At 36.4% G+C, this 72089-nt stretch overlaps 3 annotated features.

The window, feature by feature from the left end:
* Positions 3673–4260: an enhancer, noted in NCBI's record as "OCT4-NANOG-H3K27ac hESC enhancer chr7:125555064-125555651 (GRCh37/hg19 assembly coordinates)". NCBI's record gives its function as "activates a minimal SCP1, AML or CMV promoter by ChIP-STARR-seq in naive and primed H9 embryonic stem cells {active_cell/tissue: H9 hESC(naive and primed)}" and the evidence as "EXISTENCE:reporter gene assay evidence [ECO:0000049][PMID:30033119]".
* Positions 4261–4847: an enhancer, noted in NCBI's record as "OCT4-NANOG-H3K27ac hESC enhancer chr7:125555652-125556238 (GRCh37/hg19 assembly coordinates)". NCBI's record gives its function as "activates a minimal SCP1, AML or CMV promoter by ChIP-STARR-seq in primed H9 embryonic stem cells {active_cell/tissue: H9 hESC(primed)}" and the evidence as "EXISTENCE:reporter gene assay evidence [ECO:0000049][PMID:30033119]".
* Positions 12227–12861: an enhancer, noted in NCBI's record as "OCT4-NANOG hESC enhancer chr7:125563618-125564252 (GRCh37/hg19 assembly coordinates)". NCBI's record gives its function as "activates a minimal SCP1, AML or CMV promoter by ChIP-STARR-seq in primed H9 embryonic stem cells {active_cell/tissue: H9 hESC(primed)}" and the evidence as "EXISTENCE:reporter gene assay evidence [ECO:0000049][PMID:30033119]".

A 72089-nucleotide genomic window follows, 5' to 3' on the forward strand; every position in this document is an offset into this window, starting at 1 on the left:
TGCCTTATTTTCTTCTGCAATGCCACTTGACCCCAATACAAACTCGACAGTAGTTCCAAATAGCCAGAAAATGGCACTTTGAATTTTTCCATCCTGCAAGATCTAAATAATTATTGTCGTAAAATAGGCAAACGGTCTGAGGTGCCTGACGTCCAGGAATTCTTTTACACATCAGTCCCTTCCTAGTCTCTGTGCCCAGTGCAATTCATCCCAAATCTTCCTTCTTTCCCTCCCGCCTGTCCCCTCAGTACCAACCCAAAGCATCGCTGAGTCTTTCTAATCTTCCTTTTCTACAGACCCATCTGACCTCTCCCTTCCTCCCCAGGCTGCTCCTCGCCAGGCCGAGCTAGGTCCCAATTCTTCCTCAGCCTCTGCTCCTCCATCCTATAATCTTTTTATCACCTCCTCTCCTCACACCTGGTCCGGCTTACAGTTTTGTTCCGTGACTAGCCCTCCCCCTCCTGCCCAGCAATTTACTCTTAAACAGGTGGCTGGAGCTAAAGGCATAGTCAAAGTTAATTCTCCTTTTTCTTTATCCCAAATCAGATAGCCTTTAGGCTCTTTTTCATCAAATATAAAAATCCAGCCCAGTTCATTACTTGTTTGGAAGCAACCCTGAGACACTTTACAGCCCTAGACCCTAAAATGTCAAAAGGCCGTCTTATTCTCAAGATACATTTTATTACCCAATCTGCTCCCGACATTAAATAAAACTCCAAAAATTAAATTCCGGCCCTCAAACCCCACAACAGGATTTAATTAAACTCGACTTCAAGGTGTACAATAATAGAAAAAAGTTGCAATTCCTTGCCTCCACTGTGAGACAAACCCCAGCCACATCTCCAGCACACAAGAACTTCCAAACGCCTGAACCGCAGCGGCCAGGCATTCCTCCAGAACCTCCTCCCACAGGAACTTGCTACATGTGCCGGAAATCTGACCACTGGGCCAAGGAATGCCCGCGGCCCAGGATTCCTCCTAAGCCGTGTCCCATCTGTGTGGGACCCCACTGAAAATCAGACTGTTCAACTCACCTGGCAGCCACTCCCAGAGCCCTTGAAACTCTGGCCCAAGGCTCTCTGACTGACTCCTTCCCAGATCTTCTCGGCTTAGCAGCTGAAGACTGATGCTTCCCGATCGCCTCGGAAGCCCCCTAGACCATCACGGATGCCGAGCTTCGGGTAACTCTCACAGTGGAAGGTAAGCCCATCCCCTTCTTAATCAATACGGAGGCTACCCACTCCATATTACCTTCTTTTCAAGGGCCTGTTTCCCTTGCCTCCATAACTGTTGTTGGTATTGATGGCCAGGCTTCTAAACCTCTTAAAACTCCCCAACTCTGGTGCCAACTTAGACAGTACTCTTTTAAGCACTCCTTTTTAGTTATTCCCGCCTGCCCAGTTCCCTTATTAGGCTGAGACACTTTAACTAAATTATCTGCTTCTCTGACTATTCCTGGACTACAGCTATATCTTATTGCCTCCCTTCTTCCCAATCCAAAGCCTCCTTTGCGTCCTCCTCTTGTATCCCCCCACCTTAACCCACAAGTGTAAGATACCTCTACTCCCTCCTTGGTGACCGATCATGCACCCCTTACCATGTCATTAAAACCTAATCACCCTTACCCCACTCAAGGCCAGTATCCCATCCTGCAGCATGCTTTAAAAAGATTAAAGCCTGTTATCACTCACCTGCTACAGCATGGCCTTTTAAAGCCTATAAACTCTCCTTACAATTCCCCCATTTTACCTGTCCTAAAACCAGACAAGGCTTACAAGTTAGTTCAGGATCTGCACCTTATCAACCAAATTGTTTTGCCTATCCACCCTGTGGTGCCAAACCCATATACTCTCCTATCCTCAATACCTGCCTCTATAACCCATTATTCTGTTCTAGATCTCAAACATGCTTTCTTTACTATTCCTTTGCACCCTTAATCCCAGACTCTCTTCGCTTTCACTTGGACTGACCCTGACATCCATCAAGCTCAGCAAATTACCTAGGCTGTACTGCCGCAAAGCTTCACAGACAGCCCCCATTACTTCAATCAAGCCCAAATTTCATCCTCATCTGTTACCTATCTTGGCATAATTCTCATAAAAACACAGGTGCTCTCCCTGCCAATCGTGTCCGACTGCTCTCTCAAACCCAAGCACCTTCTACAAAACAACAACTCCTTTCCTTGCTAGGCTTGATTAGCACTGTCAGAATTCTTACACAAGAGCCAGGACCACACCCTGTAGCCTTTCTGTCCAAACAACTTGACCTTACTGTTTTAGCCTAGCCCTCATGTCCGTGTGCAGTGGCTGCCACTGCTTTAATACTTTTAGAGGCCCTCAAAATCACAAACTATGCTCAACTCACTCTCTACAGTTCTCATAACTTCCAAAATCTATTTTCTTCCTCATACCTGATACATATACTGTCTGCTCCCCGGCTCCTTCAGCTGTACTCACTCTTTGTTGAGTCTCCCACAATTACCATTGTTCCTGGCACAGACTTCAATCTGGCTTCCCACATTATTCCTAATGCCATACCTGACCCCCATGACTGTATCTCTCTGATCCACCTGACATTCACCCCATTTCCCCAAATTTCCTTCTTTCCTGTTCCTCACCCTGATCATGCTTGATTTATTGATGGCGGTTCCACCAGGCCTAATCGCCACACACCAGCAAAGGCAGGTTATACTATAGTACAAGCCACTAGCCCGCCTCTTAGAACCTCTCATTTCCTTTCCATTGTGGAAATCTATCCTCAAGGAAATAACTTCTCAGTGTTCCATCTGCTATTCTACTACTCCTCAGGGATTATTCAGGCCCCCTCCCTTCCCTACACATCAAGCTCGAGGATTTGCCCCACCCAGGACTGGCAAATTAGCTTTACTCAACATACCCTGAGTCAGATAACTGAAATACCTCTTAGTCTAGGTAGATACTTTCACTGGATAGGTAGAGGCCTTTCCTACAGGGTCTGAGAAGGCCACCACAGTCATTTCTTCCATTCTGTCAGACATAATTCCTCAGTTTAGCCTTCCCACCTCAATACAGTCTGATAACAGACCAGCCTTTATTAGTCAAATCAGCCAAGCAGTGTTTCAGGCTCTTAGTATTCAGTGAAACCTTTATATCCCTTACAGTCCTCCATCTTCAAGAAAAGTAGAATGGACTAAAGGTCTTTTAAAAACACACCTCACCAAGCTCAGCCAACAACTTAAAAAGCACTGGACAATACTTTTACCACTTTCCCTTCTCAGAATTCAGGCCTGTCCTCAGAATGCTACAGGGTACAGCCCATTTAAGCTCCTGTATAGACGATCCTTTTTATTAGGCCCCAGTCTCATTCCAGACACCAGACCAACTTAGACTGTGCCCCAAAAAACTTGTCATCCCCACTATCTTCTGTCTAGTCATACTCCTATTCACCGTTCTCAACTACTCATACATGCCCTGCTCTTGTTTACACTGCCGGTTTACACTGTTTTTCCAAGCCATCACAGCTGATACCTCCTGGTGCTATCCCCAAACTGCCACTCTTAACTCTTGAAGTAGATAAATAATCTTTGCTGGCAGGACTATGCTGAATCTCCTTAGGCACTCTCTAATCAGATATCCTGAGTTGTCCCAATTCTTAGACCTTTTATATCTGTTTTTCTCCTTCTGTTATTCCATTTAGTTTCTCAATTCATCCAAAACCATATCCAGGCCATCGCCAATCATTCTATATGACAAATGTTTCTTCTAACATCCCCACAATATCACCCCTTACCACAAGACCTCCCTTCAGCTAAATCTCTCCCACTCTAGGTTCCCACGCCGCCCCTCATCCCGCTTGAAGCAGCCCTGAGAAATATCACCCATTCTGTCTCCATACCACCCCCCAAAAATTTTCACTGCCCCAACACTTCAACACTATTTTGTTTTATTTTTCTTATTAATATAAGAAGGCAGGAATGTCAGTCCTCTGAGCCCAAGCCAAGCCATCGCATCCCCTGTGACTTGCACGTATATGCCCAGATGGCCTGAAGTAACTGAAGAATCACAAAAGAAGTGAATATGCCTTGCCCCACCTTAACTGATGACATTCCACCACAAAAGAAGTGTAAATGGCCGGTCCTTGCCTTAAGTGATGACATTACCTTGTGAAAGTCTTTTTCCTGGCTCATCCTGGCTCAAAAATCACCCCTGCTGAGCACCCTGCGACCCCCACTCCTGCCAGCCAGAGAACAACACCCCTTTGACTGTAATTTTCCTTTACCTACCCAAATCCTATAAAACGGCCCCACCCTTATCTCCCTTCCTTGACTCTCTTTTTGGACTCAGCCCACCTGCACCCAGGTGATTAAAAGCTTTATTGCTCACACAAAGCCTGTTTGGTGGTCTCTTCACAGGGAAGCGCATGAAAGTGGTGTTTACCTGTAGTCCTAGCTACTTAGAAGGCTAAGGTGGGAGGATCCCTTGAGACCAGGAGTTTGAGATTACAGTGAGCTATGATCATGAAGTGGTGATGATTATAGCTGCTCATGTGTGTCCACATTTGAAGGCTATCACTTCAATTAATCATATATGTTTTATTTTACTAATTATTTTATAGTCCTGATAATATTACTGAGTCAAAATTGTATAAACAATCACAGGGAAAAAATAAGATTTTTTGTTTTTTAAGTGTATTATTCCCATTAAAAGCATTTCCTAGAGCCCTAGAGCTGTATATATTTCACTAAAATATGCCCAATTTCAAGAAAAATATTCTGAATTACTTCTACTCGGAGTAATTTGAGATCTCTCCTTTTCATTGCTGTCTCTGCACTAAAGCATTTTAAAAGATGTGCTTTAGTGATTCGTTTTAAAGCTAGACATACACATTTGTGGATGCTATTACAATAAAAACCATGCAGAGTAACTGAGCCTTTGGCATTGACTATTTCACTTCATTACCCATCAAATTTGAGACTTCTTCCAGAAAAGCAAGAGGAAAATTTAAATCAAATTGATTTATAATAGTGACAAATGACCTTTTTTCTCCTTAAACATTTAATACTAATATTTGAAAGGAAAAGATGGAGGCATATGAGGGTTTTGATTTGCTGAGAGATGATGGTTTTTTGCATTCCTTTTGAAAGCAGGGAAAATATACAGGTTATTTTCTTTTACTGATTTAGATTAGCAGGTATATGTCTTTTACCATCTCCATGCTTTGGATGATGGTTATGGATCATGCCATTAATGCATTTAACTGCCCCCAATACACAGATCTATCTGATTATTGTAAGCATCTTGAGGCATGAGTTTGCACCCAGAAGTGCTGGTATACTTATAAAAAAGAAAAAAGAAACACACAATTTGCTTCCACATTGTGAAACACAGTCAATTTTGAATTAAGTTGCTTTATTCAGGGTTGCATACTGATTTGAAGATTCACTTCATTGTTTCTGCTGCTGTGGTTGTAACCCAATGATTACACTGAATTATCTGAATACAAAAGTAACTGGGTAGAAACTATATTAATTTCATGATTATCCACAAACTTTGCTTTTAATTAACTGTTCATCTGTTTATTCAGCAAAAGCTTGTTAGTACATACCATATGCCAGAAATGGTTAAAGGGAGAAATGCTACAACAAAAAGTAGATATGACATAATTTCTTCTCTCAAAAGCTTTTCAGTAGGAGAAAGGTGAATATAAATGAAAGCCATAAATCCTTGCATGTATTATAATATAGAAGTGTGTTAATACACATAACGGACACCTAAAACAGGCCATGGTGATTTATATTTCCAGTTTCTAAAAGGTTTTTTAAAGAATGTATTCCTAACTGTAAATAATTTTTTTTCCAAAAACTGTAGTATATGTTTTAATTTTAAAGTCATGGCCAGGCTGAGCACAGTGGCTCACACCTGTAATCCTAGCATTTTGAGAGGCCAAGGTGGGTGGATCTCAAGGTCAGGAGTTCAAGATCAGCCTGGCCAATATGGTGAAACTCCATCTCTACTAAAAATATAAAAATTAGCCAGGCATGGTGGTGGGCTCCTGTAGTCCCAGCTACTCAGGAAGCTGAGGCAGGAGAATTGCTTGAACCTGGGAGGAGGTTGCAGAGAGCCAAGATCACGCCACTTGCACTCTAGCCTGGGCGACAGAGTGAGACTCCGTCTCAAAAAAAAAAAAAATCATGGCCATATATACTTGTCAAACTTTCATTTTACTTATTCACATACTACCTGCCAGGCCTCTGAGCCCAAGCTAAGCCATCATATCCCCTGTGACCTGCACGTACACATCCAGATGGCCGGTTCCTGCCTTAACTGATGACATTCCACCACAAAAGAAGTGAAAATGGCCTGTTCCTGCCTTAACTGATGACAATGTCTTGTGAAATTCCTTCTCCTGGCTCATGCTGGCTCAAAAGCTCCCCTACTGAGCACCTTGTGACCCCCACACCTGCCCGCCAGAGAACAACCCCCCTTTGACTGTAATTTTCCTTTACCTACCCAAATCCTATAAAATGGCCCCACCCCATCTCCCTTTGCTGACTCTCTTTTTGGATTTAGCCAGCCTGCACCCAGGTGATTGAAAGCCTTATTGCTCACACAAAGCCTGTTTGGTGGTCTCTTCACATCGACGCTCATGAAATTTGGTGCCAAAACCGGGGATTGGGGGACCTCCCTTAGGAGATCAATCCCTTATCCTTCCTCCTGCTCTTTGCTCCATGAGAAAGATCCACCTATGACCTCTGGTCCTCAGACCCACCAGCCCAAGGAACATCTCACCAATTTCAAATCCGGTAAGCGGCCTCTTCTTACTCTGTTCTCCAACCTCCCTCACTATCCCTCAACCTCTTTATCCTTTCAATCTTGGTGCCACACTTCAATCTCTCCCTTCTGTTAATTTCAATTCCTTTCATTTTCTGGTAGAGACAAAAGAGACACGTTTTATCCTTGGACCCAAAACTCCGGCGCTGGTCACGGACTGGGAAGGCAGCCTTCCCTTGGTGTTTAATCATTGCAGGGACACCTCTCTGATTATTCGCCCAGGTTTCAGAGGTGTCAGACCACACAGGGACACCTGCCTTGCTCCTTCACCCTTAGTGGCAAGTCCTGCTTTTCTAAGGAAGAGGCAAGAACCCCAACCCCTTCTCTCCATGTCTCTACCCCTTCTCTGCTTTTCTGGGGGAGGGGTAAGAACCCCTCAACCCCTGCCCCTTCACCCTTAGCAGCAAGTCCCACTTTTCTAGGGGAGAGGCAGGAACCCTGACCTTTTATCTCTGCACCCCAATCCCTTATTTCCACACCCCGACCTCTTGACTCTGCACCCCGATCCCTTATTTCTATGCCCCGACCTCTTATATCTGTGCCCCAACCCCTTATTTCCACACCCCGACCTCTTATCTCTGTGCCCCAACCCCTTATTTCTGCACCCTGACCCCTTTCCTGCTTTTCTGGAAGGTAAGAACCCCCGAACCCCTTCACTCCGTGTCTCTACTCTCTTTTCTCTGGGCTTGCCTCCTTCACTATAGGCAACTTTCCACCCTCCATTCTTCCTTCTTCTCCCTTAGCCTGTGTTCTTAAAAACCTAAAACCTCTTCAACTCACACCTGACCTAAAACCTAAATGCCTTATTTTCTTCTGCAATGCTGCTTGACCCCAACACAAACTCGACAGTGGTTCCAAATAGCCAGAAAATGGCACTCTCAATTTTTCCATCCTGCAAGATCTAAATAATTCTTGTCATAAAATGGGCAAACAGTCTGAGGTGCCTGACATCCAGGCATTCTTTTACACATCAGTCCCTTCCTAGTCTGTGCCCAATGCAACTCGTCCCAATCTTCCTTCTTTCCCTCCCACCGGTCCCCTCAGTCCCAACCCCAAGTGTCGCTGAGTCTTTCTAATCTTCCTTTTCTAGAGACCCATGGGACCTCTCCCCTCCTCGCCAGGCCAAGCTAGGTCCCAATTCTTCCTCATCCTCTGCTCCTCCACCCTATAATCCTTTTATCACCTCCCCTCCTCACACCTGGTCCAGCTTACAGTTTCCTTCCGTGACTAGCCCTCCCCCACCTGCCCAGCAATTTCCTCTTAAAAAGGTGGCTAGAGCTAAAGGCATAGTCAAGGTTAATGGTCCTTTTTCTTTATCCAACCTTTCCCAAATTAGATAGTGTTTAGGCTCTTTTTCATCAAATATAAAAACACAGCCCAGTTCATGGTTCATTTGGCAGCAGCCCTGAGACGCCTTACAGCCCTAGACCCTAAAAGGTCAAAAGGCCGTCTTATTCTCAATATACATTTTATTATCCAATCTGCTCCTGACATTAAATAAAACTCCAAAAATTAAATTCTGGCCCTCAAACCCCACAACAGGACTTAATTAACCTCACCTTCAAGGTGCACAATAATAGAGTAGAGGCAGCCAAGTAGCAATGTATTTCTAAGTTGCAATTCCTTGCCTCCACTGTGAGACAAACCCCAGCCACATCTCCAGCACACAAGAACTCCAAATGCCTGAACCACAGCTGCAAGGGGTTCCTCCAGAACCTCCTCCCCCAAGAGCTTGCTACAAGTGCCAGAAATCTGGCCACTGGGCCAAGGAATGCCCACAGCCCCGGATTCCTCCTAAGCCAAGTCCCATCTGTGTGGGACCCCACTGAAAATCAGACTGTTCAACTCACCTGGCAGCCACTCCCAGAGCCCTTGGAACTCTGGCCCAAGGCTCTCTGATTCCTTCTCAGATCTTCTCGGCTTAGCAGCTGAAGACTGACACTGGCCGATTGCCTCCGAAACCTACAGGACCATCACAGATGCTCTGGGTAACTCTCACAGTGGAAGGTAAGTCCATCCCCTTCTTAGTCAATATGGAGTCTACCCACTCCACATTACCTTCTTTTCAAGGGCCTATTTCCCTTGCCTCCATAACTGTTGTAGGTATTGACGGCCAGGCTTCTAAATCTCTTAAAACTCCCCAACTCTGGTGCCAACTTAGACAACATTCTTTTATGCAATCTTTTTTAGTTATCCCCACCTGCCCAGTTCCCTTATTAGCTACAGCCACACCTCATTGCTGCCCTTTTCCCCAGTTCAAAGCCTCCTTTGCATCCTCCTCTCGTATCCCCCCCCTCGTATCCTCCCACTTTATCCCACAAGTATAAGATACCTCTACTCACTCCTTGGTGACTGATCATGCACCCCTTACAATCTCATTAAAACCTAATCACTCTTACCCCACTCAATGCCAATATCCCATCCCACAGCACGCTTTAAAAAGATTAAAGCCTGTTATCACTCGCCTGCTACAGCATGGCCTTTTAAAGCCTATAAACTCTCCTTACAATTCCCCCATTTTACCTGTCCTAAAACCAGACAAGACTTACAGGTTAGTTCAGGATCTGCACCTTATCAACCAAATTGTTTTGCCTATCCACCCTGTGGTGCCAAACCCATATACTCTCCTATCCTCAATACCTCCCTCTACAACCCATTATTCTGTTCTGGATCTCAAACATGCTTTCTTTACTATTCCTTTGCACCCTTCATCCCAGCCTCTCCGCTTTCACTTGGACTGACCCTGACACCCATTTGGCTCAGCAAATTACCTAGGCTGTACTGCCACAAGGCTTCACAGACAGCCCCCATTACTTCAATCAAGCCCAAATTTCATCCTCATCTGTTACCTATCTCGGCATAATTCTCATAAAAACACACGTGCTCTCCCTGCTGATCATGTCTGACTAATCTCCCAAACCCCAACCCCTTCTACAAAACAACAACTCCTTTCCTTCCTAGGCATGGTTAGAAACTTTCACCTTTGGATACCTGGTTTTGCCATCCTAACAAAACCATTATATAAACTCACAAAAGGAAACCTAGCTGACCCCACAGATCTTAAATCCTTTCCCCACTCCTCTTTCCATTCCTTGAGGACAGCTTTAGAGACTGCCCCGACGCTAGCTCTCCCTGACTCATCCCAACCCTTTTCATTACACACAGCCAAAGTGCAGGGCTGTGCAGTCGGAATTCTTACACAAGGACCGGGATCGTGTCCTGTAGCCTTTTTGTCCAAACAACTTGACCTTACTGTTTTAGGCTGGCCATCATGTCTCTGTGCAGCGGCTGCTGCCACCCTAATATTTTTAGAGGCCCTCAAAATCACAAACTATGCTCAACTCACTCTTTACAGCTCTCATAATTTCCAAAATCTATTTTCTTCCTCACACCTGATGCATATACTTTCTGCTCCCTGGCTCCTTCAACTGTACTCACTCTTTGTTGAGTCTCCCACAATTACCATTGTTCCTGGCCTGGACTTAAATCCGGCCTCCTACATTATTCCGGATACCACACCTGACCCTCATGACTGCATGTCTCTGATCCACCTGACGTTCACCCTATTTCCCCACATTTCCTTCTTCCCTGTTTCTCACCCTGATCACACTTGGTTTATTGATGGCAGTTCCACCAGGCCTAATCGCCACTCACCAGCAAAGGCAGGCTATGCAATAGTATCTTCCACATCTGTTATTGAGGCTACCACTCTGCCCCCCTCCACTACCTCTCAGCAAGCCGAACTAGTTGCCTTAACTCAAGCCCTCACTCTTGCGAAAGGACAATGCGTCAATATTTATACTGACTCTAAATATGCCTTCCATATTCTGCACCACCATGTGGTCGTATAGGCTGAAAGAAGTTTCCTCACTACACAAGGGTCCTCCATCATTAATGCCTCTTTAATAAAAAGTCTGCTCAAGGCCGCTTTACTTCCAAAGGAAGCTGGGGTCATTCACTGCAAAAGGCATCAAAAGGCATCAGATCCCATTGCTCTAGGCAATGCTTTTGATGATAAGGTGGCTAGACAAGCAGCTAGCTTTCCAACTTCTGTCTCTCACAGCAAGGCTTATGCTGATAAGGTGGCTAGACAAGAAGCTAGCTCTCCAACTTCTGTCCCTCACGGCCAGTTTTTCTCCTTCACATCGGTTACTCCCACCTACTCTCCCGCTGGAACTTCCACCTATCAATCTCTTCCCACACAAGGCAAATGGTTCTTAGACCAAGGAAAATATCTCCTTCCAGCCTCACGGGCCCATTCTATTCTGTCATCATTTCATAACCTCTTCCATGTAGGTTACAAGCCGCTAGCCCGTCTCTTAGAACCTCTCATTTCCTTTCCATCATGAAAGTCTATCCTCAAGGAGATCACTTCTCAGTGTTCCATCTGCTATTCTACTACTCCTCAGGGATTGTTCAGGCCCCCTCCCTTCCCTACACATTAAGCTCGGGGATTTGTCCCTGCCCGGGACTGGCAGATTGACTTTACTCACATGCCCTGAGTCAGAAAACTAAAATATCTCTTAGTCTGGGTAGACACTTTCACTGGATGGGTAGAGGCCTTTCCCACAGGGTCTGAGAAGGACACCATGGTAATTTCTTCCCTTCTGTCAGACATAATTCCTCGGTTTAGCCTTCCCACCTCTATACAGTCTGATAATGGACCAGCCTTTACTAGTCAAATCACGCAAGCAGTTTCTCAGGCTCTTGGTATTCAGTGGAACCTTCATATCCCTTACAGTCCTCAGTCTTCAGGAAAGGTAGAACGGACTAATGGTCCTTTAAAAACACACCTCACCAAGCTCAGCCACCAATTTAAAAAGGACTAGACAATACTTTTACCACTTTCCCTTCTCAGAATTCAGGCCTGTCCTCAGAATGCTACAAGGTACAGTCCATTTGAGCTCCTGTTTAGATGCTCCTTTTTATTAGGCCCCAGTCTCATTCCAGACACCATACCAACTTAGACTGTGCCCCAAAAAACTTGTCATCCCTACTATCTTCTGTCTAGTCATACTCCTATTCACCATTCTCAACTACTTATACATGCGCTGCTCTTGTTTACACTGCCGGTTTACACTGTTTTTCCAAGCCATCACAGCTGATACCTCCTGGTGCTATCCCCAAACTGCCACTCTTAACTGTTAAAGTAAATAAATAATCTTTGCTGGCAGGACTATGCTGAATCTCCTTAAGCACTCTCTAATTAGATGTCCTGGGTCCTCCCAATTCTTAGACCTTTAATACCTGCTTTTCTCCTTCTCTTATTCCGTTTAGTTTTTCAATTCACACAAAACCATATCCAGTCCACCACCAATAATTCTATACGACAAATGTTTCTTCTAACAACCCCACAATATCACCCCTTACCACAAAATCTTCCTTCAGCTTAATCTCTCCCACTCTAGGTTCCCACGCCGCCCCTAATCCCACTCGAAGCAGCCCTGAGAAACATTGCCCATTATCTCTCCATACCACCCCCAAAAATTTTCACCGTCCCAACACTTTACCACTATTTTGTTTTATTTTTCTTATTAATATAAGAAGACAGGAATGTCAGGCCTCTGAGCCCAAGCTAAGCCATCATATCCCCTGTGACCTGCACGTACACATCCAGATGGCCGGTTCCTGCCTTAACTGATGACATTCCACCACAAAAGAAGTGAAAATGGCCTGTTCCTGCCTTAACTGATGACTTTGTCTTGTGAAATTCCTTCTCCTGGATCATCCTGGCTCAAAAGCTCCCCTACTGAGCACCTTGTGACCCCCACACCTGCCCGCCAGAGAACAACCCCCCTTTGACTGTAATTTTCCTTTACCTACCCAAATCCTATAAAATGGCCCCACCCCTTTCTCCCTTCACTGACTCTCTTTTTGGATTCAGCCACCCTGCACCCAGGTGATTAAAAGCTTTATTGCTCTCACAAAGCCTGTTTGGTGGTCTCTTCACATGGAAGTGCATGAAACTACCCTATATTTAAGAGTTTGAAAAAATTAAATGATTGTATTTACAAAAGCCTACAGGTTTCTCTTCATTTACTCTCTGTCCTTCTCTCCTCTGCCAGTCCTGAGGAAGATTGACATTTGCCACACCTGCATAAAGAACCCACTTGGTGAAAACCCAAGTTTTCTTGGAGTCTGCTGCTGTGAGACACGAGGAAAAAACAGTACATGTGTACACGGTAGATCTGGAAGGGAAAGCAGAAAGTATCCAACACTTCTTGCATGAAGAAAACAAAATGTAAGTTTTTCAGTTTATGACCATGTGTTTACTTACTGCTTCCTAATTTCAACTTATTCCTTTAGATATTCACTGCACAGAAATGCTTAAGAATAACAAAACAGAATTGTTTCTGGGTTTCCAGAAACAGTATTTTCTCCCAGCTATTATAAATATGATACTTTTTGCCAATTTGCCAGGCACTGAGAAAATACTTAATCTTTTTTTTTTGTTGGTGTGGGCTGCAAAGAGAAAAATTTTGCAAATGGCATCATACTGTGTTACTAATTTCTGCTGCTAGGAATTTATATCTTTGTTTCATGAAGGATTTGAACTTTGTTCTTTTGTCCTAAGGCAAATTCATCAAACTGCACATAACATTACAAATGAAACAAACAAAAAAAAGAGTAGAAAATATTTTGGAGCACCATTTTTTGGCTGTAATTTATATAACAACTCAGATATTAAAATTAGCAAAAAGGATAAAAAGAAAAGCCAAATGCTTTACCAGGAGCATTGATTAATAAAAGCTATTATTATATTACTATATAGTAATTACAGGTCTACAGGGATAGTCCTCCATAAAATTCAAGTTTCTGTAAAAGGCATACCAGAATTCTCTGAAGTACTTTCTAATGACCCTCTAAACCAACTATTTCATTCCCACTTGGTCAGAAAATATTAAGTGAGTTGATGCTATGTAGGAAGCTCTGTGATAGGCTCTGCCCACATAGCAATGAATTACTTCATGGTAGATAAAAGAATGAAAACATGTTTTTAAAGTGGTGTAATGGAGTCAAGCACAGGATACTATAGGAATATAAAGAATGGTTATGTAGTCCAGCCTTGGGGACATCAATAGGTCAGTGATATATCAAACTTGAGTTGTGATTGAAAAAGGAATTATCCAGGCAAAGAAGGCAACTTGAGGGAAAAGATGTCTAACCATAAGCAGACATGCAGGAGTTGGCTTGGTGAATTTAAGCATACCTAGTGGTGGCATGATCATGAAGAGCTTCCATTTATGATCAAATTAAAATTTTATTCACAAAGATGTGGTCTCATAAAAGAATTTTAATTTGAAATAATATGATTTGCATTTTTGAATTGTTAATCTAGAAGCGTTGTGAAAATGAATTCAATGTGAAGGGTTTATATCACTTTCCATCCTTTGATGTCATCCTGCTGTTTTCTGACTTCTGTTTTCACAAAATCTCCACCTTTTAAGTCATAATGCATACTTTCTTCCCCCTTCCTTTGTTGGCAAGGAAATGTTCTCATTTTGCACTTTTGCATATGGAGGGTGGCTGCTAGCTGTGCTAGATATGTGATATACCCTAATGCCTCTGTCTCTTTTCATCATTCCTTCTGCTAAATCAATTAGAATGACAGGGTAATAGAACTCTCTTTGTATCAATATGTTCAATATGGTTTGTTCGCCTATGGGCAATGTCCCCCTGTTTGTTTTAAGATAAAATAATTTTAAGTTGTGCCTCAGTACTGACACTCTGTATTGCTGGTGTTCATTAGAAACTGGTATCATAAGTTGTTTCAAAATGTGACAGGGCATTAAAGATTTATCAAACATTAAACAAATCCTATACGGGTCTGCTCCTGGTTTGTCCCAGGAGCCTATACATATAGAAAGAGTTAAAAAGACAATCTCATGTCCTTGCTAAATAAATATGCTTTAGGGTTCAAGAAGCAGTTTACTAAGTTAAATAAGTGCAATAAATCAATGGAGAAATGCCAAAGTTAACTGCGCAAACTCGAAAGTGTAGAGGGATTTCTTAGAAGCAATTGGACAAGAAGGGCAAGAAATAGCTACAGATGACCTAGAAGATTTGACCAGTCTGTAATTTATCTGAGACTGTAACCTATCTAACTTATCTCTGATAGCTACAAGTAGAGGATCGAAGCCTCCAACTTGTAGCTTACGGACTGCAGTGAAAAAGTCAGGAGATTCTAGCTGAAGTACAATCAAACTCTTTGATTATGTGGAGGAATCCAGCAATAATCAAAATGTTGAATTGGTCCAGGGTATCCTTTACTGTGCAGTCATATCTGCTTCCTTTTCCATCAAAGGAGTCCTCAAACTTGCACAATTCTACACACAAAAAAAACTTAACCTTGCAACAAAAGAGCATAGGCTGTACACTGTTACATGTTGTTTGAACATTATTCTCAATTTAAGCTTTACGTTTTTAGTCATCTATAACCCATTGAATAACTATGTGTATGAATCCCTTTCCTTGAGCAAATGTCTCCTTGTATTTTCTCTTTCTAATTCAAGGAGAATTACTGACAAAAGCAAGTCTTTTTTTTTTTTTTTTTTTTTTTTTTTTTGTCTTAGGTATTTGCCCAGCAGTTTCTGTTTTACAAGTTTTATTTCTGTTAACAGTTTTTATGGAATTTCAACTATGTTCCAATTATAAACCGCTTTGAATAAGAGCCCTAGAGCCCCTCCTTATTAGCATGTGATTAGGCTCTAAAATATGTGTTAGTAATGTTAAGCAGGAGCTTCAGCTATGAATTCCAAAGCAAAGTTACCTGAAATCAGGTACAATTAAACTGCTTTTGGAGAAAACATCCTATATGACATGAAATGTAACCAAAAACAGGTAAATAAACACTAAGAGAACTAATCACTGTGGTTTATGAACTGACAGCTTTTACTGTTTATCTGCATGCATTATGAATAGAAAAACTAATTTTCCTTGTTTTTTGTATATAAATAATTCAACCAGCAGAAATTCTACTAAAGATGCTGAACACACACACACACACACACACACACACACACACACACTCTTGTTGAATGAATTGTCCTAAATTTGAATTAAGACTGTGAGCAACTTGATCTCTTTGGAAATTTGAGTCATTCTTAGAAATTGGTTCCAGGTTGAATATTGTAAAACCAAATTTCAAAAAATCTGGTAATTTTTCTACCAGGAAAAACTAGTTTCCTTTTTAAGCTTGATCATTTTTTTCTGTAGACATACCCCTTCAGGCCATCTGATCATTTTTCTTTTATTTCCCTCTTAGTATTTCTACTCCATTTAATTAAAGACAAATGAAACATACCGCTACAACTTCACCCCCAATACAAAGGATGGATAAACTTCTGTTTTATTTCTTGCATGTCAAATCAATATTTGGGGTCCTAATCATTTTAAGAATTCTCCTGTGATTTGCTCCTGCTTTCTCTTCATCTTATATGTGTGTGGGCATGTGTGTGTGCTCAGTGAGGCTTAGAATTAAAGACTCTATTCTACACAATGCATCCACTCTATCAAGAGCCAAATTCTTATCTTGCTTTGAACCCTCAGGGATCATTGACTTCAAAAGAATATATTATGTTCCAAAGTGGCTCCATACAGCTGTAGAGGAAGGCATAAAATTGGTCCCGAGAGACTAGTTCCTCAATTCAATGTGATGTTATTCTGCTGCATACATAAGTAGCTCTGTCTCTCTCTCGCTGGTGCCTGCCAGTTTGTGTGTATTTGTGATCAAGCATAGCGAAACAAAACAGAATTCCAATATGCTCTCTGAAATTATTCTCGGGTAATAGTAGAGGTGATATTATCAAAATCAAAACTCATTAATATTTTAAACAGAAAGATCTTTTATGATTTATGCTGTCTTTGAAATACAAACAAGCAGTAAGTCAGATAAGAAACCAGATCACTGTGAATAAATGACTAAATCTCTAGAAGCCTTCCAAACCAAGATTTCCAGGATATAAGTTAACTTGTTTCATTGAAGTGATTAGAGCAGAAGTGTCAGATAATATAAAATAAAAACTTCATTGTAGAAAATGAAAGAAAAATGTATGATTACGTGTATAAATAACATCTGCTCTATGCTTACATATACACAATGAATATCAAACATTAAATTAAAACACATTCAACTAATTATTTTTAAAATATAGTGAAGTTCAAACTAATGTTGTCAAAGAATCTGAATTTCTAAATACTGATGCATTTCTTTTAACTTTACCCTGTACAATTAAACTATGCAAAATAATTTGGAATTTACATTATTGTCTATCTTTTTTTAGAAAACTGCATTTTTTTTTGTTAAAAGTGTTAAGCAAAGAGATAAAAGAAGGTTAGATATATTGGGGAGATTTAGGTATAAAAATCGTTTAACAAACAAATTTCTTTTATTAAGTATTTTACAAGATCCTTCACAGTTTTGAAAAAGTAGGATATGTGGTATTCATCATTCCCAAAGTCTATTTGACCACATAACCAATGGCACTACACCATTCTCAGCCCTGTTTTGCATTTTGCAAGATTTTGTGAGCTTCTAGTGTGTAAATTTATATTTAGTAAGAAGCATTTAATTTGGTTCTTATGCATTTTCTCTCCTAGGTTTTTAAATTGTTTTGTTAGTTCTTAGAAAATGAGCACCATTCATGTCCTTTGTAGGGACATGGATTAAGTGGGAAACCATCATTCTCAGCAAGCTAACAGAGGAACAGAAAACCAAACACTGCATGTTCTCACTCATAAGTGGAAGTTGAACAATGAGAACACATGGGCACAGGGAGGGGAACATCACACACCTGGGCCCGTCGGGGGTGGGGGACTAGGGGAGGGATAACATTAGGAGAAATACCTAATGTAGATGACGGGTTGATGGGTGCAGCAAACCACCGTGGCACATGCATACCTATGTAATAAACCTGCACATTCTGCACATGTAACCCAGAACTTAAAGTATAATAAAAAAAGAAAGAAAGAAAGAAAATGAGTACCATTAACTGTCAAATACACTCACTCACCTTTTTGTACTATTTAACAGCTTGGATTTGTACTGGTACATCAAGTTGTTTTATCCAATGACATGGAGGTTCTCTGGCTCTAAATGTTTAAGCTTTTCTAGAATACTATGTATGGATATGGCTAAAGAGGCTAAAGGTGTTAGCCTTAGTGAAAGTAGGGCAATATTTGCTAGATACATTGAAAGACAGTGATATTTTCATTTCTGCCCTTATATAACAATCATTACCCGTTCCTTTTTCTGGTGGCAACAAATACTGGCATCTCATTAAATATTGTTAAGGGGATTATAACATTATTATCTAATCATATTGGACATTCATAATACATAAAGCAATTATATTTTGACACAAAGTATATTGGAATATATATAGAAAAAGTACATTTCAATGAGACATAGTTTGTATCTATTTCCAATTGTCTTCAGCCTTGAAAACTAGACATTAATTATATTGTATTGTTTTTAATCAGTGTTTTATAAAGAACCCAAAAAATAATAGAATAATAGAACAAATAAAGTCTTTCAGAAGGTCAAATGTACTAATAATTAGTAGATTTTTGTATCCAATCTCTGAATGTATACTGCATAATTTTCCAGAATCACAGTTTAAAAATAGAACAGTAGATTTTTGTTTCTCCATATAAAACACTATTAGTGCAATATAAAATACCAGATAAAAAATGGCATGTTTAACGTTTTCCCTACTTTCTAATTCCGATTCTTAAGAAAATTTACATAGGCACTAACATATGACAGAAAGAACAAAAACCTTTTAATTGGAATATTGTATAGCTGGGTAGGAGATATGTAAAATCTGTAATCTTGAATCTAGGAGATTTTATGAATGATATTGGTAAAAATTTTGTACTCAAATTAATCAATGCAACTATTTCTCCATGTTTACTAAATCATGTATTATTATCCTAATGTTTCAAAGCTGTAAATTTTGTTCAATTTTGTGTAAGCTATCACTTGAAGGATGAGTTGATATTCATAATGGAAAAGTACAATTAATAAATAAAAGCAATCCTTATTTTATTTGTTCCTTTGTATAGTTCTCTATAGCTATATTGACATAATTCCACAACTGATGTTGTTTAAGTCAATAAAATAAGACAATACGTTATGTGGTACAATTAATGGGATGTCATAAATCAAATAATGGCAGATGATAAAAATTGGATGTTGTGGTGCCTACAGGCACAATGCAAGAGTAAGAAGAGTGATTTCCAAATGTGCAATGCTTTTTCTACCTTTATACTAATTTCAAAGTATATTGCTGAACAAACAAGCTTTTTCTTGAATTTTAAATTTCTATTTTATAGCTTCTTCATGAAAATAATGATTATATATGAAAATTCACATCAAAATTTTTTGAAAGAGAATTTTAAATTATTGGCAAATTATCTAAGTTAGAAATTGGTGAAATTAAACTTTAAAAAGTCCTTAGCTGAAAATATAAAAAATGCTGCTGTGATAAATATTTAACATTGACGTCTATAGTTTGTAATTTTCTGCAAAACAATCGTTATTGTTTCTATGGTAGTAATTTACTAATAGTCATAGTAGAAGCAGCAATAATAATATTATTAGTATTAGTCCTTTCTCATGCTGCTGATAAAGACATATCCAGGACTGAGTAATTTATAAAGAAAAAGAGGTTTCATGGACTTACAGTTCCATGTGGCTGGGGAGGCCTCACAATCATGGTGGAAAGTGAAAGGCACATCTTACATGGTGGTGTTCAAGAGAGAATGAGAGCCAAGTGAAAAGGGAAACCCCTTATAAAATCATCAAATCTCTTGAGAGTTATTCACTACCATGAGAAAAGCATGGGGGGAACTGCCCACATGATTCAATTATCTGCCACTGGGTCTCTCCCACAACACGTGAGAATTATGGGAGCTACATTTCAAGATGTGATTTGGGTGGGGACACAGCCAAACCATATGAGTCAGCACTGGTGCTATTATTTGCCAGAAAACTTCCATGAGAATTCCCTGAAGATCAGAGGCTGACTTTCATTATTAGAGCCCATAAGTCCAAAATTAATTGAGTTATTTAAGTGACCATATTTGGAATCTAGTTAGGTTGTGACTTAATTATGTGAATAATCTTATGTTTTAAGATATTTTTAAGCCATTGGTCTATTATGGCAGTGAATGCCTATTATTACAAAACAAATTTGGCAATAAGTCATTCAAGGTATGACATAGAATCTCCTCATTAACTGCCCTGCCCAAAAAGGTATTATAAGCCTGCTTTAAAGAGCAGAATAAGTCCCTCTGTAGTGTATAATTGTTTAACAGAGGACTCTAACAGTATCACAATCAATTCTATGTAGCATACAGTGTAGTTATGTAATCATTTTAAGCACCAAATCTTTACCTCTGAAGAATTTTGAAGAATGTCCCATGACATGCCAACAGCTATTTTTCACTGTCATCTTTCTTCATCTGAAAATATGTATTTATGATATTATTAATTTTCACAAACTCACTGGTAAAATCAGTCAGCATTTTATCCTAAAAATATAAATCTATAATGTTTTAGTTACATGAAATAACTACAGGTTGTAGAACACACAAAATATACTTTGCCCAAATTCTCAAGTATGATAAAAACAAGAAATATTCTCTTATGGATATCTATAGTTTAATAAGAGTAGCATCAGGAGAATCACTTTAAAATTTAGAATAATCATTTTCTTATGAGAAAAATGTGCTCCCAATGGATTACTTTTAAAAGTAACACAAATAGAGTATTTAAAATGTAATTATATAATAAAATATTGATTTATAAAAATGATTACAAGAAAATGTCTCATATATTAACAGAAATGTATCTGTAAATTATCACTTTAGGTAATTCATATTGAATTTTTTTAAATGAAATTCCATAAATCTATAATGATTATATATTGCTTATGAAACAAAATGGGCCAAAAAGTTTTTTTTCAAAGTGCCCTGACTACATACAGGAACTATGAACAACTTCATCTACTCATTGTAGATATTACAAATATAGCCCACTAGAAGAAATACATGTGGATAATTGAAAATAGAACAGGACCATATTTCAACACAATTCTCAGTCAAACAAATTCTGCATTATTGACATTTTATGTCTTCTCATGAAGGATATATGTAGAAGTCCATCCCATAACTTATAATATTATTTCCTTTTTTGAGGTTTTACCTCAATGTAATCTTACACAATAAAGTGCATAAGGATACTAAGCAAATGGACTATTTTTGAGCTCTAAGATACATGAACACACACACACCACACAGACACACACATATGTGCATGTGTTCAGGTGTGTATGTGTGTGTATGTATAATCTTGTGCAAAGTTTATCCATGTGATCCCACTGGTAGAATCTGGTAAAAAAACAATATCCCTTTGTTAATTAAGGATTATTTCTACAATAAGGGTGTAAAAGCTCAGATTCTTTATTCTTTATCTGGCCTGAAAACCCTGGAAGAGTTTCAAGGACTATATGAATACTAAATTGTACACCAAAAAATGTATAATACATTTTTTAAATTTTATTATTATTATACTTTAAGTTTTAGGGTACATGTGCACAATGCGCAGGTTTGTTACATATGTATGCATGTGCCATGTTGCTGTGCTGCACCCATTAACTCGTCATTTAACATTAGGTATATCTCCTAATGCTATCCCTCCCCCCTCCCCCCACCCCACAACAGTCCCCGGAGTGTGATGTTCCCCTTCCTGTGTCCATGTGTTCTCATTGTTCAATTCCCACCTATGAGTGAGAACATGCAGTGTTTGGTTTTTTGTCCTTGCGATAGTTTGCTGAGAATGATGGTTTCTAGTTTCATCCATGTCTCTACAAAGGACACGAACTCATCATTTTTTATGGCTGCATAGTATTCCATGGTGTATATGTGCCACATTTTCTTAATCCATCTATCGTTGTTGGACATTTAGGTTGGTTCCAAGTCTGCTATTGTGAATAATAAATTTTTATAGACAGAAGTACCCATAAAGTTTTCAAATATGTCTGTGTAATATTAAAATTAAGTACCACTTTTCAAGCCATATAATCTTATTACTTTTATTACATCAGCAATGTGGCTTAGTTAACTACTGAACAAAGTGGAAGAAGGAGATAAGAGGCTTACATAAGTTAATAGCTTGGCCCTGAGGAAAGAAAATTCGACATATACTTCCTGGAATTTCTTGATAATTGATATATTTTCTCCTTAGCACTTATCACCCCCTGACATAGTATACATTTGTATTTGTTTATCATAGCCACTAGAATAACATTTCTAAGAGAAGAATATATTTATTGCACAGTGTCTAGAAAAGTGATGCATACTAAATGTGTAATAAATTATTATTGAGTGAGTGGAGGCTCTACTGAGAAAAGTTTGCTAGAGAAAACAATATGGTAATTAACTCATGATCGCAAACAACTTTAAAATGCAAGGACTTTAAACCATATAGCCAAGGGCTAGAGCCAAAAATAACTGGAGGCCCACAAACTACAGAGAAAATAGCATGTAAGGGAAATGCTTGAAATGTTTCCGTGGCAGTTTGTTTTCAATATGTCCATGATCCATCTCCCATCCTGCATCCAGAATTGGAGTCTATTCCTCTCCACCTCGCATCTGGGATGTAACTTGATGGACAAATGGAATGGGTGAAAGTGACATCCTGGTACTCCTAAGGCTGGATTAGAAGAATCCTTTCATCTTTCTCCTGGACCTACTGGAGTATTTTCTCTAGGAAAAGCAAATTAATGTATAAGAAGTCCAACTACCCTGAAACTGCCATGTGATGAGACATACAAGCTATAGGACAAACCAGGAATATTAAGACACTGTGTGGAAAGAAAGAAAAGTCAAAGAGAATTGAGGCACTAGATATTTGAATGAAATGATCATTTTGGATTTGGTGTCTCCAGCTCCACGTGTTCAGCTGATACCACCATGGATCAGAAACAAGCCACTCAGTCAAGATTTTACAGAATTCCTGATGCACATATCATAAGAAAAATTGTTTTTCAAAAATAGGTGTTTTGAGCCTCAAAATGTTGGGGCAGTATGTTACACCAAAATAAATAAGTGAAACCATTTTTAATACCACTCAGAAGAGAGGGAGAATTTATTTCACATTAAATTATGCAACATATGCCAACTATACTGGAATTTTGGCACATATTTAACAGGATATTCTGATTTAAAGGCTAAACTACAAAGAAACTTATGACCAAAAGAGTTTGACTGTTGGATCAAAGAACACATTAGGGACTCAGATATTGCTTTGACATATATTTGTATCTTGTTGTCTTGTTTTCTTGCATCGTTTAGGTATAATAATCATAAAACAGGCCCATTGCCCTGTACTGACTCCACTAATGTTTTATTTATGGTATCAAGGCCTTTTCCTTGCCTTTTAGCTGGGCTCTACAGGGATATCTCAATGAATTTTTAATATTCATTTTTACCCTTTTTTAAAGCAGAGCTACAAGTGAGTCTCACAGAGGGTTATGCTGAGCAACGAGGTGTTTGTCAGGCTGCCACATGAGTCATTTTTTTCCAATGACAAAGCAGGTGGCTGCCCTGGAGGGGAACATAAAAGGTATCTCAGTAATCATGTCCTACTTGAGTTGCCTACACATTGCTGACTCAACAGCTGCCTCTATCCAGAAGAAAACAAGGCAGGAGATAAAATATAAACTAAAAACAACCGATCAAAAGAAAAAAGATGTAATAAAACCACCACTGAAACAATTGCCTTTTTTTCTTTCAAACAATGATTTTTGAGCACACATGCTTTAAATGAAAATCTATAAGACAAATTACAAACAGGAATCTTTACACTTTGCAGGATGTTGGATCTCATGTTTTATCAGCAAAACCTGCTAGGAAAATTGCAATCACATAATCCTCTAATCCTTTCTTGTTTACTGAATGGAATATTTAAACCCAGAAGGATTCAAGAAGTTCTGAATTGGGTCTCAGGCCAAGATCTGAGTCAGAAATTTTCAGGCCATATACTTAGCACATGATTTGCTGCCAGCATTATTACATAGGAGAAATTGCAACTTCTGAAAAAAAAAAAAAAACTGATAGCAGATACTGAATAGAAACGTGTCTTTCTCTTCTTTAATCCAGTAGTGAGTTAGGAAAGTTTCTCTAGTAGAATGTGGGGCCTTTTTAGGAATCAACATGGTCTATGAACACACAAGTAGGCTTCTTAGACAGCAGAGTTTTCTGTGTCTCATAACATGATATATAAATTGTTTTTTAAAAGATGTGAAATTACATGAAAATATTGGAATTTCTGGAATAATCCAAGATAATACTGAGAAGAAGAGTGATTGATTCTCTCCTAGATCACCCTGAAGTAAAGGAACAAGAACATCTGTGTTGATAGAAGCCATTGATATTACGTTCCTACCTGAGACTAAGAGATGTGCCTATGGTTATGCATAAGGTCTTCTATCTGGGAGTGACCACCAAAATGTCTTTGAAATCATGATATAAAAAGACTAGTAACAGGACTTGGAGGAAAAATTGAGGAAGGAAGAATAGGGAAAGAGGGCACAGGCAAATCCATGAAAGAGCACCAGGACCATGAATCAATGCCACTGTTTCTTCCACTGATGGTCTAAAAACAAAAGAACAGAAAGCATCCCTGTAGGTTAATTGAATATTTCTAATGTTTCCATGTCATATTTATCATTTCCTGACAAAATCGTTTTGCAAACTTGACCATGAATTCTTATGATTCCAACTATCCCATGGTTTGCCATCATTTCTAAAACAAAATCAAACATCTTCACTGCAGAAATAAGAGCTTGCATGATCATACCCTAAATTTCTTTATTCAGCCTTTAAAAATTGTTCCTAGAAACAAGCCACACTGGTCACAGCAACATTAGCTGATATTCAGTCTCTCTGTCTCAAGACCCTCACATAGGTTATTCATTCCACTTAATCACCCTTTCAGTGACCTACCACTGCTGCCTTTTGTCAGTGCCCAATAAATACAACTTTACCAGTGTAAATTGTTTTCTTCTTCGATTATCAAAGCATCAAGTAGAGTCAGACACTCAAGGAAAACTTCTCCAACCCTCTCAGAATGTGTTAACCACCTCCATTCCCAATATTCACTAGATCCTACTTTGTTATGATTAACAGTATGTTTAATGTTCATTTTATCCCGCTGAAATGTCAACTCCATAAAGGCAGAGATCATGCCTGTCATCTTAATCAGAATATCCTAAAGTCAAACAGGAGGTACGGAATAATTAGAAGGTAATAACTATTAGTTAATTGGTGACAATAGTTAAATACAAAAATCTTAAATATACTTTTTAACAATAAAAGATTAAAAAGGCTACTAAGAAACGTGTTCATTTCTATAATGATTCTTATCGTAAGTACAATCATAAGGAGAGTAGTATTGTTTACAGTTTTAAAAAATTTATTTATTTATTTTAAATTAAGCATGAAATTTATATATACTCTCAGAAAAACATTAGAGGAATGCAGCCCTATAGAACTTGCTGCAGTGATAAAAGCATTCTATGTATGCATCATAGCTACAAGGTCCATGTGCCTAGTGAGCATTTGAGATGTGGCTAGTGAGAATGAGAAACTGATTTTTAAGTTTTATTTAATTATAATTAACTTAAAAGCAACAGGGAGTAGTGCGTACAATATCAGAGAGCTAAACAATGGATGAATGTGTATAATAAATATTCCTTAATAGTTGCATTTTTAAAGCGCAAAGAGCAGAAGTCAAATTTCATGGAGATGATGGCAAGAAAGAAATACTCATACTCTGATTAAAATATTGAAATATAATGGAAATAGCATTGAGGAATCCTCAGTGGAGTTAGTTTCTTCTCACTTGTAACAACCTCGGGAGGCAGGTGAATAAATAAGTTATTTTTACATGTTAAGAAATACTACATTTTGGCAGTGCTCCATCAAAGTTTCTATGAATAATTACTAATAATTTTATTTAAATTTATACTGAGCTAGTAAATATTTGCATTTAAATTATTGACCATTTACCAGTTTTTTTACATTGTGGGCCAGATCCTTACCTTATATTGCAAACCTGCCTCATTTTGGAGACACATGTCTGAACATAGCACTCCCTGCACTTCTGCGCGTATATTTGAACTTTGTCAACATGCCATTGATAAAGGACAATCATAGCTCTGCAATAAGGCTTATTAATATTCAGAACAACACATGTCTGCTCATGTAAAAATGTAGAAGTAATATCCTTCTACGGAACCTGAGTGCCATGCTCAATTAAAAGGCAAGCACAATTCCAGCACATCTGCTGGGTGCATATTCTGGTCACAGACTAATAGTCAATTGTGCAATGACAAATAAATGTATAACATACCATGGTAAGATAAATCTATATTTTAGAAATTCTTCAGTAGTTTTAAATGTTAAGCCTTTGTGTCTGAATTTTTATTTTTATCACAGAAAGTAAACAGTTCTGTGATGCTCTTAGTGACCTGACTTAAAACCACATGTCTTATTATTTCTCTTTCAAGCTGATTTATCAGTTTAATTGAAGAGTCCAAACATGAGCCACTAAAATACAACTTCTTATCCTTGTGAAACAGAATTTTTCTCCATGGTCTACAAGCCAAAAATAGCCCAATCAATTGTATTACATTTTTTTATTATCTTCTAGGCTGGATCTACGTTTTGACGTATATGTAAAAAATCTAATTTTTCTTGACAAACACTTTAATGTGTAAATGCTGTGTTCCTTTACATTGATAAGCCTAATTTATTCTAATAAAATTCATTTTAAATACGGAAACCAGATTTATTTCAACAAAACATCACTTTTATATTTAGGGATTTCCACTTGTAGTGGGTATGAACTTTTCTCTCCAACCTGAGATATAAAATCACACATTTCTTTTGTTTCTTTAAAATCCTATTTTTTCTCTCAAAACTACTAAAATGTGAAGAAACTTTATCTCGATGATTATTTGGTTGTTGTCCTTGGTAGAATAAAAAAAAAAAACTTGCTGAAATTATTGTTATAATTTGATATGGTTTGGCTGTGTCCCCACCCAAATCTCATCTTGACTTGTAGCTCCCATAATTCCCATGTGTCATGGTAGGGGTCCAGCGGGAGGTAATTGAATCATGGGGGTGAGTCTTTCCCATGCTATTCTCATGATACTGAACAATCTTAGGTGATTTGATGATTTTATAAATGAGAGTTCCCCTGCACACGCTGTCTTTGCCAGCCACCATGTAAGACATTCTTCTGCTCTTCCTTCATCTTTCACTGTGATCATAAGGCCTCCCCAGCCATGTGAAACTGGGAGTCCATTAAACCTCTTTCCTTTATGAATTAACCAGTCTCAGGTTTTTCTTCATTAGCAGCATGAGAATGGATCAATAGAGTAAATTGGTACTGGCAGAGTGGGGTGCTGCCGTAAAGATATTCAAAAATATGGAAGAAACTTTGGAACTGGCTAACAGGTAGAGTTTGGAAGAGTTTGGAGGGCTCAGAAGAATATAAGAAAATGTGGGAAAGTTTGAAACTTCCTAAAGACTTGTTGAATGGCTTTCACCAAAATGCTGATGGTGATATGAACAATAAAGTCCAGGCTGAGGTGGTCTCAGATGGAGTTGAGGAACTTGTTGGGAATGGAGTAACTGTCACTCTTGCTATGCAAAGAGACTGGTGGCATTTTTCCCCTGCCCTGGAGATCTGTTGAACTTTGAACTTGAGAGAGATGATTTAGGGTATCTGGTGGAAAAAGTTTCTAAGGGACAAAGTGTTCAAGAGGAAGCCGAGCATAAAAGTTTGAAGAATTTGCAGACTGATGATGCAATTTCTTCTGGGGAGAAAATCAAGCCCACAGTAGAAATTTGCATAAGTAATGAGAAGCCAAATGCTAATTGCCAAGACAAATGGGGAAAATGTCTTCAGGGCATGTCAGAGATCTTCCTGGCAGCATCTCTCATCACAGGCCCAGAGGCCTAAGATGGTCCAGGGCCTCTGTGTTTTGTGCAGCCTAGGGACTTGGTGCTCTGTGTCCCAGCCACTCCAGCCATGGCTAAAAGGGGCCAAGGTACAGCTCAGGCCATGGCTTCAGAGGGTGCAAGTTGCAAGCCTTGACAGCTTCCACATGGTGTTGGGCCTGCAGGTGCACAGATGTCAAGAACTGAGGTTTGGGAACCTCTGCCTAGATTTCAGAGGATGTATGGAAATGTCTGCATGTATAGGCAGAAGTGCTTTGCAAGGCTGGAACCCTCATGGAGAACCTCTGCTAGGGCAATGCAAAAGGGAAATGTGGGGTCAAAGCCCCCACACAGAGTCCCCACTGGGTCACTACCTAGTGGAGCTGTGAGAAGAGGGCCACCATCCTCCAGACCCTCCAGACCCCAGAATGGTAGGTCCACCACAGTGGAGGTTACTGAGAGCAGTCAAAGGCTGCTTACTGTAAGCTTAAACAAGAGAACTTGATCAATTTTCCCCTCCACAAGATATCACACTGATCCATTATGTGCAGGAAAGAGAGATCAGATTTTACTGTGTCTATGTAGAAAAAGGAAGACATAAGAAACTCCATTTTGATCTGTACTAAGAAAAATTCTTCTGCCTTGAGATGCTATTAATCTGTAACCCTAGCCCCAACCCTGTGCTCACAGAAACATGTGCTGTGTTGACTCAAGGTTTAATGGATTTAGGGCTGTGCAGGATATGCTTTGTTAAAAATGTGTTTGCAAGCAGTATGCTTGGTACAAGTCATCGCCATTCTCCAGTTTTGAGTATCCAGGGACAAAATGCACTACGGAAGGACACAGGGACCTCTGCCCAAGAAAGCCTGGGTATTATCCAAAGTTTCTCCCCACTGAGATAGCCTGAGATATGGCCTTGTGAGAAGGGAAAGACCTGACCGTCCCCCAGCCCAACACCCATAAAAGGTCTGTGATGAGGAGGATTAGTGAAAGAGGAAGACCTCTTTGCAGTTGAGATAAGAGGAAAGCATCTGTCTCCTGCTCATCCCTGGGAATGGAATGTCTCGGTGTAAAACCCAATCGTACATTCTATTTACTGAGATAGGAAAAAACAGCCTTATGGCTAGAGGTGAGACATGCTGGCAGCAATACTGCTCTTTACTGCACTGAGATGTTTGTATAAAGTCAAACATAAATCTGGCCTATGTGCACATCCAGGTGCAGCACCTTTCCTTAAACTTGTTTATGACACAGAGTCCTTTGTTCACATGTTTTCCTGCTGTCCCTCTCCCCACCATTACCCTATAGTCCTGCCACATCCCCCTCTCCGAGATAATAGAGATAGTGGTCAATAAATAACGAGATAACTCAGAGACCAGTGCCGGTGTGGGTCCTCTGTATGCCGAGCACCGGTCCCCTGGGCCCACTTTTCTTCCTCTATACTTTGTCTCTGTGTCTTATTTCTTTTCTCAGTCTCTTGTCTCCACCTTGCGAAAAATACCCACAGGTGTGGAGAGGCAGGCCCCCTTCACTTTACATTGATGACATTATGCTGATTGGATCCAGTGAGTGAGAAGCAGAAAACATACTGGACTTATTAGTGAGACATTTGCATGCCAGAGGATGGGAAATAAATTAGACTAAAATTCAGTAAACTTCTACCTCAGTAAAATTTCTAGGGGTCCAGTGGTGTGGGGCCTGACGAGATAGTCCTTCTAAGGTGAAGGATCAAGTTCTTTCCAAACAAGAGTTATGACACAAAGACGGAGAGTTGATATACCCCTGGTAGGACAGTAAAGGTATACTGCTGGCCTTGCCAGCTGAAGGCAAATTGCTTCTGGTGGACCTTACGGACAGGAATGGAGAAAAAGGCATTTGCCAAATCAGTCACTGCATACCAAGTACCAGATGTGTTAAGTTGCTTAAGCAATGAAACAAAATCTGGTCCAGCAGCTGCAATTGGAGTCACCACTTGTTTAAACTTACAGTAATCCACTGTCATTCTCCAAGATCCATCTCTCTTCTGCACAGGCCAAATAGGAGAGTTGAATGGTAATGCAATGGAAATCACCACCCCCGCCTCTTTCAAGTCCTTGATGGTGATACTGATCTCTGCAATCCCTCCAGGGATGCAATATTGTTTTTGATTTACTAATGGCTTCCATTTGGCATTTCCCACCATAATAGCCCTCATCCTACCGGTCAGGGAGCCAATACTGGGATGCTGCCAGCTGCTAATATGTCTGTGCCAATTATGCATTCTGGCACTGGGGAAATGACCACAGGCTGTCTGGGGACCCAGTGGACCCACCGCAAATCAAACCCAAGCTAAAACTACATTAATTACTTGACCTCCATAAGCCCATACTTCAAATGGAGGACCATAATGATGTTTTGGGTCCCTTGGAATCAACGTCAGCTCAGAGCCAGTGTCCAGTAGTCCCAGAAATGTCTGAACATTTCCGTTTCCCCAGTGCACAGTTACCCTGGTAAAAGGCTGTAGGTCCTCTTGGGGAAAGATTGGAGAAAGATTTACTGCATAAATTGTTGATAGTGTAATAGGGTCCTTCCTCAAGGGGACCTGGCCCCCCATTCATTCAAGGGGCTCTGGGTCTGTAAACTGGCTGAAGTCTGGAAATTGATTAAAGGATCTTGATTTTCGGTTTCTATAATTCAAATTAGTCTTTAGTCCACTTGGCCTGAAAGTTTTCTGCTTATATAAATTAAATAAGAATGCAGTAGGCTTTCTATCAGTTTCACTTCTAGGAACAACGTGATTAATCAGCCAATGCCAGAGCTCTACACAAGTCAGGCTATTCTGATTGCTGCTTTGCCTCTGCTGTCCATTACGGTAGCTACGTCCACCTTGCCTTTGATGGTTGAGTGTCACCACTTGGCCCCTGCCACCTTGGGATCCAATTATTCCCTTTACATTTAAATTTTGTAGTTGAGTGACTGTGGTTCCTACTGTAAGATCTGGCAAACAGAGAAGAGCAGTCACAGAGCTTTTTAAGGATGCAGGTGCTCCCCTCACAAATCTATTTTGCAAAGTATTGGTCAAAGGTATATCTTCTGGACCCTCCAAGCTGGAATGATTAGGACTAAAGTGACTAATCCACTCCAGCATCCCCATCTCCCTAAGCCTCTGGATCCCTTCTTCTACGTTAAACCAAGGAAGATCAGGCATTTTCAGCTCACTCACAGTGGGCCGTCTTTTAAGCCATAATTCATCTAACCAAGCAAATAAAATATTAGAACCTTTTTTTAACTACCTGAGCTGCAATATTAAATGCAAAATCTGTGCTGAGTGGGCCCAAATCCATAAATTCAGCCTGATTCAACTCTATATTCCTTCCACTATTATCCCACACTCTTAATATCCATTGCCATGCCTGCTCTCCAGATTTCTGCTTATATAAACTAGAAAACTCAAGCAGTTATTTTTGAGAGTAGCACACCTCCTCATGGGTCACACTCTCAACCTCACCTGTAGGGGCTTGCTGGGAGTTTAGCCTGGTTATAGGACTAGAAGTAAACAGGGGTGCTCGGGGTAAGTCCTGAAGAGAATCAACATTGTCTTGCCTCACAACTTGCTCAGGAGAGGCCATCACTGTTGCCTCAGCCATGCAGGGTTTATTTCCTCAGACAAAGGTGGAAAGGCTGATGACAGCATGGGTCAGGAAGGGGATGTTGCCACTACCAGGGATGGGGAAACTCTTTCTTCTGGCAAAAAAGGTTCATCGGAGTTTACAAGCTCAGTGTTCTTAGCTTCATTAGGGTCCTCCCACACATCCCATTACAAGTTGCAGGGTCCCATTCTTTACCAACTGATGCCCTCACTTTAACAGTAGACACCTGGTGAGGCTGTGAGTGCACCTTTAATTGCAGCTCAGCCACTTGCATAATAACAGCCTGATTCTTCATTATCTGTCTTGTCATTTTCTTATTGTAACATATAATTTTTTTGTTTTGAATAAAAAAATTTTCACTGAGCCTGTTGCTTAGGTTTCATTTATATAATGGTGTATATCAAAAAACAGACCATTTTAATTTTGATAAAATCCTATTGTGGTGGTTAATACTGAGTGTCAACTTGACTGGATTGAAGGATGCAAAGTATTGTTCCTGGGTGCGACTGTGAGAGTGTTGTCAAAGGAGATTAACATTCGAGTCAGTGGACTGAGAGAGGCAGACCCACCCTTAATCTGGGTGAATACCATCTAAACAGCTGCCAGCACAGCCAGAATAAAAAGCAGGCAGAAGAATGTGAAGAGATGAGACCTGAAATGAGCTATCACATCATACCCCAAAAATGGCTATAATCAAAAAGGAAATTTTAACAAGTGTTGGCAAAGATGTGTAGAACAGGCAATGTGTGTACACTAGTAGTGAAATATAAATTGGTTCAGCCATTATGGAATACAGTTTGTAGGTCTCTTAAAAATTAAAAGCAGAACTATGATATGATCTAGCAATTCTTCTTCTGTGTATATATCCCCCCAAAATGAAATCAGTACCTTGAAGTGATATCTGCACATCTGTGTTCAATGCAGCTAAAATATAAAAATAACTCAAATGTCCATCAACGGATAAATAGATACATAAAATATAACATATATATAATGTGTGTGTGTATATACATATATATGTATGTGTATATATGTATATATACGTATATATGTATGTGTATATATGTATATATACACAGAGAGACACATGTACATATATACACATATATACATATAACACCCCACACACACATACATGTATATTTAATTGCAATAGCGTTTATAAAATGAGAGAATCCTGCATTTGCAACATGGATAAACCAGGAAGACATTATGCTAAGTAAAATAAGCCAGATATAGAAAGACAAATGCTGCATGATCTTACTTATACATGGAACTGAAAAAAGTCCAACTCATAGAAATAGAGTAGAATGATAGTTTCCAGGTGCTGGGGGTGAGGGGAGAATGAGGAGATGTTGGTCAAGGGTATAAACTTTCAGTTATAAGATTAACAATTTGTATGTATCTATGTACAGCATGATGACTATAGCTAATAATATTATATTGTATATTTGATATTTGCGAAGAATAGATATTAAGTGCTATCATGACAAAATGTAACTCTGTAAGTTGAAGTATTAATCAGCTTGCTTGTGGTGATCATTGTACATTGTGGTGATATACACATGTATATCAAAACAACACTTTGTACATGATAAATATATATAATTGTTTGTCAATTACATCTCAATAAAGCTCAAAAAAAGAAGATGAAAAGCAACTCAATTTAAAAATGGGCAAAATATCTGATTTTGGGGAATATATATGGCTAATAGGCAAATGTAAAGGTGTTCAACATCTAACATTAATCATTACTCATTGTATTAGTCTGTTTTCACGCTCTTGATAAAGAGATACCTGAGACTGGGTATTTTATAAAGAAAAAGAGGTTTAATAGACTCAAAGTTCCACGTGGCTGGGGGGACCTCACACTCATGGCCGAAGGCAAAAGGCACGTCTTAGGTGGCTACAGCTAAGAGAGAATAAGAGAACCAAGCGGAAGGGGTATCCCCTTATAAAACCATCAGATCTCGTGAGACTTATTCACTACCATGAGAACAGTATGGGGAAAACCGCCCCTATGACTCAATTATCTCCCACTGTGTCCCTCCAACAACATGTGGGAATTATGGGACCTATAATTCAAGATGAGATTTGGGAGGGGATACAGCCAAACCATGTCAGTAATTATGTCATTTTGCTCAAAAAGTCATTAGTGAAACATAAATTAAAGCCACAGTGCAGCCAGGCATGGTAGCATGTGCTTGGAGTCCCAGCTATTCTGAAAGTCAAGGACAGCCTGGTCAATATGACTGGATCTCATTGTTGTTTATTTTACTTTGTTTTGTTTTATTGGATGGCCTCTGTTAGAATATTTAACCTGGATTCAAAGACAGCAGGCCATACAAATAACCAAGAGCATTTTGTTATTAATATCATACTTACCCTTTATTAGTCCATTTTTGCTGAATAACAAATTACTCCATAATCTATACTTACTACTAAAAAAAAAAAAAAAGTTTGTTTCTCTAGCTGGTGGATCTGTAGATCAGGTGGAATGACTCTTCCTAAGGCTTTCAGTTTGGGCCAGGTCTGCTTCGTGTGTCTTCATGAATATGAGATCAGTGGTTGCTGTAGAACATGCTTCTTACTGATGATTATAGGCGAGCAGGAGATAATCCAAAGCAGGAAGCATTTTAAAAACCTCTGCCTGCATCATGTAAACTGGCCAAACCCAATTCAATGGGGTGGAAATACATGTTCCTCTTAGAGAGGGAAACTTTGCAAATGTGTAAGCTGAAATATTTTAAATGTGTAGATATATCATATGGAGTAATATTTAGAATAACAATTCAAGGACTGGGCGCAGTGGCTCACGCCTGTATTCCCAGCACTTTGGGAGGCCGAGGCGGGCAGATGACGAGGTCAGGAGATCGAGACCATCCTGGCTAACTCGGTGAAACCCCGTCTCTATTAAAAAAATTAGCCAGGCATGGTGGCGGGTGCCTGTAGTCCCAGCTACTTGGGAGGCTGAGGCAGGAGAATGGTGTGAACCCAGGAGGCGGAGCTTGAAGTGAGCCGAGATCGCGCCACTGCACTCTAGCCTGGGCAACAGAGCGAGACTCTGTCTCAAAAAAAAAAAAAAAGAATAGCAATTCAATCTTTCACGTTTCCTTTTGATGAGAATCTATTAATTCAGGAAGAAATGTGTGTATTTTGACCTTCTTCTGTTCCTTGGGAAGAATTTCTACCAATCAACATACTCCCTGGTCAGGCCTATTTCATTAGTTAGCTTTTACTACCTAATGTTTTATACCTAGCCACAGAAATCTCAATACCATGCAATGATAAACATGTATTTCTTGCCTACATGTTTATAGTTGGCTGGGATGCCTCTGCTTCAAGTTATGGGACTATGGAGGACCTACTTTGGCTCCCTGTCTCTTGGACCAAGAGACAGACCATGTGTATCCTTAGTGTATTTTTTTCTATGACAAAGGCAGTTGCACAATAAGGCAACCAAACTGTACAAGAAATATAAGTTTTCTCCATGTTATACTTGCTAATATCTCATTGCTCAAAAGAAGTCACATAGAAAACCTCAATAGGAGAAGCAGCATATTCCATGACCGAGGAAGCCATAGTCGACATTATTAGAAACAATTAGGTATTTTCCTTTCACATAACCCAAGGCTATGTCATCCACCTTTGATTTAGTGTGCTGCAGATATAGTTTAAAACACTGAAACTTCTGGTCTTTTTATATTCCCCCTAATATTCCCCTTAAATTAGGCCATGTTTTTTCTGCTCACCTTCCTTTTGTTGTACCTTATTATGGAAGCTACCTCATGTGTTCAAATCTTTGCATCAAAACTTTCTTACTCAACACAGCACACTTATTACATACATTTCAGATGTGAAAGTTACTGTAGAAATAGTTTTTACTAAATGTTTTATTACTACAGAACATTATAGATTGTAATTTTTGCCTCTGATTTTTTTTTTGTCATATGCCAATGTACATTTTTTAGTTTTGTTTGTTTGTTTGTTTTGACATTGTTAGCAGCAGAATGTATCCGAGACATGACACCAAAGTATGTTATGGGTGGCGAATACATACGGGTCTGCAGAAACCTCAATTCTTGCCTCCTCAAAAGAAAGAATTTGACTGAGGGTCATAAGACAGAAGGAGAGACAAAAGCAAGTTTTAGAAAGGAAGTGAAAGTTTATTGAAACGCTATAGAATAGGAATGAACAAAGTAAAGTACACTTGGAATAGGGCATAGTGGGTGACTTGAGAGATGAAATGCATGGTTTGACCTTTTGACTTGGGGTTTTATACGTTGGCATACTTCTGGGGTCTTGCATTATTTCTCCCTTGATTCTTCCCACAGGTGTAGGGCCTACTAGCACTTGGGTGGAGAGCATGAACGGTGTGGTTACTGGAGCTGTACGCATGCTCACTTGAGGTGTCCTTTCCTTACCAGTTTAATGTCCATAGGAGGTCATATAACAGTTAAACTCTACCATTTGCCTCTTAATGCGCATGCTTGAACCCACTTGCCCAAACTCCTAAGATCTTATCAGAAGCTGCTGAAAACCAGTTTCAGATGTTTTCTTTCTATTGGGAGACTGCCTTTTCCTAGTGTCGGCTGTGACCAATTATTATTTTAGAGAGATTGTTAATAACCACCTGACCATCATCTAATGGTTGCCAGACATTTCTGGTGTGTGTGTAGGGGGAGAGCCCTCTCCTGCCCTGCTCATGCCTAACTAGCTTCCCACTATAACAAGACCATCCCTATTCACATGCTAAAATTGATACTGAGCAAGGATTGTCCAGGAAAACAGAAGCTACTCTATATAACCTGAATTAAAACAAAGAATTAAGTTGAAAGAGAAGAGAGGTCAAAGAGGTTGCACTGCAGGTCAGAGGATTTGACGTTGAAACAGTGGTGAGGTGGTTCTCACAAGCTTGCAAGGGAGTTACCATGAATCTTTTGTCTACCTACCAGCCTAGCTGCAAACACCTACAGAGAACAATGGCTTCTGCTATTCTTGTAGAAGGTCCTCTTTTGGGCAAAGAACCAGAGGATTCTTGGAAACATCGTAATCAGCCTTAGAATATGGTGAAGCTGAACTAACGATAGAAAATCCAGCATGGGATGGGCATGCTGGCTTATGCCTGTAATCCCAGCACTTTGGGAGGCCGAGGTGGGTGGATTACGAGGTCAGGAGATCGAGACCATCCCAGCTAACATGGTGAAACCCTGTCTCTACTAAAAATACAAAAAATTAGCTGGGCGTGGTGGCAGGCGCTTGTAGTCCCAGCTAATCAGGAGGCTGAGGCAGGAGAATGGCGTGAACCCAGGAGGCGGAGCTTGCAGTGATCCGAGATCCGAGATCATGCCACTGCACTCCAGTCTGGGCGACAGAGCAAGACTGAAGAAAAAAAAACAGAAAGGAAAGAAAGAAAGAAGGAAAGAAAGAAAGAAGGAAGGAGGGAAGGAAGGAAAGAAGGAAGGAAGGAAGGAAGGAAAGAGAGAGAGAAAGAAAAAGAAAGAAAGAAGGAAGGAAGGAAGGGAAGGAAGGAAGGAGAGAGAGAAAGAAAAAGAAAGGAAAAGAAAGAAAGAAAAAAGAAAGGAAGGAAGGAAGGAAGAAAGAAAGAAAGCAAGAAAGAAAGCAAGAAAGAAAGCAAGCAAGCAAGCAAGCAAGCAAGCAAGAAAGAAAGAAAGAAAAAGGAAGAAAGAAAGAAAGAAAGAAAGAAAGAAAGAAAGAAAGAAAGAAAGAAAGAAAGAAAGAAAGAAAGAAAGAGAAAGAAAGAAAAGGAAAGAAAGAAAAGGAGAAGATCCAGCATGGTCATGCTTACACAAGTAAACATTTGTGAATTCTCCAAGATTTATCAGTTGAGTTCCTCAGTCTGAGATCTCTATGCATTCTAAACTGAATCAAAATTTTTATATATGTAGACTAAGGATTAGGAAATTAACCTGGAACTTAATGGATATTAGACGAAATTACAGGTCACACATATGCATATTTTAAAAAGACTATTTTCTCTCTTAAAAAGAGTTTTTGCTGAAGCTATCACATCAATTGCCTAATATATGAACCCAGTTTTGAATGACAGTTAAAATATTAATTATGTCAAACATGTCATTACCAATGTGTCAATACTTCAAATGGGTTTGTTTCATATTCTCTCTGTCTCTCACTTATTCATTTTCTAAATCTTTCCATGTGCTCTCTTTCATCATACATACTTATATGAAATGTATGTATATGTACATATGAAAATAATATATATATAATATATTTATAAAATAAATATACACTGAAAAATAAGAAATACATGTACATATAGAAATATATGTCAGAAATTTGTAAGTAAACATATGTATATATTTGATATGCATACAAATAAAGTATACATAATTTAAGAACCAATGTAAAAGCATCTGTATACCAATGTAAAAGTATTACAGACCATAAATCAATATGAAGCAATACTTACTTGTAAAAGACCAGAGGTATTTCCTGATGAGAAAGTTTAATAATAAAATTTGTATAGGAAAGTATACTTCTGCTGTGTTAATATTGACAATCTTGAAAATCATAACTGGTATATTGGGGTTACAAAAGTAAAATTTAAAAATTAGAGAGTTAATTATCATGCTCCATATTTCATTCTTAGAAACAAAGAAAAATGATTATAGATGTCAAATGCTGGTTTACCGCATGGCCTAGTAGAAAGAGTTTCATACTAAAAATTAGAATATATGAATTTTAGTTTTGTTTTTTTCCCTAAATGTGTGATTTGGACCCATCAGTTTAACCTCTCTAAGACTTGTTTTTCTGAATTATAAAATTAAAGTGTGAGGCTAAATTATCTTCCAGGTAATTGCAGATTTTTCAAAACTACAATTACGTGAAATATCGAAAATAATTTAAACATAATTTAAGCTTAAGAAAAATAAAGATGAAAAGTAACCCAAATATTTGTATCATTTATCACTGCGGTCTGAAAATTACCCCAAATCTTGATGACTTACATCAGAAACATTTATTTTTCTCTCACTCTTCTTGGAGACAGTGTGACAGTTCTTCAGGTCTGGACTAATCTGGCTGGACCCAGATGGTCTAGGATAGACCATAGCTTGTCTAGTAATAAATGGCTTGTCAGTTTGGTGGGTGAGTTGGGCTGGGTGAGATGACTTGGTTCTACAAAATATAGCTTTTTTGTTTTCCAATAGGCCAGCCAGACTTTTTTACATGGCAGTTGCAGGGTTCCAAACATAAGCAAGAGAAGGCAAGTCCAAATGAGTGTGCTTCATGCCTTTGCTTTTATCAAGTTTGCTAACGTCATAATTGGCCAAAGCGTCACACAGGCAAGCCCATTTCAAGAGACAGAAAAATAGTCCTCTTTTTTTAATGGCATAAATGGCAAAAATCACTTTACAAAAGGAATTTGAGTATATGAATGGGAAGAATTTGTGACTGAGGAATTTGAATACATGAATGGGAAGGATTTCTGACTGATTTTGTAATGTCCCATTTTTCTTAATCTCCAGCTAAACTGACTATATGCCTTCTTATATAATTATGCAATCTCCTAAATTTTAGTTTGTTCATAGATTTTTATACCTCTACTGCTTCCTCTTGTGTTTACAATTTCTTGAACTTTCTACTACCTTACACAACTTTTCAGTGTTTTGTTATGATGGGTAGAGAGGACAAAAGGACAAGACAATGCTTGGATTTTTCAGGTGTTGAGGAGGCTTTGTAGGATAAGAACTTCACTAAAGAATAATGTAAGAATATCAGATTCATAGAGCTTATGAGGGTATGTTGAGGCCAAAAATGGACACAGAAAAAAAATGTGGGCAAAATTAAGTTTATTTTCTTTGCAGTTTTATCTGGAAATCATCTTTCCTTTTACAATGCAGTTGAAGAATGAGGCTAAATTTTCACATCTACAACCCTATTGTTATAATTTTATTTCATAGAAGTTACACATTTTAGAAGGACATGAAGTACTCTGACATGTATTAAACCTTGTAGAAAGAAGGCATGTAATAACAGGAATGTGATGAATAGGAAACAGACTACAAAGGGAAGTGCTATGCTACATGGTTCTTGTTCATCTGAACTAATAAGGTCATTTCATGACCTTCAAATTTGACAAACACAATCATAGTTGTATTTTCTCAAGGGCAGTGTTATTTCTTATTTCTTTATTTATTATTTTTATATTCCTGAGTGTGCAAAGCTATGAAACTAAAAACAAGCCAACAGAAACATTTGAAAAACAATAAGAGTTTTCACTCGCCTAAAATACCATCAGTATTTTTTATAAATGATATTATTAAAGCATGTGTAAAGGCTATTTATATTTAAAAATTTACATTTTATAAGTATACACTCTTTGCAAATTAGCCTCCACATACTGTTTATTTTGATTGGATAATTTTCAATGATCCTTAAAGTCACTTTGATGAATAATTTTATACCTTTCACAACACTTAAAACTATGAGTTTAGAGCTAGTCAAATTCATAATTAAGACTACTGATTAAGTATGCCAATATTTAATCATATATATTTGTTATAAACCTGAATTTTGAATCTAGGTCATACATAATAATAGCACATTCATTCAAGAAGCCAAAAGTATCCTGTCATATAGGATGTATACAATTATATAAATATTGGATCTAAAATATGGATAAAAATGGCAGGGATTGCTTGAAATAAAATTACATGTACTCAGTTGTTTGGATATCTTTATATATGTGCTTGCTTATATGCCTTCTGGAGTATTAAGATATCTTACAGAGGAAGGAACTTGAGCATTGATGTTATTAGACTACAAGTGAATAGCAACTCCACTACTGATGTGGTTTGGCTCTGTGTCCCCACCCAAATCTTACGTGGAATAATAATTCCCAATGTTGAGGGAGGGACCTGGTGGGAGGTGATTGAATCATAGGGGCAGGTCTCCCCCTTGCTGTTCTCCTGATAATGGGAGAGTTCTCACCAGATCTGGTTCTTTAAAATTGTGTAGCACCTCCCCCTTCACTCTCTCTCCTGCTCTGCCATAGTAAGACATGCTTGCTTCCCTTTTGCCTTCTGCCATGATTACAAGTTTCCTGAGGTCTCCCAGCCATGCTTCCTGTACAGCCTGTGGAACCATGAATTAAACCTCGTTTCTTCATAAATTACCCAGTCTCTCAGGTAGTCTTCATAAATTACCCAGTCTCAGGTAGTTCTTTGTAGCAGTGTAAGAACAGACGAATACAACTACTTAATAGATTCTTGATCTTAGGTAACTTACAACTTATTTAAATTTCAGTGTTCTTGTATTATATGTAAGCTATAATAATAATCATAATTCAGAAAGTTGTTTCCAGAAAGAAATAATTAATACATGCTAAAGCCCTTTGAAAATTGTACTCGAACATACTTATATAATTTTAGCTATATTTTGTGTATATCTGAGAGAGAAACATTTTATGAAGAATATCTATTTTTAAATTGTGGATAATATTTAATAATAATTATAAATGTCATTTATCTATATGCTTACTCAGGGTTAAACTCTGATAAAAAGTTTAAGATCATTCTTTTTAATCCTAATCACAGTCCCATCAGGTAGTTTTTACTTATACCCATTTTGCCACTGAAAAAATCATTAATCAGCTGCAGAGCTAAAATTTTATTTCAAAAATTGTCATTTTTGCATCTGTTATCTTCTCCATTATATTAGCCTTTCCAAAGTCTAGCATTGGGGAAAATGAGTGAACGTAGTTGGAAAACATTGTAACCTACATCCTTTTTAAAAGTAATGCACAAATTGTATTAGCATAAGAAATTGCTAAGACATACTGTAATAAAAACTATTATTTAAGTATATATAACCCTGAAGTTTCCAAATGAATTTTACTATTTACACTTTTATTGTGTCCACTTCTTTTGCCAAGTATTTGTATGTGTTCGTGGGGGACAGGGTTCTATGTCAAAACTGTAATCAGACTTCTTAGTCGAGGTTCTAATTCTAAAATTCAGATATTTATATTGAATCTGGGTTTTCAAGTTACTTGCTTCTAGTCTAGTATCCTCCTGGATCTATGCATATGGCTTTAGTCACTATGCAGGACCACATACAAAACTGCCTAACATTGCTTTATAAGACAATTCCCATGAGACAATAGCCAAAATGTACTTCTTTTAAGACAGATGCTGTAGATTTATCAAAAAATAATGTAGTATAATCTCTGTTGCCCATAAAGAAGAACTTTTTGATGAATCCTTTTTGAAACCAAAACTGCTTTTTGTTGCAGTTGCTACATGATGGCATTGCTGGCAGTTTTACGTTAAAACATTACTTTTTCATCTACCATTTGTGTTTCTTACCTTAGTAATGCCTTTTGTTTCTTTACTTCTTATAATTTCAACTTTTATTTTTGATTCAGGGGTATACATGCAGGTTTGTTACATGAGTATATTGCCTGATGCTGAGGTTTGGGGTACAAATGATCCCATCACCCGGGTTGTAAACATAGTGTCCAGTAGGTCATTTTTCAGCCCTCGTCCCACACTCTCCCCTCTAGTATTCTCCAGTGTCTATTGCTCCCATCTACAGGTTCATGTGTACTCAGTGTTTAGTTCCAACTTATAAGTGAGAACATGCGGTAGTTTTCTGTTCCTGCACTAATTCACCTAGAATATTGGCCCCCAGTGGCGTGGTGGCGGGCGCCTGTAGTCCCAGCTACTCGGAAGGCTGAGGCAGGAGAATCGCCTGAACCCAGGAGGCAGAGGTTGCAGTGAGCCGAGATCGTGCCACTCCAGCCTGGCAACATAGCGAGACTCTCTCTCCAGAAGAAATAAAAATAAGAAAAGAAAAGAATATTGGTCCCCAGTTGTATCCATATTGCTGCAAAGGACGTGATTTCATTTTTTTTTTTTTTTTTTGAGACAGAGTCTCACTCTGTCGCCCAGGCTGGAGTGCGGTGGCACTATCTCGCCTCACTACAAGCTCCACCTTCTGGGTTCGCGCCATTCTCCTGCCTCAGCCTCCTGAGTAGCTGGGACTACAGGCGCCCCCCACCACACCCAGCTAATGTTTTTGTATTTTTAGTAGAGACAGGGTTTCACTGTGTTAGCCAGGATGGTTTCCATCTCCTGACCTTGTGATCCGCCCACCTTGGCCTCCCAAAGTGCTGGGATTACAGGCATGAGCCACTACACCCCGCCGATTTCATCCTTTTTATGGCTGCATAGTATTCCATGGTGTGTATGTACCACATTTCCTTTATTTAATTCACCATTGATAGGCACCTAGGTTGATTCCATGTCTTTGCTCTTGTGAATAGTGTAGCAATGAACATACAAGTGAGTATGGCTTTTTGGTAGAATTATTTATTTTTCCTTTGGATATGTACCCAGTAATGTGATTACTGGGCGAAATGGTAGTTCTAAGTTCTTTGATCAGTCTTCATAGTTTCCACAGTGCTGAATTAACTTCACATTCCCACTAACAATATATAAGCGTTCCCATTTCTCCATAACCTCGTCAGCATCTGTTATTTTTTGACTTTGCAATGATAGCCATTCTGACTGGTGTAAGATGGTATTTCATTGTGGTTTTCATTTGCATTTCTCTGATGATTAATTATGTTAAAGTATTTTTTATATATTATTGCACACTTATTTGCCTTTTTTTGAGAAGTGTCTGTTGATGTCCTTTGCCCACTTTTTAATGGGATTACTTGTTTTTTGTTTATTGAATTAAGTTTCTCATAGATTCTTTATGTTAGACTTTTGTCAGACACATAGTTTGTGGATATTCTCTCCCATTCTGTAGGAACAAAACAAGAATGCCCACTCTCACCACTCCTATTTGACATAATACTGAAAGTCTTAGCCAGAGAAATCTGGCAACATAAGGAAATAAAAGGCATCCAAATACAAAAAGAAGTCAAATTATCTCTCTTTGCTGATGATATGATTCTCTGCCTAGAAGCACTAAAGGCTGACAAAAGGCTCCTAGAACTGATAAATGACTTCAGTAAAGTTTCAAGATACAAAATTGAAGCACAGAAAAATGAGTAGAAGTTCTGTACACCAATAATGTTAAAGCTAACAGACGAAGTGCACTCCCATTTACAATAGCAGAAAAAAAATCTAGGAATACACTTAACCAAGTAAGTGAAAGATCTCTGCAAGGTGAGCTACAAAATACAGCTGAAAGAAATCAGACAGCACAAGCAAATGAAAAAAACATTACATGCTCCTGTATTGAAAGAATCAATATTGTTAAAATGATCATACTGCCCAAACCAATTTACAGATTCAACACTATCATTATCAAACTACCAACATCATTTTTCACAGAATTAGAAAAAACTATTCTGAAATTCATGTGGAACCAACAGAAAGCATAAATAGCCAAAGCAATCCTAAGCAATAAGAACAAAGCCAGAGGCATCACATTACCCAACTTCAAACTATAGTATGTGGCTACAATCACCAAAACAACATGGTTCTTAAACAAAAACTGACACATAGACCAATGGAACAGAATAGAGGATCCAGAAATAGAGCCGCATACCTACAACCACATGATCTTTGATAAATTTAATAAAAATAAGCAATGGGGAAAAGACTCCCTATTCAATAAATGGTACAGGGATAACTGGCCAGCCATATGCAGAAGAATGAAACTGGACCCCTACCTTTCACCATATACAAAACTTAACTCAAGACGGATTAAAGATTTAAATTTTAGACCTCAAACTATATGAATCCTAGAAGACAACATAGGAAATAACATGGTCATCAGCCTTGGCAAATAATTCATGAGTAATGCCTTTTATATAGCAGTTTTGATATAATGGAATAAGAGAGAAGAAAGATTGCGTATTTGGAGTACTCACGATGGAAAGTAGTCTACAGGGCTTGATGAAAGATGATTAGCAGAGACTGACATGCAAACTCAAAAGATATAATGTATATCTGCTTCTTAATTTCTTTCAATTCTATCTTTATAGAAGTTATGTCATGAGGAATTCTTTTACATTTCTTCTGTGGATACTATTTAGAATTTTATTTCTTCTTGAGTTTAATTCTAATTAAAAGTTATATAAAATCCATTTATTAGATATGATTTTTAAAATTATTGCAAGGAATTGACAAATAAAATTGTTTTAGAATAGTTTTTATATAGAGAGAGAACTGTTTCTGATGCTATTGTATCTTTCCATTATTTGCTCAGATTTGCCACGCTAGTTAATTTTATTAAACTTTTAAAGGAATTCTTTTTAATTTTTTCCATTAAATTTAATATTCAAATAATATTTGTTTCTTTGTTTTATACACTTTTTATTTCATTTTAATTTAAGGTTTTCTTTTAGCATGTTATTATTTCTCTTTTCCAGAAGTGGATAATAAATTCAATTGTTTTCAATATTTTTTATTTTCAATATTTTATATTTCTAAAACATTTATTTAAATCAAATGTTTGTGCTTTGAGCTTCTCCAAGACTTAAACTTCTGACCAACAAAAATGACTAAAATAATTTAGGGACTTAAGTCCCTAAAACAATAATTTATTTAGTCATTTTGTTGCTCAGAAATTTGATAAGAGCTCAGTTGGATCTGAAGTGTCAACTTCCAAGTTAGCTTTTGCACTCATATGACAACTTCCTTAGTGTCTCTCCCTTCCTGTGGCATTTTATTCTCTAAGGCTTTTCCATGTTCTTGTTCCCACATCATGAGAGTAAATATAGTTTGGATCTCTGTTCCTGCTAAAATCTTATGTGAAATTTTTATCCCCAATGCTGCAGCTAACAACTAATGACAGGTGTTTGGGTAATGGGGATGGATCCCTCAAGGCTTGGTCTTTGCAGTAGTGAGTGAGTTCCCATTAGATAGGGTCATTTAAAAGTATGTGGCACCTCCTTCCCCACTCTCTCTCTTGCTCCCTCCTTCTCTGGTCATGTGACATACCTGCTTTCCCCTTTGCCTTCTACCTTGATTGTAAGCTTCCTGAGGCCTCCCTAGAAGTTAACCAGATGCCAGCACCATGCCTCCTGTAAAGCCTGTAGAACCATGAGCCAATCACAGTGCTTTTCTTTATATATCACCCAGTCTTAAATATTTCTTTATTTAAGCAATGCAAGAACGGCCTAATGCGACAGTCTTAGGTCATGAGTCACCTAGCAAGGAGCTTGGCTTCCTCAACAGGGAGTGTTCCAAGTGATAGAAAGTAAAAATGCCAAATAGGTATAGCTTCATCTCTGTATTATGACCAAAGCAATCAGATTCATAAATTCTACTTCTTGTAGGGAGAATGTCAAGAATTTGTGACTCTCTTTAATCTACCACAACCTCTTCAGCTCCATATTCTAGCTTTTTATTATTTTGTTCTAAGTTACTTATAATAGCATGTCTCTTTTCTTCTTTTGCCTACAAGTTATTTGAAATATTGTTATTATTCTCTCTTTTTTTAACTTAATTTTCTAAAGTGTTTTTTTTCAGATATAATTTTAAAATATTTTCTATTCTTAACTCTTGGACAAAATACGGCCCACACAAAGTCAATTTTTTGAATTTTTGAGATTTTCTCTGTGACAATGTATATTTATATCTACTAATTCTAAAGGAAATTGGTTTATTGAGCTATTCAAACTATTAATTTTATTCATTAGCTTCTATTTTACCTCTATATTTTAAATCATTCTACTTATAAAGTGAAACTTGTCTGATTAAGTTATTAGGTATATAATCAACTTTTATTATAAAGCAATATTTTCCTTATGTAACACATTATTAATAAATCTATATTATTTAATAATAATACTAAAACGTATGCATCACATCTATCTGGTTTTTATAGTCTGTATGTGTTGTACTGAAAAATTTGTCTTCTTACTTGCCTCCTTTCTTAAAATGCTTTCTCTTTCAGTTAAAGCACGGTATCTGATTTTTTCATTTCCATAGGATTTGGACCCCCCTGTAGAAGAGAATAGACATTCAAATTGCTTTTGAAAATAACATTGGTTTTATCAAAAATAAATATACAAAAAATAAAAATAAAATTCTTCAATCAATATTCAATCCTAAATGTCCTTAATGTTTCTTTTTTATTAGCAGTTCAAACCATTTCCAGATTTTTTTTTTACCAAAACTATAAATAACTTATACACTTGAGTTAAATTTTCTCTAGACTTACTCCTTGTGATGAAGGATAAAAGTGATGAAATTATATTTAATTTTAAGAGGCCTATTGCAACAAAAATCTTGGTCTTAAAAGTGGAAAATAAGATGTCTACTGCAAAAAGGCCTGTGTGATTTAGAAGCTTGTTTTCCTATATATATATGTGTATATATATTTATATATATACACATATAAATTAGAGAAAAAATAAATTCACTGAGATTAGAAGAAGGTAGGAGCAAATGGTCAAAATTTTCCATAAAGAAGAATATTATTATTACTTTAGGATTACTTATCTGTACACCGATTGGTAAATAGTCTCTTCCCCACTGCATAGTTTTAATTTTTAATATTGATCCTGTATGCATGCGTATGTAAATAGAATCAACAGAAACATACACTAACCATGTGGAGGTCTAAAAAGAGTGACTATGAAAAAAGTCAAACATCCTTAAATTTGGAACAAGCACATAGTCAACTGCTTTGATGGTGCCAAACCTGTCCTAGGACTTTATGCAGGAAAAATTAAAGAAAGTATCACCTGCATGTTACTCAAATGAGCCCTGGGCTCTTTGGGTACTATGTTTGTGCAGAAAAAGAAAACAGAAATAAAGGAAGTGAAAGAGGATAGAATAAAAAAGAAAGTGAAGGAAGAGAAAAGAAAGTGAAGGAAGAGAAAGGAAAAGAAATGGTAGACTAAGAAAGAAAATATATTTTTACAGGAAATTTAAATCAATAAGATTAAGTAGAGATCTATAATAGCTGAACTTTCTGTGTGGATGACATATTGGTATATTTTGTGTTTTTATATATCTTGCCTTTTATTCATACTTAACAGTGATATATTATTTTTAAGAGTTACATTCAGTCATAGATACAATAAAGGCTTATTATTCACTATATTTCTCACAACTACTTAAAATTTGGCCTCAGCGACTAAACACAAGATGAATTCCTACATCTGCTACAAAACTGTAATAATTGCAGAAATGTTGCCTAAGAGAATTAAGTCTCCAAATTGTAATTCTTCCAAAGTCAAAAACAAGAAGCAGCAACAAATACCAAAATATGAGGAAATAGGTAGGTTATTTGCATACAGCAAATAAGAAAGCATATATCAATGTAACCACTGTATTCCACATAAAGAATCCTTGATCACTCAAGGTGAACTTATTTAAAGGCTGACTACATATTCTGCTAATACGAAAAACATAAACATCCATATTCTGAAAGGAATACAGAAGCTTTTTAAGTAGCTAGACTTGTTTGCTTCAGAAGTTTTTTTTTCTTTATATCCTTTGAAATTTGTGGAAATCTGTGCTGGTGCCCCTGAAGTAGAAAGTTTTATCGGCTGGTGGTCAACCACAGTTCAAAGAGGCACTTGTATAATCTTATTTTAGGATGGCAGGGGTTTCACGTAGCAAATTTAAGAAAAATGTCCCAAAAGGCTGCTTAAATAGCTAACAGCAGCAAGTCTGCATGACAGTCAGCAGAGAAAGCACAAGCTGTTGGGTAGCATTGCTTTCAAAAAGCTCTTACCTTTTGGATGGAGAGACTTGGAATGCAATATTTTGTTTCTTCAGAGTAAACCCTTTTTCTTAGCTTCTTGAATTTAATTGTCACAGGAAATGCCTTGGTATACGGTTTTCTCAGTACCCTTTGAGATAGTATAATTGTAGAGAATACTTAATCTAACGATATTTGATTGCTGTGAGGCTAGTTATATTATTTCAATTCGGCCATGTTATTTAAAAATCAGATATGAATATATGTGGTTATACATTGTCATTTTATTATACCATCATTAATCTGAACCCACTAAATAGAAATTTAAAATAAAATTGTAACTCAGATAAAGCAGTCCTATAAGTATTCAGGTTCCCAAATAAATGAAATTCCTAACTTCTCTTTGATAAAAGAACTACCAAATAAATAATAATGTTATTTTAATTTTTCCGAATATAATTTCCTACATAATTGTCCTACTTATAATAATATACTTAGTATATTTACTTTTATAAAATTAATTAACAACATTTATTCTCATCAAGTGAGAAAAAAGTTCTAGCTTATTTTTGAAGTGCTGGTGGACATATTTAGAAAATAGAATGCAGCTATTTTATAGCGGTTGGTGATAGACAATAATAATATTCATAAAAAGGATAACAATATTACATCATTATGTTGATATCAGTATGCATGCTTTCATAATTTTCTGATTTTAGAATTTCTCTTTGTTCCACTATATTTTGTGCTAAACACAAAGTTTATGATGAAGTTCTACTATATTTTGAATACTAGAATAAAACACTTTTGCCATAATTAATAAATAAATTCTTAAATGCTATTTGAATGACAGTAAGATTTATCTATAGCTCTGTAATATGGTTGTGATGCCATGACATACATCATTACTTACTCTTTCACTCCCCGCCGTACTTTAAGATGTGAGGCTTTTTATTAATATCATAATTTTGCTGATCTCAGATATAGATATTTTCCATTAATTTCCTTGCTTCAAGTAGTTGAGAAAAATCATATTTTCATTCATTCAAATTTGTTTACATATTTTTCTATTCTCAGAGGTAAGAAAATTTTTGTTTGAACAATTAAAATATAAATTTATTTTTGCCCCTCAGGATCATGTGTCCCCAGTGAATACTGGATCAACAGTGTGAGAATTGGATGGGTGACGGGGAGATGAATTAATCAACAATAGACTTTAACATGACACAAAATAATTGCTCTATCTAAGAATATATCAAGTTATCTAGTTTGTGAAACAGAAAACCAGTCACTGGTATCTTTATTTGAATATCAATGATATGTCACCAAATTCATTAGCAGTCCTCTGCACATCTCAGTATTTTGATACCAATGAGTCGATAACATTTCTGTAGGTGCTAGTGTGTTCCATTGAATTAAATAGGTACTATATTGCTACACTTTCAGATAAATCCATTACATTGGCAGCTTTATGTCTTTTTATACCTCAATATTGATTCACAATCATATTTTGATTGTACAAAATGATAACATTTAAAGATATGATTTTAACAGAATGTATAATATGTGTGTGGAGAAAGAGAGGGGAAATGTGAAAACTGTTTAAAACATGAAAGTATTCATAATATCTTGTATTACATGACTGAATAGTCACTATGCAAACTTGAAAGCTATCACTAAGAATATCTTGATTAAGGATACTAATGAAATTCTGTCATTTAAAATTTAATCTGAAATTCAAAACGTGAGAAAAAAATCTCTATGTTCAGTTAAAGAAATTGCAGAAATTGATTTTGAGAGAATCCCATCTTGTGGTTTCAGAGGAATAATAAATCACTCTCAGTTCTATCATAATGTTGGTGTACTTTGTTCCTTATAAATCATTATAGACCATAGGCTCTCATTTATAGGGTCAAAAGGCTATACACTGAGTAATAATTCAGAGATTTTTTTTAAAATCAAGTTTTACCCATTGAGTTCCGTAATCTTAGCAACTGTTACACTCCCTCCCTCCTCCTGCTGTTCCATCAGTATTCAACCAAGTCACCAACACAGAGCTAAAAGCTAATAGGAACTAAGAAGCTAAACAGACACACAGGTTATTCTACCATCAGAAAATGGGGAAAATCATATTCTTCACCTTGTGAAATTTTAAAAGCCTAGGAAAGGAAGAAGGAATTTAATGTATGTAGAGTAAAGAAAGGTTATCTAAAGCAGACTACCTAGGCTGTCATATTTTTTCAAAATATAAATTACCACATTAAATGCATTCTCCATTTCTCTAAAAAAAATGGGATTCTCCATTTCTCTAAAAAAATGGCCTTTGGGATTTTTATTGGGATTGAATTGAATTGCTTTGGGTAGCATGGATATTTTAACAATATTAAATCTTCCAGTCTGTGAACACAGGCTTTTTATTTGTTTGTGTCTTCTTTAATTTCCTTAATCATTCTTTAGTGATTTTCAGTATATAAGTTTTTCATCTTGGCAGTTTAATTTTTTTCCTAAGTATTTTATTCCTTTTGGTGCTATTGTAAATGGGGTTATTTTCCTAAATTACTTTTGAAGTAGTTAATTAGTGTACAGAAATGCTACTTATTTTGTGTATTGATTTGTTTCTTGCAATGTTACTGAATAAATTTATTGGTGTCAACGGGTTTTTAAAGAAGTCTTGTCAATGAAGAACAAACCTGGAGGCATCACATCTCCTGATTTCAAAAATATATTAAAAATCTATAGTAATTTAAAATATGGTACTGGTGTAAATACAGACATATAGACCTATGGAACAAAATAGAGAGTCAGAAACAAATGCATATACAGTCAGCTGATCTTTAACAAGGGTACCAAGAATGCACAATGGAGAAACGATAGTCTTTTCAATAAATGAAGCTGAATAAACTGGATATCCACATGTAAAAGAATAAAATTGGACCTTTATTATCATATTAAAAATTAACCTAAAATGGATTAAAGATCTAAATGTAAGACCTGAAATTGTAAAAATCCTAGAATAAAATGTAGGGACAAGCTCCTTGATATTGATCTCGGCAATGATTTCTTTGGATAGGACACCAAAAGTACAGATAACAAAAGCAAAACTAGATAAGTGAGATTGTATCAAACTTCAAAAATTCCGAAAAGTTCCACAAAGCAAAGGAAATAATCATTAGAATGAAAAGGCAATTTATGGAATGGGGAAACATATTTGCAAGCCAGGTAACTATAAAGGATTAATTTTCAAAATATGTATGGTAATCCTACAATTCAATAGCCTAAAAAGTGGTCTAAAGACTTATAGATGTCTCTCCAAAGAAGACATCCAAATAACTGACAGGTATATAAAAATATGTTCAACATCAGTAATCATCAGGAAAACACTGGTAAAAACCACACACACACCTACAAAAATTACCTCACACCGGTGAGAATGGTTGTAAAAAAAAAAAAAAAAAAGTCTAGGCACAGTGGCTCATGCCTGTAATCCCAGAACTTTGGGAGGCTGAGGTGGGCGGATCACCTGAGGTCCGGAGTTCAAGACCAGCCTGACCAGCCTGACCAACATGGAGAGACCCTGTCTCTACTAAAAACACAAAATTAGCCAGGCGTGGTGGTGCATGCTTGTAATCCTAGCTACTGGGGTGGCTGAGGTAGGAGAATTGCTTGAACCTGGGAGGCGAAGTTTGCAGTGAGCTTAGATCGCGCCATTGCACTCCACCCTGGGCAATAAGAGCGAAACTGTCTCAAGAAAAAAAAAAAAAAAAAAAAGAAGAGATAAGTTTTGGGGAGGATGTGGGGAAATTGGAACTTCTTTTGCACTGTTGATGAGAAAACAAAATGGCACAGCTGCTACAGAAAACAGTTTAGAGTATCCTCAAAAAATTGAAAAATGGAACTACCATATGATTGAGCAATTCCACTTTTTTGATACTTATGAAAAAGAATTGAAAACAGGAACTTGAAGAGTATTGCCCATGTTCATTGCAGCATTATTCACAATAGCCAAGATATGGAAACAACCTAAATGTCCATTGATGAATGAATGGATAAAGAAAATATGACATATACATATGATGAAATTTTACTCACCTTTTAAAGAGAAGGAAATTCTGCAATATGTACCAACATGGGTGAACCTGGATGACATTGTGCTAACTGAAATAAACGAGTCACAAAATGACAAATACCTCATGATCTCACTTGTGTGAGTTATCTAAACTAGTCAAACTCATAGATGCAGAGAATAGAACAGTGGTTACCAAGAGCAGGGGGAAGAGAGAAATGGAGTGCTGTTAATCAGTACGCATAAATCTCAATTATGCAAGATGAATCTGTCCTAGAGATCTGCTATACAACATTGTGCCTATAGCTAACAATACTTTATTGTACTCTTAAAAATTTGTTAAGACAGTAGGGCTCACATTAAGTTGCTTTTACCACAATAAAATTAAATTAAACTAAAAGATGGATTCTCCAAAAATATGCATTTGATATACCATTTGATGTTCTATAAATAGTATTCCATGGTAAACTTTATGAATTCACAATAAATTTCTTAAAATGTGTAAAACTTTTATTATGGAAAATTTAAATGTATAAAGAAGTAGTGAGAAAAGCAAAATAACCTCTCATATAACAACCTTCACTTTAAGCAATTATTATTTAATGGTCAATCTTATTTCATTGATACCCTAACCAATAAGCTCCTTTCTCTGGAACATTGGAAGTAAAGGTCTAATTTCATACATGCTTCCTGTAAATGCTTTAGAATATCTCTAAAGAATAAGAATTATTTATGTTATATAATACTCAATTCTTAAGAAAATTATAACATTACCTTAATGGTAATTAAATATCCAGTCAGTGTCGACATGTCCCCAATTGTCCTAAAAAGTTTTCTGTTTGTTTCATAGTTGGATATTTAATATCTTGATCTATATAAGGTTAGTATATTGTGACTAGTTGATTATGTCTAACATTTGGGTTCTCTCTCTCTTCCATTTGAGAGTAAGTTACAAGTGTGATATTCCATTCCTACTTTATAGTTTAATGTATATTTACTTACTTCAAGTTTGAACACAATTGCTTAAACACAATTAAAAAATTAGTTAACATTGAGAGAATGCTATAATGCACCAACCCAAAATATCGAAATTTTAGTGAAGATCAAATTCAGTATAGCACATTGCACTTAGTTGCTATGGCATTTTGTCTCCTTTAATCTTGAATATACTTTATCTGGCCATCACGAATCTGACATTTGAAAAGTATAGACAAGATTTTTCTTTTTCTTTCTTTTTTTCTTAAAGTCATTCAATTTTTTGGTTTCTCTGATGTTTCCTCATGAATATAAAAATACCAGGAATTCTTAGTAGAAATACCAAGAGATGATGTTTTATTCTTAATGCATCATGCTGGGAAGATTTTTGGATTGTACCATGACTGATGACATGAACCTTGATTACTGGTTAATATGGCATCTGCCATCCTATTCATTGTGGCATTATTGTAGCAATATTGTTTTGTTTTTTCTTTGTTTCATTTTTACTTTTCAATCTATAAGGAACTGTGGGAGGTACTTGAGACTATGTAAAATGCTGTTTCAGATCAAACATTCCCAATTATTTTTTTCATTAATGACTGCTGTGTGAATTAACTATTACTATGATGAATACAAAATAGTGGTTTTCTAAATCCGTTTGAGATGGAGTTGCAGAGGCTGGTAATAAATATTCTTCAAGTTTTGGATGATTCTGCTGTACAGAAGAGCTCATATTTACCTCACAACAATTTATTTATTTATATAATATTTATGAGTAAATTTACGGATTTTTAAATTTTTATTCAATCTACTAACAACATTATATTTTGATTTTCAAATTATCTAATATTGAGCTAGTGGAAGACCCTACAAGTGGGTTCGTTTGTTATTTTTAATTTCTAACATAAAATGTTCTAATTACATTTAATACTTCCTCTGTTTCAGCATCAGAATAAGACATTTCTCCAGTAATCCCCAAGTTCCTTAGTAAAGAAAGTAATTTAGAAATGTATGTGTGTTTGTATATTTATAAATTCTACATGCTAGATGGAATTATTGCTATGGAATTTCATCACTTCTTGTCCTTCTCAACATACATAACTAGCAACTGTATGCATATATATCTATATTATCTATATCTATATCTATCTTATTAGACATAAATTCATTCCAATTCAGCATCTCAAGCTTTATTCCAATTTCTCTTTTCTCTATGTTTAAAATAAACATATTGATATATTTCATTATTAGCTGCCTTAAATACACAGAAACTAATCTAAAATCTGCCAAGTCATATTGCTAAATATAGTCACAAAACCTATAATTGAGAATTCACTATTTCTTTATAAATTTCTTTTTTTCTTTTCTTCTGAAGGTGATATACAGCCAAAATATATTGTTCAGAAGTTTTCTGGGTTATTGAATTCCATCACTTGTCATCTTCTTGAGGGCTTTTTTTCTGCAATTATCTCCTTTTACTAGCATCATCATTTTTATCTTCCTGCTTGTCCATTTCTATCAGCATGCAAGGGTGCTTTCTTCTCATACATGTATATAATTACATTTAGAAATAAAAATCAGAGAACTTCCATTGGTACTTTTCCCCATTTATCTTCTCTTTTTCAAAAGAGCTAATTACATTCACTGATTTTCCTTTATGAATTTTCATGGCTGAAATAGACATTGTTGAGGTCATCAATGATTATTTGGCATGCTTTAATATTTAATTTTAACTTGAAACATTTCTTTATACTTTCATGGTTACACTCATCTTGTTTTCTTTGCTCCTCATTGTACTCTCTTTCTCAATATTTCTACCCAATGACTGTATCTTATACATAGCTGTTAATTTAGAAAGACCTGTTCCTCTGTTCTGCTGACAATCTTTTCTTTAGATGATCTCATCCAGTTCTAAGTCTTAAAACAACCTGTGTAAACTGAAGACTCACAGATTCACATCACTAGCTATTTCCTCTTTTACTGAGTCTAAGCTACATATATCCACATATCTATTTGCTACTTCAGCTTGCATGTCTAGTACCTCAAACCCTGCAATGCTAGAGTAGAACTGTTCCCTCCCTTACACACATGCACACACACACTTCAATTCCATCCAAGGTTTATCTCAGTTGAGTTGCTTATCATCCATTAGCTTCTCAGCTCTAAATTCAGTGAAACTTGGAGTTTCCTAAATCTCTCTCTCTCATTCCTCAAATCCAATCTGTAACTGAACCCTGATGTTTATAACTCTGAGATATATTCCAATTGAACCACTGATACTATCTCCACTACAGTTATTCTAGCCAAAGCCACAAATGTAGCTCATTTATTCAACTGCAACCCCCTTCTTACAGGCCTATTTCACTGCCTGCCTCCCCACAACACACACTGTATTCTATCACTAAGAAAGCAGAAGTGATTTAGTGTAAATCAGATCATATAATCTCAACTTAAAATGTCTGATTTTTTTCCCCTTGAAACCTAAACAAAATAGATCTTTCATTCCATGAACCGTAAGTTGCTACTTGATTTGCTTTCTGCTTCCATTGTGACCTCCTTCCTTCAATTTATGTCTCCTTAGTTATCCAGATTTTCCCTTTGAAACTACATAAGTAAATTCAGTTTAAGAGGAAAGAGTGCACAATCCTATTTTACTTTCAGAAACAAGACAAGTTCTAGAATCCAGCCCTCATAATTTGAATAATAAAGTTGTCATTGCAATTTAATCCATGTGCTTAATTACGTTTAAGTGGAGGAATAAAGAGTAATTTTATTCCCCCAAACCTCAGAAAAACAAATAGCTGAAACATCCATAGGGATTTGATCGTGATTACATGGCATATTTACATTAATTTTAAAATAAATAACATTTTTACAATATTGTCTTGTGCTATCTAATTATGTGGTATATATTTCCTAGTATTAAAGCCACATTTGAGTTCCCCTAGTTCTGATTCACAGTTGTATTACAAGATTATGGTTCATGAATAAGGAGTGCTTACTATACGACAATAATCATGTTAAATAGTTTTCATTAATTAACTCATGTTTCTACAATTTTTTCCTATACTTTTATTGTTAAATAAAAACCCCTAGTTGTTTGAGAGTGATCTAATTATGGATTAATAGAATGTTTTTAATATTTTATCTTTTTATATTTAAGTTTCTCTTGCACAGTTTGTAATTTATAGGTGCTTATAATTTGGCCTATATTTTAAATACTCAGCTTTACTCCATTTACATTTCTTATAATAAAATTATGTTTGATCTTATATTTGTCATTTTTGTGTGTGTGTTCAACTGCAATGCTTACTTAAGGTTTTACTCAATATTCCCATATTTTTCTTTGTGTTTTGTGTTTTATATTATCTTTTAGGGAAATAGGGCACACATTTATAATTCCTCTACTGCAAACTCCTAGTTTTTCTTGGAGAATAAAATGTCTATTATACATATATTATTGTTATATATGGTCATTGAGTAATTATATTTAATTTTTGTACTTTTGTAACCATATCATTGTGACAGTTAAACTTATTTTTATTTTTAAATATTTCAGTGCTAACCTTAAGACCTTGCATGCCATAATTTTCCTACTTATGTTCCATTTTGTCTCTTATTCTGATGAATTATGTGCCTCCATAATTTTTTTTTTTTTTCCATTGAAATGGAGTCTCGCTCTGTCACCCAGGCTGTACTGCAGTGATGCAATCTCGGCTCACTGTAATCTCTGCCTCCCAGATTCAAGTTATTCTTTTGCCTCAGCCTCCCAAGTAGCTGGGACTACAGGCACCCGCCACCACACCCAGCTAATTTTTTATTTTTTATTTTTAGTAGAGATGGGGTTTCACCATGTTGGCCAGGCTGGTCTCAAACTCCTGACCTCAAGTGATCCACCTGCCTCAGCCTTCCAAAGTGCTGGGATTATGGGTGTGAGCCACCATGCCGGACCCTTCCATACATTCTATGGATGACATAAAACCTTTTTAAAGTTAATTCATAGTAATGGCCTATGTGAAATGTGTAGGTAAACACTGCTCCCCAAAATAACAAAAAAACCGATTCTTTTAGAAAGAAGAAATATATGTGAATTACTGATATCCGTTATCAATTTTTTTCTATCTATACAGTGTTTGATATACTTTTTTTTCCTCATAATGGTTAGCACTATTCCAACTCATTCCATTTCAATAGTAACTGAAGCCAATGCATCATCTTATCTCCAATTCTGCTTCTTTTAAGTCACTTTAGTCCACTTCTAGTAAATGGTTGGAAGTAGGCTTGACCTTACTTCATTTCCCAAAAATATGTGACCTTCAGTTATTTTTTTCCTCCTAAATTTGAATTCAAACTATTTTGGAGGTCTCCATTATGGTTATTTTGTTTGCTATTAGCGTACAGTTATTATAAAATAAAGACATATCAAACTGACCATTAATTAAAATTAATAGCTAAGTTTAATTTGAAACTGTCAGAAAAAAAATAAATGAGTTGTTTCTTCAAGAAAAGTTACTATTTTAGCTTAGCAGGGTTATTCAGTTAACTTGATATGCATAATCTTTATTGTCAGTAGGAATGGCTTATTTTCTTCATATTTCTATGCCCCTGTAGATTTACGTGTTGGTTTTCTTTATAGCCTTTATTTGTTCTAGGTCTATTATGATGTTGTTTTGTTTTGCTTCATCATTATGAGGAAAAACGACTACTCATCTCTACAGTTAGTTTTTTGTAGTCTTCCAGCACAGAGGCTTATATTCTTTAGGGACCATTGTTAGAAGCAGCAATAGAATAAAACCATTCCAACAGGTTCTCAAATGTGCAAAGTCCCCAGATTGTGTATATCCAGTAATTCAGAGATGAAAGAAATGACCTCCAAGAAGACATATTTGCAAATATTGACAGGTGTCCTTTCAAACCAGCTATTTTATTGTTCATTCACAAAAATAAAAACAAGCAATACCCATGAATCAGACAACATCATATCCAAACAATTATATGCTAAAAAAAATACCCTGGAATATGGGTATGCAGGGAAAACAGTAGAAGGTGCAGAATCTGTGTGAGGTCAGTCAATATTTGGAAATCTTAAACCTCCTTTGTATTTAATGCATAGGTCAAAAATGAAGATGATATTTTGGAACTGTTAAACAAGTAGGCACTAGATGGAGATAAAATCCAATCAATAAACAAATATTTCAACTTAACTTTTGATATTGAAAATGTGAAGGCTGGACCTAGGCACTATTTTGGACATTTCAGTTTGGGTACATTATAGATATTTAGCAAAAATCTAGTTGGGTTAATAAGAGGATAAACTGACCTGTAAAATTAAATAAATTTTAGATCATCTTTAGTTTCCTCGAATAATGATAAATAATCTAATTTTGGAAAATTTGGAGACAGGTAGAAGAAACAATCTAAAAAAATACAGTAACAGAATTCTTTAAAGAATCTTCGGAAAGAATACTCATTTTTATGGATCTCGTTTTACATCTGAAATAAGTTGCCTGATGTTTTTATAAGCCTGTTTACTGACAACATAAGAAAATCTGACCGCACAAAGAGATGCTATAAGGTTATAGAAAGAAGTGACTATTTTTGAAGATATCAATAGGATAATTGGAAGATCTAGAAATACATTTATAATACCTGTGTCCTATCATTTTAAACTCTCAGATCCTATAGATGGCAGCTAAATATTCACATAAAAGAAAGCAAAAAATATATATATATATATATGGCTGAGTCAATGTTACCCAGTAAAGTGAATGCTGCCAAGCTTGCCACATCTAATTCTAACAAAATGGCTTTGCAAAGAGGGAGTTCAGTATTGTAGAAATAGGTTATCCCTATTCATTATTTTGATATCTGTATTATGATATTATATCAGCTAAGAAATCATCATGTCAGGCCACAGAAGGGGAAGAGAAGCCTGCTGACTCAAGCTGCATGGTTCAACCACTTAGCTGGAAGTCTAACCCTAGAGTTAGTAAATTCAAGATAAAAACCCAAAACAAAACAAAATCAGAAAGTGTTACTGTGTTTCTATGGTTTTCTTTGTTAGACATGTAAATTAGAGGAATTATTGTTAGAGTGTCACCATTCTTAATTTTGATATATATCCTTGATCCAGGAAAATAGCATTTACATACCAAGAAATTCTTCATTATAAAATGAAGGAAAAATTTGGCTGCTTTCTACAGTGGAAAGAGTGAATAACTTAAAATGTTATTCTTTACATTTTACATAATAAAAATTGCTTTGGATTAAAAGATTCAATAATTGACTTGAGGAATGAGACTTGGAAAAGCCATTTAAATAAAGAACATATACTGACTACAAATATATCTAAAACATGCGCTCAAAAACAAACAAAAAAACATCAATCAGGTTATGTAGCAAAATGATACCTGCCAGCCATTGTGACTTCTATTTTCACTCAATTTTCTTATTTAAAATTAGTTTTAAATTTCATAAATATAGTATAAACATAATCTTTGATTATTATAAAACAATGTTACTGCAACTCCAATATATCTTCCAGTATAGTATTTTATTTAAAGAGAGTGTTTTTATAAACATTTGTTGAACAAATAAATAACAGAATAGAGGAAATAAATGAACTAACCTTTTCTCGAATTGATTTTCGTCTTTCCATGCCTATGCAAGTTTCTTTTGAAGGAAAACTCAAAGCCATTATTTGGGCTGGATCCATAATTTTAAATGAATGGCTTTTTCATTAAGGGAAGTAACTTAATCTCATTTTTGTAAAGTATCTCAAAAGCTAATGTGCACCACCCCACAAAGGAATGAGGACTGAAAGGTTTAATGGATTGGGGACTGCTATTGCCTAGAACAGTTTCATTGAACTAGGCTCATCCATAACTTAGAGATAAATAAATGAAAATTTAAAAAAATCTTCGAAAAAGAAGTACGTAAAGAACTGTGAAAGCTTTACTTGTAGTAGTCACAGCAAAAAACAACTTGAGTGTCCACCAAGAGAAGTATTTAAGAAAAAGGAATGGTATGTCTGTATGATATAATATGACTTAGCTGTAAAAATCAATCATATACAGGTACACACAACAATACTGATTTATATCAAAAAATATTATGCTGGGCAAAAGAAGTGAAGTACTAAAATATTTATACTATGTGACTTTATGTTAAGTGTAAAATAGGCAAAACGTATTTATCTTGATAAAAATTAGAACAATGGTTTTCTGAAGAGTGAGGTGGGGATGACTGAAAAGAAACACAAGAAAATTATTAGCAATGATGAAAAGTTTTTTTAATCTTTGATTTGAGTGATGGTTATATGGAAATATACATCTATCAAAAGGCATTTCCTTGTATATTTGACATCCATGTATATCAATGTCACTTTATGGAACTAGAAATGCTTATTGAGATCACTTGGGATTCTCCAAAGAATGAATTACTGATATACACAACAATATAGACGGATTTTCAAAAGTATTATATTGAGTGAAAGAAGCCAGACACAAAAGGCTACAATGTTTATTATTCTGTTATATTCTATTATTGTATTTATAATAGTTTTAAGATTAGTTTATGAATAACTAATCTATAGTGATAAAAATCAAAACACTAATTTGTCAGCAGAAGTTGAGCGAGACAGAGAGGGACAAAAGAGAATTTTGTAAGAGGATGAATATATTTCATGTCTCAGAGTGTTGATATTATGTGTATTTATGGGTATATATATTTGACAAAATTTATCAGGTTGTAAACTAAAATCTGTACATTTCCTTATATGTAAATTTACCTGAAAGGTTAATAATAAATAATGAATTGTAAAAAAATGTATGAAGGTTGACAGTGGAAAATTAACTTTCTCTCCTCCTTACTCACTAGAAGATGTGAAAATATGATACCCTTTATTGTTAGAACAACCTAGAGCTCTCAGGTATTTGGATATCCACTCATTATGCTAGGGGACTTCCCAACCATCATTTCTTATTATTAGCCATCAGTTTATTTCTACTGCAACTTTGGAATCACAGAAGCTGTATCCAAATGTCACTCTCTTTTTTTTCATTAAAATAAGCCATATCTACAACAAAATAAAGAAACATAAGGAATATAACTGATATTTTTTGGAGCAACAAGAAAAATAAAACAAGAGGAAAAAAAATTTTAAGAATCATCTCCATATTCAGGCCACAAAATGAGCTTTATAGGCTAATATAATATAATTTTTTTATTTAATAAGACTACATAGACAATTGAAAAATTATCTTTCACTGATAAAGAACAAACTATAAAGTTTGTGTTGTTAGAACTGTGTCCCTGTGGAATTTTTAAAATCGCAATTTCCTTTACTCTCCTGGGATATTAACATGGATAGCAAACCGAAACCTCAGCTTAGGTTCAGTTAGTAACAGGGCTATCAGCAAACACTACTTTCACTATTTCCTTTCTATTTCAACCCTCCAGAGGGTTGCTACTGACAAAGAAAAAAATAGTAAAAATTTATATAAATTGAAATGTAGATAATATCACATCTGTCTCTCCATTATACTGCATTATGGCTCTGGTGAAGTAAAGGCTAAAATGCCAAGTTAAGATTGACAGACATGCCAAAAAATGCTTAACTTACAAAATTAAATATACACTCTGCTCAAAACTAAACAAAATTCAATGAACAATTTATTTTCTTTATTAGTACGAAAAGTCTATCTAACCTCATAGATTTCCTGGCTCCAACTATTTTCTGTGCCTGCACCTTCTCCACCCAGTCATTCTTTATCCATCTGAGGGAGGGAGAGTATAACAGAAATAAGAAAGTCAAGGAAAAAAGAAGGGGAGGGCAATGTTCTCTGATCAGAAACAGGAGAACCCAAAACAACAAATTCTCTGCTATAATCTCTATTTGGCAATGATTTTTATAATAATTATTTTTTGTATCTATGTATTTTCTGTATAGGTATTAAAATGTGTATGTATGTGCAATATGTGTATATATTGTAATGTGTGTATATGTGTATTTAAGAAAAACCTGCTCTGTTCCAAAGAAATGCCAGAAGATGAAAATATCCAACACTGGATGTCTGTCTACTATGTATTGTTTCTTTTTCCTCTAGCAAAGTACTTGAGCAGGTAATAGCAATCATATTTGAGAATTTCTGTTTGAACTCATATCATGTGAGAATTTACAGCACAAGTTTCTCTCTCTTTTCAATTACTTTATGTCTCATATATAGACGCGCAAGTTCTGGGACACCACAACTATTGAATAAAGTTGTGGGCTATTTTTCATTATTCACTTATAAGACTTATAAATTTGTTCTGCTAGAAAAACACTTTTAAAGGGACAATGACTGAAAATTTTATCTCAAAAAAAAAGATTATAAACAGTGTTGTAAAACTCAGTTATCAAAAAATAGTGATAATTTATCTACCAGAATGTCTGGTACAGGAAGAGTAATTCACCTTCCTGGTATCTTTCATTCTAATGTAGAAAGTTATTATTATGAAAAACATAGGCTATTGTCAGATTACACATTTAAACTTATATGGAATTAAAACAGTGTGTGACTCGTATTTAGGTTTTTAAAAATTGCTACTAAATACTCTATTCGTTATATTGTTCTCTGCATAGCATAAAATGATACCATGGATCTCCACTACAGTATCTGGGTGTTTCATATCATGAATAATAACTAGAGCATCTTATCGTAGCCATGAGGTGTTCAGTGTTTGCAAAAGATGTTTATTCAATAATAATAATTTATCTATTTCAGTTACTATACTTTATTCCAATATGTTCAAAAAGTATAGAGATTAAAAGGGAGGGCATGGTTTCAAATATCCCCTAGATTTATTCTAACACCTGATATAATAACAACACATAAACACAGCCTTGTCTGTCTGTCCTATTGAAATTTAGCATATAATATATGATATGTGTGTGTGTGTATGTGAGAGAGAGAGAGACAGAGAGAGAGAGAGAGTTTAAGAGGTATCATCTCACTCTGACACTCAGGCAGTGGCATGATCATATCTCACAGCAGCCTCAGCCTCCTGGGCTCAAGTAATCCACTCACCTTAGCCTCCTGAATAGCTGAGTCTACAGGTGTGCACCACCACATTTGACTAATTTAAAAAAATGCATAGAGATGATGTTCTCTTTCTCTATGTTGCCTTGGCTGGTCTTGAACTCCTGGTCTCAAGCAGTCCTCCTGCCTTAGTCTCTCAAAAGGCTGGAATTTCAGGGGTGAGCCACTGTGCCCAGTCTAACACGTTTTTTATCTCTTTGTTAATTATACTTATTTTTCTGTTTCAAATGTTAATTCAAAATAATCAGTTCTGCTAAGACGTACTTTTGCCTAGTTTTACTTGTTAATGTCACACCGATGGCCGTATCAGCTTCAAACCAGCATCTCCCATATTTTGTTCCTATAGACTATGTCCAACATGCATACAACTTGCTCCAGAAATTTCAGCTCTTCTCCCTTTGCAGCCTGATAATGGAGGATGTATAAGATGGGAGAGGTGGTACCTTTTTCATCATGGAATAGAATCATTAGTCTTTAAACTATGAGATTTTAGCCATAGTTAATACTCCAGGGTTAGTGGTGAAGGGTACTGATAATGTACTTAATTCCTACTGAAGAATTACGTTCCTTCCAATATCTAGTCACTAAAAGGAAGATACTTTAAGGGCAACTGTGCCTTAAAAATCACATCTACTTTTGCTCTGTATCTGAAAATGTCCCCCCAAAATAAAATAAAATAAAATATATAACATAGTTACAAGGATATGAAAAATAACCTAAAACGTAATGATTATCAATAATTGTGCAATTAACATAATTGTTCATTTTTAATTCATTTGCCTCAAATTTTTATTTATAAATAAAAGAAAGTAAATACTCAAAAACCAAGTGAACAAAAATATTAATAATTGATTAGTACAGCTTGTCGAAAGTATGCAGACTTTTGTCTGGAAAAATGGTGTCTTAAGTTCCTAGCCCGATTGGAGAGGTTGTCTCCCTAGGTCTCTTGAGGATTTAAAGCTATGCAACTCACCTGCATGAAATGCACAATCCTATGAGTGGCGAAGAGGGGAAGATAGCTCTGGGCCTGTAACCTGGGAAGGTGGCAAGCCTCCCTTTGTATGCTCGGTGGGACTGGGGTGTGGTAGCAGATCAATTGTGCATGTTTGATGCAGTGGCCTTAGGATGACAATGACCCCAGCATGTTTGTTAATGTACACTATGAACAGGTCATTAAGAAACCTTGAATCTAGGTAAAACAAAAAGCCCCTTAGCCACTGGTTGCCGTATTCTGGCCTTTGATCATGTCTCTATGTGTTTCAATTATTATATAAAGTGAAATCCAGAGATTCAAGTGCTAGGTTTTCCTTTATGTAAAATTTCTAAATTTTCCATTACTGCAGAAATATTAGATAAACCCAGCATGCTTTCAAAAACATATCTATGCATTATTCAGTGGAAACTAAGAAACACTGTTCTTTTCAAGCTCAAAAGACTTATCAACTTAGTTTCTTTAGAAAGAAATTTAAGGCTCCCAAATTAATAGAACAGTTTGAGAGCAGCCTAAACACTACCTTGGAGATCTTAACACTATTGTCATAGCAAGAAATAAAAAGTAGAGTGTTTAGTGAGAAGGGATAGTGGAGGCTTGTCAACTCAGAAAGTGCTTCTCCTATAATATCAGTCTTCAAGGTAGCATTTTCAAATGGGTTTGAGAAAAACAAATATTCCTAAGAATGTACTTTGCCAAATGAGCAAAGGCTATATTCAATCAAAATCTGCTTTAAAAAATGTTGTTTTTTTCCCCTTACTTCAAAGAGGTTTTTCTTAATGTATCTAGCCTATTTGCATTTTTAGATAACAGAAGAAAAATAACAGTAAATTGACATATCTAAGTTTGGAAAGAAACTGTAAACACATAATGACATCTCAAGTTACAGATTTGAAAAACAAAAATGCAATTTTAATTGCTCACCATAGCCTTTCAAATTAGTCACTTTAGGAGAGTTCCAGAGTGAATTTAATACTCTATTCTCAAATTCAGTTTGATGTGTGAGGATAAAAAATACATTTGTTCTAGTCAATGATTAACTTTTTAAATCACTTTTAAAATTATGGATCATATGCGTAGCTTTTTGTTTTTTAAAATATAGCTGTTATAAATCCAGATGTTTTTAATTCTGTGCTACAACTTTGTCTACCCTTCCCTCAATTCCACCATCCTCTTTGGTAATTACTATAATACTTTTAAATTATCTGTAGCACTAGTTCTCCAAAATAAGTTCCATAAATTGGCCAATGAGTTTCTGGACCTAAACCTCAACTTGAGGTGTCCTTTGATTTCTCCACATAAATATAGTGAGAATAAAAATTTAAAATTCAAATTATGTTTTCAACAAATAATGAAATAAAGAATGTACAACTACAGTATGTACCTAAAGTTTGACTTTAATGAACAGTTGATTGGAGCAGTGGTCCCCAACCTTTTTGGCATCAGGGACTGGTTTTGTGGAAGACAATTTTTCTGCAGACCAGTGTGGAGGAGAGGATGGTTTGGGGATGATTCAAGTGCATTACATTTATTGTGCACTTTATTTATATTATTACATTTTAATATATAATGAAATAATTATACAAGTTACTATAATGTAGAATCAGCAGGAGCCATGATTGTAAAATTTGACTACACTGATGTGATATGATAGTGATGTGTGTATACAAGAAGCACTTTTTTTTTCCTCTTAGAAAAACAGCAGTTTTCCTCCAACTAGACAGTCCCACTGTGGGGTGATGGGAGACCGTGGCAGATCATCAGGCATTAGATTCTCATAAGGAGCATGTAACGTAGATCCCTGCACGTGTAGTTCACAATAGGGTTCACACTGCTCTGAGAATCTAACGCCACTGCTGATCTGACAGGGCAGAGCTCAGGCAGTAATGCGGGCCATGGGGAGGGACTGTAAATACAGATGAAGCTTTGTTTGCTTGCCTGTCAGTCACCTTCTGCTGTATGGCAGGCTTCTTAACAGGCCACAGACAACTACTGGTCCATGGCCCAGAGGTTGGGAACCCCTGGATTATAGCATAGAAAGCAGTAATGCCATAGGTAAGTTTATTCCTCTCTATAATATGCAAAATAAATTTAATTTGTGAAACTATATCATGCTTTAGTTCCTACAGAAAATGGTAGATGTCAGAATTGAATGTCAACCCTGGATTGCATTCTCTTCATTAAACCAGACTATCCCCTTCAAGTTAAAGGGCTATGATCTATGGGACATACAGTCATATCCCTTGATAAGGAAGCATTGAGTTATCAATATTGTGCATATGAGAAGCAAATGAGATAGGCATGTTAAGTCAATTTATAACTGAGAGGTTATAGGATGTTTATGTCCTCGATTAGAAAATGTTGATGTCTTAGAGTCATAAGACCAAGATACATTCACTGCTTCATCATTAACTGTGTCCACTTTCATAAATCAGCTTCCCTTTTTTTCTGCTTAGTAGAGTCATGAGTATCTAATGAGATATTATATTTAATGGTCTTTTTTAAACTTTAAGGCATTATGTGCATCTTTATTGTAAATAAAGGATTATTATTGAAGAAGTAGTTCTGTCCTCAATTTTCTACAACCCAGGTATTACAATGGCACGTTAAATTTTATTATTTCAACTATGGATGCTTTAACCTTCAGTATTAAATATGTGGAAATATTCTACACTTCCAAATGTATACATGACTTCAGTTGATAATCCTATGCATAAGATATATTTATATTTTTTATTTTTTGATAGAAATTGTGTATACAGGAAGCACATTTTTTTCCCTCTTTTACCAGGAGAAAAGCAGCAGCATAAATATAAAGGATGAAAATGGGCAACTGAAGCCTGTTTTCAGGGTTAGGATACCACAGGGAAGACTTGACACATTGGCAACCTAAAAAGCACATACCCTATGGCAATGTGGGAAGATGGATCCAGTGTAGTCAAATTTTACAATTTTTAAGAAGAAGTCTCCGATCCAAACTTTTTGAAGCTCAACCTAAAAGTTAAAGTTTCCTAACCAATTTCTTTCTCAACCCAGCCCCCATTACCACATACACAGACACACACACACACATAGACTTATACGGATCATCATTATGAGAGACTGGCAGGGTCAAAGGTGGGAAGTCCAGGCCAAAGGCTCAGCAAAATCTCAGAAAGAAATGACAGTGATCCAAGCACTAAAGTGAGAAGAGTAGAGAAAGGAAGCAAATTAACTAATTAAATGCGAGAGTAAAGGAAAAGAAGCCTTAAAATACATAATATTTTAGGCTTGAGCAACTGGATGCTCCATGTTACCAACATGGGGAACATTGGGGTAAAGCAGGTTTAAAGTGGTGGGAAACAACCATTTGTTTGGTCTTTTTAAATGTTAAATGCATATTTGTTATACAATTGCAACTTCCAAATATATATTTTCAGTAAATACTAAAATTGTACTAAATGGGGTGTCATCTAAAACCAAACCTACAAAGAATGGCTGTCACTAGCTTGTCATTTAAGAGTATGTAGGCTTGTGAGTATAGTACTCAAATCTGAGCTCTGTGGCATCATTGAGCCTTGATTTTAAATGGTTACAGAGCCCTGTGTGGTTTTCGGAGACAAGTAGGTTGTAAGTACGTTTAATGAATGTAGGAATAGACATATTTCTGGAATTTGTTTGACTAGCAGTAACTGCATGAAGACATGTCCTTCCCCTATCTGCCAATGGGAGAAAAGTGCTTGAGTGGTCTGTGGAGCAGGCTCTCCAGCAGCAAGATCAGAAGACACTGGGGCCAATGAAAATCTTCCTGCTTTGAACAAAGAAAGCCTGTAGAGAATATTTAGCCCAGAAGGTGGTGATTGTGCTATTTACAAAATCAGGATGAGATTGTAGTGATGGATGAAACCCAAGCAAAATCTTTCACAAGTGTCTAGTTCAGTAACTTTAGGAAACCACTAGCAACCTATGTTAAGTTAGAATCAGAATGTCCAAATGAAAGCGTGATAGTCCAAAATCAGATTAGATAACCATACATTAAGTCTGAACCTGCACGAGACTAATACGGCAAGAGAAAGGCATTTTGCACATCTTTATTATCTTGTTACGCTATCATGGGAAGTGGAAGTTTCACAGTAAATGGTATGTACTGGCAGTTTGAAGGAGAATAGGACTAGGTTTTCATAAAACGTGATTTAAGTTAGTTCGAGTATGTGAAGAACCATGTTCATAAAGCCAAAAGCAAAGTGAGAAGTGGACCACACAATCCATGCAATATTAGGGACAGAACATGAACTGGTGTTTCGGGTTTCACAGAGGCAGGTTTAGGTAAGTATTTTTAATGAAAGGAGACAAGAAAACAAGAACAAATATGATTTATATCCCAAAATGCTGCAAAAGGGCGATGAAGTTGAAATGAACTCTCTCTGTTGTGTGCAAGCAGATAAGAAAGAAGTTTGACAGGTTGATTTCTATTCTTTTTCACTAAAGTCTGTATACCTACGAGATTGATTGGTTCCTGACATTGAAAGAGTAAGGGGCAACCTTTTCTCCTGGAGCATCCAAATAATTATTTATTTATTTATTTATTTTAGATAGAGTCTTGCTCTGTCACCCAGGCTGGAGTGCAATGGTGTAGTCTTGGCTCACCGCAACCTCCGCCTCCCAGATTCAAGCGATTCCACTGTGTCAGACTCCCAAGTTGAGTAGCTGGGATTAAAGGTGCACACCACCATGCCCAGTGAATTTTTGTATTTTTAGTAGACACGGGGTTTCACCATGTTGGCCAGGCTGGTCTCAAACTCCTAACCTCAAGTGATCTGCCTGTGTCAGCCTCCCAAAGTGCCGGGATTACAGGCATAAACCACCATGCCTGGCCCAAATAATTGTTTTTAGTTTTATTTATTTTTATATTTCTTATCTTTATAGATTGAGGGTGCAAAATGTAGTTGCATTACATGGATATAATGCATAGTAGTGAGATCTGGGCTTTTATTGTAACCATTACCCAAATAGAATACATTGTACCTACTAGATAATTTCTCATCTCTCACCTTCTCCCATCCTCCCACTTTTCTGAGTATCCAATATCTATTGTTTTATTCTGTATATCTATGTGTACACATTATTTATCTCCCACTTGTCAGTGAGAACATTCAGTATTGGACTGTTTCTGAGTTATTTCACTTAAGATAACGGCCTCCAGTTCCATCCATGTTGCTGCAAAAGACATATTTTATTCTTTTTTATGGCTGAGTAGTATTCCTTGGTATGTATATAGGTATACACATACCACATTTTCTTTATCCAATCATCCATTCATTGGTGGATACTAAAGTTGATTCCGTGTCTTTGCAATTATGAATAGTGCTGTGATAAATATGTGAGTGCAATTATCTTTTGGATATATTGATTTCCTTTCCTTTGGGTAGATGCCCAGTAGTGGGATTGCTGGATCTCATGGTAGCTCTATTTTTAGTGCTCTAACACATTTCCATACTGTTTTCCATATAAGTAGTACTAATTTACATTCTCATCAACAGCAATAGTAATGTTTCCTTTTCTCTACATCCTTGCCAACATTTGCTGCTTTTTAAATTTTTACTAATACCCATTCTGACTGGTGTAAAGTGATATCTCATTGTGGTTTTAATTGCATTTCCCTGGTGATTGGTGATGATAAACATTTTTTCATATGCTTGTTATTCAATATATGTCTTCTTTTGCAAAATATCTGTTCCTGTCTTTGCTCACCTTTTAATGAAATTGATTTTTTTCTTATTGAGTTGTTTGAGTTTCTTGAAGATTCTGGATATTAGTTCTTTGTTGGATGCACACTTTGCAATATTTTCTACCATTCTGTCTTTTTACCCTGTTGATTATTTATTTTGATGTGCAGAAGCTTTTAAGTTTACTTAAGTCCCATTTGTCTATTTTAGGTCCTGTTGCATTTGCTTTTGATGTCTTAATCCTAAATTCTGTGTCTAGGCCAATGCCCAGAAGAGTTTTTCCTAGGTTTTCTTCTAAGATTTTTATAGTTTCAGGTCTTACATTTAAGTCTTTAACCCATCTTGAGTTAATGTTTGTACACGATGAGAGACATGGATCAGTTTCATTCTTCTGCGTATGACTATCCAGTTTTCCCAGCACCATTTGTTGAATAGAATGTTCCTTCCCCAGTGTATGAGTTTGCTGACTTTGTCAAAGATAAGTTGACTGGCTTATTTCTGGGTCCCCATTATGTTCCCTTGATCTGTATGTCTATTTTTATACCAGAACCATAATGTTTTGGTTACCATAACCTTGTAGTATAATTTGAAGTCAGGTAATATGATGCCTCCAGAATATTTATTTTTGCTTAGCATTGCTTTGGCTATTTAGGTTGTTTTTTGGTTCTGTGTGAATTTTAAGATTTTCTTTCTAATTCTGTGAAAACTGACATTAGCAATTCGATAGTAATTGCATTGAATCTGCAAAATGCTTTGGGCAGCATCATCATTTTAATATTAACTCTTCTAATACATGAGCATGGGATGTTTTTTCCATTTGTGTTGTCTATGATTTCTTTCATCAGTTGTATTGTAGTTTTTATCACAGAGATCTTTCACTTACTTGGTTAAATGTGTTTCTTGGTATGGTAATTTTTTGTAGCTATTATAAATGAGATTGAGCTCTTGATTTTGTTCTCAGTTTGTTCATTATTAGTGTATAGAAGTGCTACAGATGTTTAGATGTTGATTTTATATCCTGAAATGCTATTGAATTTATTTATCAAATCTAGAAAAGTCTTTTGGGGGGAGTCTTTAGGGTTTTCTAATTATGGTACCATATCATCAGCAAACAGAAATAATTTGACTTCCTTTTTTCCAATTTGGATGCCTTTCATTTCTTTTTCTTGCCTGATTGCTCTGGCTAGGACTTGTAGTACTATGTTGAATGGCCATGATGAAAATGTGCGTTTTTGTCTTGTTCCAATTCTTAGGGGGAATGCTTTCATCTTTTCCCCATTAAATATAATGTTGGTTGTGTTTTTCATAATTGGCTTTTATTATTTTGAGGTATTTTCTGTATACCTAGTTTATTGAGGATTTTTTATCAATAGGAAATTTTAATAAATGCTTTTCTCTAAGTTTATTGAGATGATTTTATGGTTTTTGTTTTTTAATTCTGTTCACGTGGTGAATGGATTACATTTATTGATTTGTGTATTTTTGAACTACCCTAGTAGGCCTAGAATAAAACCCACTTGATTTTGGCATATTGTCTTTTTGATGAGCTGTTAGATTCATGTGCTAGTATTCTGTTGAGAATTTTTGCGTCTATTTTTATCAAAGATATTCATCTATAGTTTCTTTTTTGTTGTTGCTGTGTCCTTGCCTGACTTTGATATTAGGATGATACTGGCTGAGCAGATTGAGTTAAAGAGTAGTCCTTCCTCCTTAATTTTTAGGATTGGTCCCAGTCCTTCTTTATGCATTTGGTAGAATTTGACTGTGAATCCATCTGGTCCTGGGTTTGTTCTGGGAGTGGAGGGTGGATTTCTTACTACTGATCAAATCTCTCTACTTATTATGCATCTGTTAAGGATATCTATTTCTTCCAGTTCAGTCTTAGGGGGTTATATGTTTCCAGAAATGTATCCATTTCCTCTAGGTTTTCTACCTTGTGGGCATACGGATGTTCATAGCAGTCTCTGATGATTTATTGTATTTCTGTGATATCAGTTGTAATGTCTCCTTTTTCATTTCTGATTGTACTTACATGAATCTTCATTCTTTCCTTGGTTATTCTAGCTGGAAGTCTGTTGATTTTGTTTACCTTTTCAGAGAATAAACTTTTAATTATGTTGATGCTTTTTATTCCTTTGCTCAATTTCATTTAGTT

The sequence above is a fragment of the Homo sapiens genome, chromosome 7 (assembly GCF_000001405.40).
Source record: "Homo sapiens chromosome 7, GRCh38.p14 Primary Assembly".
NCBI lineage: Eukaryota > Metazoa > Chordata > Mammalia > Primates > Hominidae > Homo > Homo sapiens.